Raw genomic sequence first — 72,089 nt, forward strand, 5'->3', positions numbered from 1 at the left:
GGAGGTAATAATACTGAAGCCAATAAAATTTCTTTTCCACTTCAACTTAGCTTTCTCTTGAGAAAGTTCATGTTATAGCCCCTATCCCAATCAATGCAATAGGCTACAGCATGCAGAACAGTTCATTACTTTGCATAAAATTGTCACTCTTTAAATGGAAACTTGAATTTAAAAAGACAGTTTTCAAAACAAGTATATTTAACTGGCTCGTGTGCTTTTATTAAAGAGAAATGTCTGGTTTGTAGAAAAAAATATATATTTACTGGAATAAATAAAAAACCCACGCTTTTTAAAATGAACTAAATGCTTGGAGAAAATATTTTCAGTGGAATAACTACTGCACAAATATATAACTGCTATTCATGCTGACTAGCATTTACTCCAATAGTTACAGGGAAATACTCAACTTTACAATAGCAATTTAGTATTCTATAATTTTATTATATAGTTTAAATACTATGCAGTTGGAATAATGATTGAAAAGCTTGTACTTTTTCATTAAATTTTGCTGTATGAGTGAATTAATGCAATTTCACAAACTGAAACAATACACCAGAGGTGTATAAAGAACTCTTGGGAAAACAGTTATGTATTTGTTAACTTTGTGCCTGGTTTTAGGATTTTAATGTTTCAAGTAAACCACACCAGTTCACCACGCCTATAGCTGTTTTTGATCCAAGAAGCACATGGCTCTGTTTGGTTGCCTTCAACCGTCAAAATCACATCAGATTTTTCTTCCTGAGACAGGCCAGCCACTGTAACCAAACCATTTGTTTATCTTATTCTTATAAATTTTTTAAGGAGAAAAGGTTGATATTGCTAGATACAATGCTAAAATTAAGTATCCTACTAGCAGTGATTTTGAATAAGCAAGGAAAGATCATATCAATAAAAAATAAGTCTCAGCAGTAGATAGGCAAATGGGTGAGAAACAGAAGGCTACCTTTTCAAGAGCTGGTTAGCATAGCTGCACTGAGTTATTAAATGTGAAGTTTTTGTAGGTGTGTGAAATAAAGGCTACCATTGTAGCACTTGAAGTACTCAGAATTCATTGGAATGTCAACTTTAAGGTAATGTGTGCAGCAAACAGCTAAGTTTTGCTTATGAACACAACATACTGTTCTTCGACTCATGTCTTTGACAGATAAACTTTGGGCATAAGCTTGTGAGTGACTTCAAGCTCAGTGTCCGTTGGGCAAGTGGTCACAACCTGTGTAAAACTTGATAGCTTCCACTGCAGCAAACAAAATTATACAGCAGAAGGCAGCTCAGGTGGCAGATGAAGGCTATGCAGCTCATCAGATTCATTATTCCTAGCGAAATTGCTTTGTTATGGGTGTGATACCCTCCAGTGATGTTTCCTACCTAACTTGAAATATATCTATGGGAAGATAGGACCTAATCTATTCTTCAGTTACTACAAATCAGAAAGTAGAAAAACAAAAGCTTTATTGCAACATGGACCTTGTAAGACCTTATGCTGGTTTTGACTGAAAAAGAGTAATTCTCTTCACTGTAGTGCCTACCCTAGCCAGGGACCTTTCCAGCTTCCCGTGGTCTGCCACGCGGGCAGGAGGCCAGGAGGGGTGGGGCCACAGACAAGACAGCTGACCCCGACTGGCCAATGGCATGTTCATTCCGTACCATGTGACGCCATGACCAGTACATTAATGGGGGCAGTTGGTGTGCGGTGGGGTGGTTGTGGCTCGGGGACTGGCAGCATCAGGTCGGTGAGCAGTTATGCTACATGCAGTTTGTTTTGGTTGTTCATTCCTCTCCCCTGCCCCCCGCGGGTTTTGCACATGTCTCATTCTTTTCCTTTTCATTGCATTATTGTTGCTGTTAATGTTTTATTTTAATTATTAAACTGTTCTTATCTCAACCCACAAGCTTTACCCTTTCTGATTCTTCCCCCCATCCTGCCGGTCAGGGAGTGAGCAAGCTGCTGGGTGGGGCTGAGTTGCCAGCTAAACCACAACAGACCTCCACTTAGATGGACTAGCCAAAATTTCAAAAGAGAAGCAATGAATGTTATCATCCATAACAAAGAGACAAATGAGTGATAAATGTAATAATCTAAGGGAAATATATTGCCAACTCTAGGTGGTGGTCAGGAAGATCACAGAGTTCTTCCTTCCTGAAGGTATCAAAAGTCTATGCAAGGAGCATTCAGTGATTGAACAAAGAACAGTAAGGAACCTTATGAAATTTAAAAAAAAGAGACAAATGTAAAACTCTGGCAGCTGGAATGGGAGAACCCCTTGCAACAAACAACACAGGGCTGGGGAGCAGCTCTGCCAAAAAGAACCTGGGGGTCCTGGCACACAGCAAGCTGGGCATGAGCCTGCAGTGTGCCCTGGCAGCAAAGGCAGCCAAGAGTATCCTAAGCCATATGAACCACGGCAGAGGAAGCACACTGAGGGAAATTATCCCCCTGGGCTTGGCCATCATTAGGTCACATCTAGACAATGTATCCATTTTTGGGCTGGTAGAGACCTTAAGGAATTCAACATGGGCAAATGCAGAGACTTAATAAACAGAAGCAAGTTCAGCAGAGGGCTGTCAAGTTGTGGAGCACCTGCCCTGTGAGGAGAGGCCGAGGGAAGCTGGCTTGTTCTGCCTGGAGAAGAGGTGGCTGCAGAGGCACCTGACAGCAGCCCCTCCAATATAAATAAGGTCAACAAGCAGATGGCACCAGGCTCTGCACAGCGGCACGTGGTGGGAGGGTGAGAGACAACAGGAGTAAGCTGGAACGAGAGAGGTTCAGCCTTGCGACAGGGAAAATATTTATCCGCAGGAGGAGAGCCCAGCAGTGGATCAGGTCACCCAGACAGAGTTGTGCAGCCTCCATCCTTGAAAATTTCCATGTCACCACTAGACAAAGCCCTGAGCAACCTGGTCTGCCCCCACAGCTGACCCTGCTTTGAGCAGGAGGTTAGACTAGAGCCCTCTTCAGGTCCTTTCCAATCTGAGGTATCCTATGATCCTATATATACACTTAGAGTTGCCAGCACGCAGTTCCAGAATACACACTATACGCAAAAGTGGTTATAACCAATTGGAGTGAGCAGAAGTCAGATACAAACATAACCAGAAAGCAAGTAAGAAAGGGACGCTATGTAAAAACTGCTTATTACACTATTCAGTTCAGTCAAAAATATTCAGCTGCCCATTGCACTGTGTCTCTAGTGTTGTCCCCCACAGATCTGTATTGCAGGGTTACGTTTAACAAAAGCCTAAATCCAGTAGCAGTTTTGGAACTGATCACCTAAGAGTTTGCAAGAAAGGTTCCAGCATGCATGCATCACTCAGAAGCACCTTGAGGCATTTCCTAATCTCTCTTGTGATATTTGACATAAATTATGAGTAAAACTTCAAAACTCTTGAAGTCTCAACCTTTAAGACAGCTAGAACCACTATCCTAGTTGCACATCAAGCTCAATGCTGAGGACATACCTAAGCTCTCAGTTATAAGCCATGGTGGTAGTTCCATGGAAATCACCAGGACATTGACAGCACATGCCAGTATCTTCACAAGATGAAGGAAAATTGTGTCTGAATTTTGTCACAGGAAAGCATTTGATCATAGCTCTCCCCCTCCTTTCATATCACTTTAAAAGGACTGGCCATAATCTAATAAGCTCAAGCAAGCAGCATATTAAAAAGATGGTATATGTCTCCTAGATAAGGAGGATGTAAATTCCCATTTCAATTTGCAGGTCAATTGCTCAGTTCCACAATTTGTTCTAAAGCTTTATTTCTACAGTAAGTCAGACTGATGGCTGTATCTGGCTAGTGCTAAACAAGTATTTTCAGAGGCCAATGGGTCTTCCCAGCATCCTCTACTCATTCCAGACTTTTTGGTGCGTTTGATGCCCTCACAGCATCTACACTGCTCAGTGGTCCCACACTCCTATTTGAGCCCCAGCACTGCACACCACCAGTGGTAAGGACACTGCAGTTATGTTCTACTGTACCCATTTGCTGTAGTTCCAATATCATAGCTAGCATGTAGTTCCAACAACTACACTTTCCCCAAAATATTTCAAAATTTGGAAATTTTTAACAGGATCTTTTACTAACATCTCCGTGACTGAATTATACAAAAACAAACAAAAAAATCTGCATGCATTAATTGCTGTTGATGAAAACAAGAGACTGCTTCTATTTTCTGTTTTAAAACTCAGAGTGTGCATGTGTTATCACATCAAGGTAATGACAAGGTACTGCATCTCTGCAGATGACAGCTAATTGCTTTTTACAGAGCATTCTCTATGCTGATTATTTGGTATCTGGGCAACTTAAAACACAACTTTATTTGATATCATACTCATCAATGCATGCAGGTTACAATATATGATCTCTAAGAAAAAAGGTGGTTTATGTCATTAAGAAATATTAAGAAAAACCTACTTGTCAGAAGAGTTCAATAGACTATTCTGCTTAAATCTGAAAATCCCTGTGATAATTATATATCAAAACCTGTTTTAGTGGTAATAAATAAAAACACAACATACCCTGAAGAACAGTCTGCTTCTATGATTTGCCTCAAACTGCGTTGCTTTGACAAGTACTTTGTAACCAGCTCCTAAAACGCAAATTTTCAGGGCCAGATCTCCTGAAAGAAAGTATACAGCATATCATGTATCAATAAATGCCTACATTTGAGGGACAATGAGTTTACCTAACAAGTATGCTTTGATAAACCTATGTGCCAGAGCACATCAAATACATTTTTTAATATGGTCTAGTTTTTTGAAATCTATTAAGAGATACCAACATATTGCTAAGTGCAAATTCTACTTTATTTAGTATCCTAAACAGAACAAGGATAATGATACACAATTTTTTAGTATATTTAGTCCTAGGTCACGTACAAACCTTATCCATATACAGATCCACATTTAGAAGCATTTGTTAATTTACTGCACTGACTTGTAAAGCTTCCAGTGAACTTACCAGTCTGCAGGTTGCCCATGATTTTATCTGCTAGTAAAAGCATTGGAAAATATTGATACTGAAATGACAATTTGGTATTATTTCTTCTAGCTACTATGAAGTATATATTTAATATATACATTTAAGAACTTGTTATTTGGATATGCTTATTTAACTGTTGCAACTCTGAAATGTAGCATGAGCTACTGAGGCCCTGGTTATGTCAAGAAAATGAAGTCAAAATAAGAAATTATCCATGTGGGATGGTTTTTCTGGAAACCTGGGAGATTGTCTTTTATTCTTTTGGCTAAATTTTGCTTTGTTCCTTCCCAGCTGATGGAGAGAAACACTGACCTCTGGTGGTAAATCTTCTGCTCTGATTACAGTGGTCTTAACACCTCTTGCTTTCTATTTGCACACAGTGTGCTTCAACAAGTGCAGTCCTGTCTGGCTTTGAACCTGATGATGTCTTTATCAATCCAACTGCTAAATGACATGCCTCTGGCCAGAGGTTTACAACTGTAACTCAGTCTTGTGATAACGAATTCAAAATGCTTTGTCTGTGTAAACATATACGCATTCTACATGGAGAGCAGATGGTGATTAATAGGAAAGACTAGGCAACAAGGATATATTATATACACTAATTCTGTTCCACAAAAAGCAATCTTATTCAGTGCACAGGTAAAAATATAACTTCAAACCCTCCTCCTTCTCCCAACCACCTCACTGATGGTCAAACTCAAGATACACAGCTCAAGCACTGCTGAGTTTAGCCCTAAACAAATAAAACCTGTTGTTGGAGAGCATTCACAGAATCACAGAATGGCAGGGGTTGGAAGGGACCTCTGGAGAGCATCTTGTCCAACCCCTGCTTGAGCAGGCACACCCAGAGCAGGGGCACAGGACCATGTCCAGGCAGGTTTTGGATGTCTCCAGGGAAGGAGACTCCACAGGCTCCCTGGGCAGCCTGTGCCACTGCTCTGGCACCCACACAGGGAAGGGATTTTTTTCTCATATTCAGGTGGAACTTCCTGTGTTCCAGCTTGTGCCCCTCGCCCCTTGTCCTGTCATTGGGCACTAGTGAAAAGAGTCTAATCCCATCATCTTGACACCCACCCTTTAGATACTTATAAGATTTTTTAAGATCCCCCCATAGTCTTCTCTTCTCCAGGCTGAACAAACTCAAGTCATTCAGCCTTTCCTCATAAGGGAAAAGCTTCAGTGCCCTGATCATCTTGGTAGCTCTCCAGTCTTGGTAGTCTCCATTCACAGAAATGGAGACTGAAAGGAGAACTTGAAATTCAGTAATTTCCCAAAAAAAATGCTGTTTCACCACATTTATGGGTTTTGAAATAAATGCAATAGTACCATAAAACATAGTTGACACCTTGCCCAGGCCTAAATTTGGGTCCCTGCAATAATGCACTTGGATATAGGAAAGGAGTATTCAAAAGAGAATTCAGTAGGAGAGTGTCACAGTGCTGCTTTCTCCCCTGACAATCTCCACCTCCATTATTCTGTCAAGTGTTCTGCCTTGCAAGCATACACAACTACTGCATCATCTCTGCACTTGATGCGAAAGCAGCTCCTTGTAAGACGACTATGTTTTACAAGCAAACACCAAAATAAATTAAGCAGCAAAGAAACCTACTCATTTAATTTCCATCCCCCTTCTCCATTTCACAAGTGTAAGATTCATTCAGCACTCCTCTCTGATGTGACCTCCACAAGCTCAAGGTAAGAAAATAACAATTCTTCCAGAACCTAAGAATTTTTGGCAACTAGAGCTGTAATGCTGTGCTTTATTATTTTTTTGTGTTTTTCTTAGCAGAAAGGAGATTGCCCTTATTCTATTATTTTCCAGCTATAAATAAATTATTTATGAGATTTATGGTAATACTTTTTATAGAAAAAGGCAAATTGCATAATATTGGTCATTACAGAAGGCTTTACCTTACAAAAGTTAAAGTATTTTGCTAGTCACCCATGGTATGTTAAGCACGTAAATGCCCCACAAAAAGATATTTCTGTGCATTTAACTTGCAAAAGCATTCCTCTTCATTAGGAAGTGTCCTTCATTTACTAGCATTATGTCCTATACCTCCCTCTATTTTGCTTTCCTCCTTCCTTAGAAAAGAACAGATAAATTAAGAGACATTTGCTGTTCACATGAAGATGGCTTCTTGCCTAAATGGAGTGTTTGGTTCATGACTCCGGGATAACTTGGCTCATTATTTTGCAATTCTTACGCCTTCTTTGAGATATTTTGCTCAAATATAAAGCCAACAAAGAAACAGTGAACCAATTTCAGACAGATTCCAGTAGGGCCAGTGAGACTAGTTTATCATTTCGGAGGACAAATAATAATCATGTTCATAGTTAAGACTTAGCCTTGAGACTTCCACAAAGGAAGACAATTTGCCCATATCCAAACACTGATGCCCTTAATGCCACTTTCTCTTACAGCTTCTGGTGGAAGTTACGCTGCACAAACACAGGCTGCAGATTATGAGGATGACTTATTTCAGGTAACTAATGCAGACGCCTAGTTGATAACAAGGAGACACACTGTGCTAGGGTCCCTCTACAGTCAACATTATCACAGACACCTGCAGAGAGAGATTCATCTCTCCTGCTTGGACTATCTGTATGCATTTGATGATGTACTGAATTATCCAACAGAAATGTCCATTTCCGTTGCTAACTGTACAGAAATCCTAATCAACTACCTGAAACTTGGCCTGTAACATTCACAGAGTTAATATTAAGCTATTTAGCCACAGGTAAGTCCACAGTGAGGCAGTAAAAGGGCTTTCCTTTTTGTTGTGTTCCCCCCTGACAGAAATAAGTCTAGAAACAGAGGAAACACATGGCACACAAGGAGGAAGAGGAAACAGCTGAGAAGGAAGCTTTCCAGATTAGTTTGGACCAAAATTACCATAACTTACAATTCAATTTCACATATGTTAAACCTGTGGCATAGAAGAAAAATAAATGGCTGGGAAGACAACAGGACAATACCTGTAAAAAGGCAAAAAAGAATGGGGTTTCAAAGTCAGGAAATGTACTGTGCAGAGTAGGAAGAAAATAATGCCTTTAAGGCAGTTTGTTTAGACCAGAGAGAATAAAAAAAAGCCCAGAAGAGATCAAAGAGAAAAAAAATAAAGCCTTGGTGAGAGGAAACACAAAGATCTAGAAGAGAAAAGGTAGAGTCAGGCAGCTATTCGGTGAGATCTTAACAATTTATATGGATCAAAGCATGGACTTCAGAAGAGAGTGCTTCTGAACAAGAAGGCAGATTACAGAGCAGATCAGCATAAATGATGGAGAATGGGGAATACAGTTACACAGGATAGAAAGTGAAAAGGAATAGCTCTTGCATTCTTTCTACTAGCTTATGTTCAAAAACAGTACTACACCAAATCAACGCTCTTCAAATTTTGTCCAGCTCTTACTTTTTAGAGTGATTACTTAGTATGTGACTATTTGCTATCATGGAGTATTTATTAGAATCACATTCCATCAACTACCACTTCCCATTATCTTCTCATTAGCCCTTTCTGGCAATGCTTAAACCACCACTGAGGCCTCCATCTTCAAGACTCAATTTTAATGATGACTTCTGTCTAATAATATTATTTTAAAATAACATGGTATAGCCATTTATAAGATTACAGAACAGAATGATGACATATTATGGACATTCTTCTTCTCTCCAAGACTTTTGCAGCCTTCTGCAATTAGAACAGATAAAAAAAAAAACCCTAACAAAAGAAGACATCAGACTGCAAGATATACATACAGTTTTGCATTAGTGATTGAGTAAATTATTTTTCAGTACAATCCAATAAAAGCATGTTATAGGTGGAATTTTGGCTGTAAATAACTGTTAATTGCCAGCATGATCTTCTTACATTGCTTTTTCTAGACAAATCTATTTTTTTGCTAAGATATGCAAGTACAGACACACGTTTAAACGATAATGAACTGAATAGGAAAACTACAAATCATTAAATCCAGTTAATTTAGGAATTTTTGTAAAACATCCTTGGAAGTGAGGTATTCTTCTGCTCTTCAAATGCTGAGGGCAAGAGGCAATCATGATTCACTATAGAAGGGCACCAATACCATTGATTTCTATCCAGTGTACCTGCATTCAGTAACAATGTGAGTGGGTACCTTGTTGCCTTACATATGATCAAAGCTCCATTTTTAAGATCCTGTAGGTACACATAGTAGGAGTCAGCCCTTCCCCAAGCCTTTTACAGCCTAAACCTGAAATGAAGGTTAAAAAAGCATATGAAGTAAATTCTCCAATGTCATAGGCCTGATGACTGCCAAAACAAAGCATAAACAAGGCCCTTTTTAATATTCTATTACCGTTACCATAACATTTATTCATGGTGTTTCCCTAAAGAAGTGCAGATTTGACTTCCCCTGACATCACTGGCAAGTCCACCACTGCATGCTATGCATTTCATGCCTAAATGTCTTTATCAACTTGTCTTGTGTGATTACAGACCTTTCCCTGTTGAGTCATCATGAAATGGAAAGATGAAAATATCCCTGTTGTTATAAACTAAGGTAACTACTCTATTGTAAATGGGAATTTTTTTTTCTTCCAAATCATATCTATCTTGATCTTTTGTTATTTCTTGGTGATTCCGTGTTAAAACTATGTGAATTACAGTTTAATGGAAGAGGCAACTCTACCCATAACTCATATGGCCAAGGCCATAGGAAAGGGTCCCTTTATCCATTACCACCTCTTTACAGCTAAGCTTCCACATGATAAGCATCACTATATAAAAAAATTAATTCTTCTTGTAACCTCATCTACATGATTTGCAAAAACCAGTGAGATAAATTCCTTATAGCTTTTTGATAGAAAAAAATTAAATAGCGACATGAGTAGAAATCTTGTCCCATCCCTTTGGCAAACCTGTCAACATCTCTCTCGTATCCATTTTCCTTTACTCAACTCAAGCATCAAGAACTAGATGCACCACAGCAGGAAGTTCACTTGCACAATTCCTGGAAAATATATTTGATCTGAATTGTGATCTGGCAGGAGTGCTGCCATCTTTGTCAGCTGTTCAAGAACTATCTGTTGTCACTGAGAGACTCCTTGACCCTCTGGTCTCCAGGTCCAACATTCCGAAAAAGCCTTCTTAATTTCCATCACCAACAGCTATTACCAGTAAGGGCAGTTACTACTGATTTCTCTCTCCTTTTTTCCTCAGCAGTTATATCTAACATCAGCTGTAATCCGAGGAATTTACACAGGTCTGAGGGGTTTGAAGAGAAAAAACAACCCTATCTATTTTTCATTACTTCAGAAGAACTGAGAACTTCCAAATTATTTTTCAGGTAACTAAACAAATCTTACCTTTCTAGAGCCTAGACAATGTTAAAGTAAAATTGCATATGGCATTGCATACAGCTGCGGTTTTAAAAATAATTAGAAAGGCCCTGAAAGTAGAACAACAGTTTTATTTCTTTTGAACGATAACAACATCCATCTATCATAAAAGTCATGTGTCGCCTGTATTAAGAGTTAGAAGAGTAAGAAGAGTGGTCAATGAAACACATGGTATTCAGTGTGGAATCATAAGAAGGTATGCTATCATTCAGACAACTTTACAGGAAGAACAGCCACTACTTCAAACAGAGCAATAGTCTACGTGTATGAAGAGTTTTATGCGTCTAGTTAATATCAATGAAGCTAAAATGACGTATTTCCTTGCAGTAGTAGACCAAAAGGAATAACATGAAAGTGCAGTCTAGAATATGGAATACCAGAGTAAATGTACAACATGAAACTAACCACCATAGCTTGCAGCAAGTTAAAACAGAAGCATCTGTCAAAAGCCTTATAAATTAAGATTCAGATCGCAACAAAGGAAATAAATCAACAATGCTAAAACAGGAATTAAGCAAAGAAGCCACTGAAAGATCTCTGCAAGAGACCATTTAGAAAGCATGAGGCAGATGAAAGTTGTTGGAAGTACAAATCACTGTCATAGAAGCAGAAACATTCAACTTTTTTCTCCTTTGAATTCCAGTTTATACAGCTCTCCATAAGCAGCCTTGTTAACTTAATGGTCATTGAAAAGGTGTTGATTAGCCAAAGAAGAACACAAAAACCTTTGTCTTAAAAAAAGTTCTTATCTCTATTCCTTGTAGCATATTTAGTCCTCAGCAGTAGAGACTATGCACAAAAGGTCAGACGAAGATGGTAGCACCACAGGGAAAAATTGGAAAAACAGTTGTCTGAAGAAATACTTGTTCTTGGATGCTCTTAAAGAGGAGGAGGTTGAAAACTCAATAAAGAAATACAATGGTAAACAGGTTACACAGAACAAACAACACAGTAGCAATTTTCATTGTTAGGCTGCAGAAGAGTAGTGCAAATCAAATGTTCTGCAAGCAGGACGAAGACAGAAACAAAGGCTATAAGGGACAATTCCTCTAATGCCAAGCGTAGGCAAGTATAATAATGAGGCTACTATTTTGGCTAAAAATTTGAAGTGGTGATTACAAATGCAATCCTTTTGAAAAGTCAGTTTGGAAAAGAGGAAGAGTGCATGCTACTAAGGTTATTTAATTGAACTATTTAATTGAACTGGTAAGGGTCAGTTTGACACAGTGACCCAGCACAACAGTTTCCATAACAATTCTGGTGATACTGCTTCAGTCAGGGCATGTTCTCTAGGTAAACTATCATTCATTCTCAGTCCAAAGAAAGAGAAAATAAAAGTCCCCTTTCTGTTATAGCCGCATATTTGCATTTTTGTAGCAGCACCATACTGCAAGCTTATGTTCAATTTACCACTCCCAAGATCCTGCTTCACTAATACTGTTTCTTAGTCAGCATTCGCACATTTTATGTTTTCATTGTTGGTTTTTGCACTGAGCAAGAACCTCTTTGTATGCAGCTTGATTACATTTTACTCTGCCAACATCTGCCTCTCTGTTAACTGCCCTACTTCCTACAGCCTTTTACGCCCAGCTTTGCAAATGTTACCAAGCCCTCCTAGATTAATTTTTGTCAGCAAATATGATTGGTGCAATCTTCATTCTTTCCTTCATTTGCTTTATTTTCTCATGACACTCTTCTTGCCAAATTTTTTAACTAATGCACCCATTGCTTCAGTACCTCATGAAAGCCATGCAACTCATTAAATCTATATATATTAGGTTTCCTATTTTCCCTGAATTTGTTACACGAAAATGTTCAGATAAGTAAGGGTACACAAAAGCAGTCGTCATCAAGTGAGTTATATCACAGTCAGGGTATACTCTAACACTATACTCTAACACTGTAAATGTTACATTGCATTTCCTCAAACATATTTTTATTTTCACTTTATGGGTAATTGATGAGGTATCTTCCCCCCCGAAAAATGGGAGAGTCTTATGTATCACTTATTTTATCATCTGTACACGGTTGTGACTGCAGTTCTGCATGCCTGCAACAGAGCATCAAATTGGTCTGTTGGTCACGAGCCTGCTTCCATTCTTCTTTACCTCCTGATGTTCTTAATGAGTCCTCAAAAGACAACTGCCAACAAATCCGAAACCTCTTTTGCCAGTTCTTTACGAATTTTGCTATCTGGTACTGGTATCTGGTACTGCTGCCTTTACACATTGAATTTACAAAAGGCAGTGAAGAAACAAAGTCATACCTGCCATACGCAAGTCACAGAGTATCCAGACTCACTCCCCCATTCCTGCACACTCCAGAACGCAGCCAAAGGGAAGAAGAGAGATTAATGAGCAAAAGAGCCTTGTATTAGAGATACGAGAAAAAGAAGCAGGTTTTGCCTTTAACGAAACTTAAGAACTTTTACTTCTGGAAGTTTAGGGAATGTTTTGGAAGAGATACTTACCTAAGGGAAGAAGTCTCTTTTCCAAACTCACTCCGTGTTTTAGAAATATTTTAAAAAGCAAGAGATACTACCAAGATATCCACACCAGTCTGCAGGTTTGTTGAGGAAAGAAAAGTATCTTCACGTAGGAAAGTGAATTATCAGAACTCAGGAAAGAAAGGAATAACTTCTTAGTCTTACTATGCTACTCTTTGATATGCTGAAAAATTACTACATACAAGAGAAACAAATACTGATATTAAGGATTGATTTTAAGCTTCAGAAATTTTTCTTGCCTTGTATCTCACTAATGAACTGTATTTTCCCCTTTTAACAAAGTGAAGCATAAAAAGTGTGTATTTGACCGCTAGTGGTTTGTTTCGGGACCAGAATATATAGAACTGCAGCCTCGGGTACATAAAGCAGTTGGACTGAAAATATCTCAATTCACTGTAGTAAGTAGTAGAGTATAGCAATATTCTCTCAGAGCTATATGCTGTTCTCTGGTTAATCAATACATATATGGATCAAAATTAAGAGGCTGTTCTTACTCCTACTACACATTGCTTGAGAGAATTTATTCCTGGTATTCAAGAATGTTAAGCAGCCTCCCCAACCAATCACACCAAAAACATGGGCTAAAATGTGAAGGTTCATTGATGTCTTCACTTTTACTTCTTTGCTGAGTATATACTTAAAGAACACAATTTGTACTATTGCATGACAATGAATCAGAATTAGTGTGGTTTTTTTCACAAATCAATTCTTCCTAAACTGAGCAGCAATTTTTAAATGTTAGGAAAACTTTAAAAGTGCAAATATAGATCTCCCACTTCCAGAAATTTTTTGTTTCTTTCCTAAAGTTATTTTCATTTGTCTAGTAGCTCACTTTCCAAAGATGTGAATCTGACTACAACAGTCTTCTATTTTAAATACAATTTAAAAATCTCAGTGCCTTTTGTACCAAAGAAGCTTTGTACCCATTCACAAACTAATTTAACATTAGGGATGTGGAACCCATGTGCTGGTGTTCAACTACAGTTCAAAAATTTAATGTTTAGCACATATACCAAATGTTGAGTTTTGGGACAAACGCAATAAATCAGTGCTCACAGAATGAAATACCCCAAATTGTTCTAATTCAAATTAGATTATACGTAAGGGTGGGCAATTTTACAGCATCTCTAGCACTTTAGGAATTTATAATCTTCTCATACTAACTGTTCTCATAATATCTCATCTATCTAGATCAGAAAAAAAAGGTCTTTTCACTTCTGCAATGTTACATGACAATGTTCGGTTCTAATCCAATTATAAATACATTTCGGCAAAGCTGTTTCTCAAGATCTTTTTACAGTTAATCCCCCTGGAGAGAGCATGCTGGGCTAGCCAGACTTGGTTTAATCCTTTTGGTTGAATCTGAACATTCCACTGGTAACTGATCAACTGTCTCCCAGTCAGTACAGCAATGTGAGATCTTGGCAGCCATCTAGTTCTCATGAAAAAATTGGAAGATCTTTTAGCTAAACTGTAGAGAAAAGGTAGACTTCTACAGAAGCATACTGATGGTAGGAGTGAACCTAATTTATATGTCATTCGCAGGCTAGTGATCTGCAGAATATAAGGAGTGATCACAAGGAGTGATTAGATTCTGAGGTTGCTAGGCCAGAAGAAAAAGGGTAAATGAGTCTGTAATGAATTGAAAAGGGTAAATTAGCACACATTAAATTAGTCTGAAAAGAAACAAGCAAAGAAAGAGTAACCTAACCAACCAGAAACAAAGAGGACAAAAAAATGTTGACAAACCCTTGACACATTAGTTCATATATTAGGAAAGACTACTAGCCATCGTAGTCTCTTCTACACAAATTCATGGATTTTCTCTTGCAAAAGGTTCCCAAACACCCACTAACATGAAGAAAATCTGTTGCATTGCTCTCCCTATTGCAGAAAATTAAATAATCTTGCTTTCGACTGAATATAACCACCTTATTCACAGGCTTTTTCCCACTGTCTCTGGTAAGACTAGTTACAAGTGCAAGGACTACGTTTAGGAGGAAAAAATGCTTACAGGTTGAAGAAATAATATATTACGTTTCAGAAACAGGAGGTGGTCACATAACTACCTGCTTGATTATAATGTATATGGGTAAGAGCAGATATGCCTACATTAAGAACAAATATGAGGTTATGCATTCAGCCTTAACTTTCAGATTTCCCTGCCTAAGTTCCCTGCTTAAGTTACTGCAATGTATAAAAGTTGAATTAAGGAGGGGTGGGGGGTGTCCACTTAACCTAAATACCATTCCTCATGAAATTTCAGGTCCAAAAAAAAAAAGTTAAGATAGACTTATGTAGAAAGGCTTGGGGCAGGTAAAATAACTTGTGGGTTTTTTAAATGTACAAAAATTAGTTCAGTTAGAGTGCAATACTGGGCTAACTCGTTTTACTCAGATTATCTATTCCCAGCTGTTGTTAGGCCCTTTAAAATTACCAGTGACTCTAAAGTTTCCTTGCCTTTCATTTCCTGATTAAGATGTTCTCTTATGCCCCTAAGTATTAAATATTAAATGCTGCAAAAAATCATTTTAGTAAAAGAGCTCAGTATTTAACCCAAATACATTAGCATTACTTAAGTGTTCATGACACCTACAACCAAATACTTTCAGCACTGCTCTCACTTGTAGCTGTGTGAAGCACTGAGCCAGTGGGTTTTGGAGATTTCTCATCTTATCCTACACCAGGACAGTACTGAAAAATTACACTGATGTAACTGATCAGAAAGTGAAACTCCACTGTCTTCATGGAGGTAAGAAGCACATTTTAAAATCAGAACTAACAAAGGCCATACCAAAGACAGACTTGGGGAGAATGGCTATTGTCATGCCAGAGACACTATTCACTTGCTACATAAACAAGTCAGAGCCTCAAGGAGGCTCCCTGGACTTCAGAGCGCTCTTCCACATTTGTACAAGCGTTAGTATGGGCTCCTAACATAAACATTATGAGCAAATCACTGATGCAATATTAAGAGCCAGAGCTCATAAATACGAATTAATTATAAAATTAAGTGTCTTCCATTGCAAAATAAATCCCTTTGACGAATTTTAGATTACAACATAGATTTAAGGAGATTCAGCCATTTTTTTCTGGGAAGCTGTTCTGAAATGTTCGAAACCTATCACTATTGGATCGACTTCCCTGCTACTTAGCCAGAATTTCCTCTTCCTCTGCTGCATCTCATTGATAGATACAGTTATGGTTATATACATATGCTGAAAAATTGTGTCCCTCCTGCAGATAACTGACTTCAGTTTTTAATTAACCTAAGTTGTAATCAGAAAAAGCAACCTTCAGGTTATCATTTAGTAATATTTTGTTCACACATTTGAGTGCTGTAATGATGTATATAAAATCCTTCATATAAAATTGTGAGATTAAGTTAACAATTAGATTAGGCTTCTTTGAGATTTAACAAAGGCTGCCTCTGGACAAACTGATTTCCCCTATTATTTTATACTTCACATTCTAGTCAAAACTAATAGATTCAGAGAGTAAATAACTTTATAAATGGAACTAGTGCAAGGTGGAAAACCAAAGCATGACTCAATTAATAATTATCCTATTTTAAAAAAGTCAAACTTCGGAGGTTTGTGAAACCTTATGAGGATGCAGAGGAATACATAATCTTTGAGGGCTGTCAAATGCTACACAAAGCCTTTATCTTTGTGTACTTGGCAATCCTTCTTAGCATCCTCCTCCTATCATCCTGTTTATAGGATTCCTTACATGTGCAAAAATCTCTCACTGCTGAAGAAGCACTGGCCATCTCTCTTGGTAAATGTCTTGGGACAGACAGCTGTGCCTGTGCACCTAGAAAGCAGTTTGCTCACAATGAGGCCACGGCAAACAAAATAACACCAGTGCCTGTGATCTAAACAGCCACTATCCAGCACAATAAGTGGTGCAGTGGATAGATGTTGGATGAATTAGCATGTAAGGCCACAGAGATCATGAGGAGCCAACTTTTAGGGCCCAAGGCACTGGCTACAGATTTGTACCACCTCTCACTACATCAGAGGAATGGCTTCTGGCAACTCAAGCATAGCAAAATTTAACATCTTTTCTGGAGTCCTACAGGTGTATCTGAACATTGATCTATCAAATTCCCACTTAGTTCATCCTTTCTCTTCCACGAATTGTGACAGATAAAGTTTTGATTTTATTCAAGTGCCTTGTCACAGAAGCCAATAAAATAGAAATTCAAAAAAGTTAGCACCATTCTACAGTTGCTAGGAACTTGAGATCCCTATTAGCACAAGTGGTACTTGTGTGTGAATCATCACATCTGAAATTTTGTAATTTAATTTACACACCTAAATACAACGTTCCAATGCTTCCAATTCTAGCCACTGCTTTTTGGCTATTTTGCTATTAAAGTCTCCTCCTATAGTTAAGAACACTAGAAAGCAGTGGCTCAGGCAGAGCTGGAAAGGAAAATCTTTAGCTGCTCATATTGTTACTTGAATGCTCATAATTCTTTTTTTTTTCCTTTTCAGACAAGAATGCAAACTGAAGAATATTAACTAGGCCCAACCAGATCATTTGATTAGCTACTAACAAGCATATCAGAAATGTATCCTTGAAAGCGTACACTTTCATGATTGGGCTAGGGCATTTACCAAAATAAAAAGTATTTAAAGGACAATGACATTTCACAGCAGACAAGGTATATGTCAGGTACTTTTATACAGAGTACCTGACTTAAGTTTAATTTAATTTGTGCCATGATTTTCCCATGGACAGGTTATACATTTTAACACAATGATAAAACTGATTTATCCTGCTTTGACTATAGCTTTTATCTATTAAGTGATAAATTGACTTTCACACAGGTTTACAGTAGATAAACACAAAATCGTATCAACTGAAAGAAGCCTTCAGATTTTCTCCAACTGCTGTAACAACTTGAAGTGCCAGTGCCCTACAAAGAAATGCTTACTCCAACAGTTAATGGAGGACTGAAATAAATATTTTGGTTAATTTTTTCTTTATAAATCAGTGAAAGTCTGCAACATCAATTACTACTCCCTGGCATAAGCTTTCAGTGGGAATTGTACCAGGTCACACTGAGACTGGTTTCAGTCCTACACTGGTGTGTGAGGCTAAAATAGAAAAGAAGCAGAAAACTTGTGCTCTCACACCACAGATGATAGATAAGCAGTACCAGTATGCAACCAGGGTGATGAAGTTAACCAACCATGGATGCTGCTATACTATCCAACTGAACATTAAGTCTGGGGACAATCAGTGTATTCTTTGATCTAATTAATCATTAATGCAAATGAAACAATAGACAATGTGTTTCTGTCAGAACGCCTCTTTTATGGCCCAACGCCTAATTTTTAGGTCTCAAACCCTCACTCTTAGTGCTTAGGGTCCAAACCTCTGTTTAAGGATTAAAGCCTCACTTTTAGGTAGCAGTGATTCAGGGAATAAATGGTTTGGTGTTACTAATGCAATCTAGTGTAGCTCAACAAATGCTGGGGTCCGGAGCCAAAACTTAGCAAGGATAACGAGGTAGCCTTAACAGGAACAGCCTGCATGATAACTAAAACTTGTTATTTTGGGGGAGTCAGAAAGGCCTCAAGATAATAAGTGCCTAAATTAAGTCACAATGACATCTGACCTTAAGAAAAGCAGATGTACAGAACTATAAAGATAATGAACTGCAGTGCAAACACTGAACTAGAACAGACCATACCTCAAGGACAGTACATACATAATCTCAGAACTGAGTTTGCATGAAAGCAAGGGTTAACTAGCACACACAGTGGGGAAGAGTATATCCTTCACCCAGAGACCCCTGACGACCACGAGGAGACACCAAAAGGCACGCGCAAATGACATTTGCATATGATGGATATGTATATCTTTTATCGGAAAATTAATGAATATGTATGTATATAAAGTGTGTACTTAACCAGCACAATTAGATCTGACAGTATGCACATTAGGAGGAGCAATCCCCAGTGCATCCGGCACTGTAAATAAAGAATGCCTGCCTTTTAACACTACATTGGTGTTACAAGGTTTATTCCCGATATCGGTGGCAGTAGGCAATCTGAAATAGAGTTCATGCCAACAGTCTGCTTTAGTGGAATTATACTAACACTCTGTTCAGACAGATTTGTATCAAAATTCTCCCTACCCTTAGCTTCCACAGAATTAAGTTGGATATTCCATATCCTGTGCACCTCCTTCCTCCAGAGCCAAGCTCCTCTCCTGCTTTCCTCCGCAACATTTCTCCTTTCCTGAGATGATCTTGTCTCATTCACTGTAATTCTTTCTCTGCATTCTTTCTGAACAGGTCTGTAAAATTCTGTTCTTGTTCAACTTCGAGTCCTGAAAATTAATCCCTGGAAACCCAGAATAGTGAGACCAAAAGGAACTAAGAAATGTACAGTGAACTAAGAGGTTCACATGCAGGTTAGCCTGCCCCAAACAGAGAGTTACATGAAAAGCCATCACAGATTCTCTGTGTGATACTGGCCATTCTTCTAGGCAACAACTGTGCAATGAAGTACAATATAGTCTGAAATACTACAAGAGTTTAATGCATTATAAAAAAAACCCAACAACAACACAAAAAAGTCTCTAAGATTCTGACTGCGCTAACACCAGTTTTTCCTAATGAAAGTGAGTATATTCTTTCCAGTCACCCATTACTGACCTGTGTCAGCATCAACTGGTTCGATCTATTTAGCGCAGCTTCTATGTTCAATAAATGACAATGCAACAGGGATGTTGACAGACAAGCTCTGTTCTAGTTTGTACCTTTGTAACACAGGCAGGAGTGGGAGAGAAGGGTTGAGGGAGATTTCAGTAAGGAACTTCCTAAGGAACTAGGAAAGGGAAAATTATAATTGTCAGTCTTGGCCAGAGAAGGAAACTTTTTTGGTTTCCAGCGACTCCTGCTTTGCGAGGATGTATGACTACATTGAGATAAATTGCTTTGAGCATATGCCTGGGGCAAAGGAAGAGGTGTCTGAGGTAGAAGAAAAGAACAAATACAAGTGGGGAAGAAAGAAAGAACCCTCCAGAAGGGCACCCATCGTGCACTCCAACACTCATGATCAGTCCTGGTTTTCTAAGTCAGATGATCCAACAGAATGACAGTACTGTTTGTAATATGTGGGTAATATTTTAGTAATTATTAACAATTAATATTTAAACTAAAACAACACTTGCCTAATAAATGTCAGTTGAAATGTAACAATACAGAAGAGCGAAAGGCAAGCATGCCCGTCGGATTTTGCTTCATGCTCTGATAATGTCAAATATTACCTGTAATTCAAAAGCAGTAACAATCAAACTCGGGGTAAATATGTTTTACTCGGGATTTCAGCAAACTTTGAATAACCAAATGACTCCATGACAGAAAATTAATTAGAAGAAACCAATGATCATGGGTGCTCTAATAAAAAAAAATAAATAAATTCTTCCACCACTGGGCAATTCTCCCCCATATTTTAAGCCAGACTTTTTACTCATTTATGACTGCGTAAAGCTTTTGGTGATCACTGAATTCCCTGTTAGGTGCCATGGAATCACCTCCTATTTAGGGAAGTGACGTTTATTCTTTGATGGTCTTCCCTCCATGGGATAGTTCCCTCTGAACTATCTTTGCCTGTACATATCAAAGGCTTTATACCTACCATATTGTTTTAGCCCTAGACTTGGGTGTGCTGAGCTCTTTGACCCATTGTCACTGTGTCCACTGCTCTCAGCTCAGAGATCACTATTCCTCAGCCGGGACCATAGCTGGGCTGAGGAGATCCTCCCTCTTCTTTGGGAAGTAAGCTGTGGCTGACTGCTGCTAGCTACTGGCACCTCCCTTCACCAGCCCAGAGCGCTGCCTCTAGCAGCAACCAACAGTTGATTAGGGGCACCACTTCTCAGCAACAATGCACTTGCTGTTCAAACTACAGGAGGGACTCACCTCTAACCTGAGGACCTGGAAGCATCTCAAACTGTAGGTTAAGGATTGCTATAGCCAAGAGTAAGATTTTAACAGTGTTAAATAAGAGAGAATTTATGACCCAAACCCAGATTATGATCCAGGCCTAAAATGCTACGAAACCATACTCCTCACACAGTACTCATTTCCTCATTTGCTTGATATACTCTCTTTTCCTTCTCTCTGTTCCTATATAATTCAATGACAGAAAGACACAACACATCTATTTCTTTCAAAATGCTAAATGAAGTAGTAGTTAAATTAAATTAGAAAGTTAAGATGCAAAAGTTACCTCAGCATTCAACTGTTGCAGCTCCTTAAAACAGCTTTATCAGTTTTGAATATTGGTGAGGGCTGCTGGCTGGCTGAGAGCAAGAGTGGCTATCATACGTATAATGCATTGCGTAATTAAGAAGACAATGATAAACTGGTCCCTGACCATGCAGAGCAAAATTTGGTGAGGCCATGAATGTGCACCTATTTGCATTATAAGATTCCCTTAGTTGTACTGTCTATCAAGGGCCATTCACTGCTGGCATAAAGTCTTTCAACTTATGCATTTCTGGTGCTTTCTCTTGATGAGTTCTTTCTTTCTCTTCTGGTTATTGACTGTGCAAATTACATCATTCAATCTGCGCTGTTTTAATATAATCCTTAAACTTGGCTCTTGAGAATAGGGGGAAAAAATGCTAACTGCTAAGAAGTAACACAGAAATTCCATAGCCACATAATTTATTGGCAAAATAGGGATTTAAATTTGGCTCTTCCACAATGTTAATAAACACCAGCACACAACTAGCCTATGAATTAGTTTGAGATAGGCTTATCCCAATTTTTTCTGTTGGAGCTGTTTCACTGTGTAAGCTGAATATTAATTCGAGCAAGAATTTGAACAATGGTTTGCAGGCAGGCGAGCACTAAAAACACATCTTCTGAGTCCATCTCTCTCCTTAACAGCCAAGAAACCTTTCATCTATAACAGCTGTATTCTTACACAATGCTTGAGGTTTAATGAATCAGAATTTCCGATAAAGCCAGTTAAGACAGAATTCCTGACCAGATCTGACACACAACCTAAATTTCTCTAGGGACCTGAAATATCCAGTAGCACTTTTTTGTAATGCCTAAAGCAATTTCAAAGAGTCTGATTAAATGAGGCAGAAATGAGATATGTGACTCTGAGACTTTACAGACTACATTTCAGTGAGATCTCATAAAATTCTATTTTAACAAGCTAATTAATTTCCACTAAATAAATTATTGTAAAAATACAGGGTTCTGAGGAGGAACTGTAAGAGAGTTTATTTTTAATACAGAAATGCATGTACTATTTAGTAAAGGAATGAACTTACTACAACAGACAACTTAGGGAACCCATCATGTAAGGGGAAGTTAAAAATGGCTTAAAACTCATTCTCATTTGAAGAATTATGACAAACTTTCAGTAGAAATTACTATATGAAAGTGCAGAATGTACAGAATGAAAACCACTGTTGCTAGGGTCAATGCAAATGGACATTGTTTTCTCTTCACACAGATCCTAACCTCAAATTACCTCTCTGGATGTTCAGAGATGTTTGTCAGAGCTAACCCATCTAATTCTATAATATTAAAATTATATTTTATTAACGTGTAATATCACATTGCTGGTAATTAATATATATTGCATATAAATTTATGATATATAAACATATCTGTATGTTTAGAGTTGTTAATTTGAGCTAATTAAACACCCTGGACTCTAAGTATTCACATATAAGTATTCACTCTAAGTATTCACATATAAGACCAAATCCTGCTTGATGAAAAAGCAATTGTCATAAAACACTAAGTCTATGCCTTTCCTAAAGACCAAATAATGAAAATAAAAAGACTGAAAACAAAACACACCCATGAAGCCCACTAGAGGCGAGAGCAGAAGGCAGAAAAAGCCTCATAACAGGGATTCAGTTTCTGCTTTTACGACATTTGGCAATGAATCCTCTGATATTATTAAATTATTAGGATCTAATATACTTTTTAAGGAACCCCTTGAGGCTCTCTTTCCCTTATCTTCAGCACAGAGCAAACGTAACTCTTTATGGAAGGTCATGTGCATGCTGAGCTTGCGTTTTGGAGTGAGAAAAGACTTTGACCATTTTCCATGTACCTTGGTGGTTCCCCCCCATGGATATCGCCTAGTATTTTCCTCCATATATTTCATATAAATTATAATAGCGGGTTCTTCCTGCAAACCATTCCTGCAAATAATCTTTTCATTCTTAAATAATATCTTGGAAGACAAATGTCATTATCATCTTTTGTCTGATAGTTGGCATTTTGTCATTCAGTCTTAAATGAAGCCTCCAGGCTAAGTCAGCTCCTCAGCTTCCATACTTCTGACATCATTAGATTAGATTGTGAAGAGTAGGTACAAAATAATTCACTGACAGGTTTCTCTTACTTGTCTAAGTGAAATGATGCCAGCTGAAAAGCAACACTGCAGCATGGCTTGGCATACTTAGCCTGTTTTTCCTTAAGAGTATCAAGCTGTTTCATCTGAGCCACAATAAAGCTTCCAGTAAAGATAAAATCTGTTACTCTGTGTCGTACTGCACAGACCTTGCTTTGTTTCTGTTTGCTGATCTAAACTAAAACCACTGAAATTGGCTTTTTTGGCATGGACATCCCTCAACGGTGATGGAAGTTGAATTCTGAGGTGACTATATTTGGAAAAACACTGAGAAGTAGTTCTCACTGTAAATTTCCTCCCTTTTTCTGTTTCTGTATTCATTTGGTTGTAGTGTAATTATGTAACCCATAAAGTGAGCAAACTGCTGTTGCTATCCGTGGAAGCTTAGCTTTGTATATTCAGGTCTTCTTACCACCTGATTCTCTCTTGCAGCTTTTTGTGGATCCTCCATGGTTTTAGATGTCCTATCTGCTTGTTTTGCTTTTATTTGATGCAATTTGAGGCTAGTTGTCTTAGTCTCTCCTTTTGCCACAGTATTTTTTGATTTGGTAGCTCTTGATCCAATGTCTGACAAATTATGAATAAATGCTAGACAATCCTTGTTTTCAGTTTTTACCAGCTGTAAACTCTGTTGCTTTACTTCCTTAACATATTTTCCCTACAAATAACCTTAGCTGTAACTGCTTACAACCAGCACATCACCGCCTGTCAAGACAGTTTAAGTGATAGGGAAATTAATGTCCAGTATAGCAGTATAGAGAGCACAATATTTTTTTTAACCCTTTAATCTAAAAAGGTTTCTGGCAATGATTAACAGGCTAATCTTATGACTTGCATTACTATTTTACAAAGAAAATTACTGTTTGTATCGCTGGGCTTACTCCCTTCAAGATGCAAAAAACATCCAAATCCCTGAAGAGGAAACAGATTACTGTCAGGTCTGTTTTCAAGAAGCAAATGTGTGCTTATCAGTTCTATTTCTCCAGGTGTTTTTGTTTTTGTTTTTTTTTAATTCTCTATTAATCACAGGAAACATAATATAAGCAATGAGGAAGATAACTGTCACTTCCTCATTGCCAAGAAATCCAGTATTTCCACGGAGTCAATGGCTAAATTCTTTTGTTCAGCTTTTAAGTGCTTTAGGACACCTAGTAGGTACTGTCCTAAAGCACTTAAAAGCTGAACAAAAATTATTATTTTGACCAACTGCTTGAGACCTGAGGGACAACGCCATTTACTGAACTTAGAGGAGCTAAATTAAATAAAACATGATAGTGACTTATACTAGATATCTTGCTGAACCAATACCAGTTCTTCTACTTAGGCCAGTCACCAAATAACAATACAACCATGTCTTTTGGCACTCTGGTGCCAAACTGACATCCCCTGTAATTGTGACATCATAAGATCTGCACTTAGCATAGTATAGAGATTTTTAAAGAAATAAATATGTAAGGAAGAAGAAGTAGTGGTAAACAGCAGCTAATATTTGTATTTATGAATGCTTGCTATTGACATTGAAACTTGACTCTCCCACAGGTCTTTGGATCTGCTTAGCTGCATACACATAAGAAGCCCATTACTCCATGATTCTCTAACCACAGAATTTGCCACCTATTAAGTGTAAGTAACATGAATGTCCACTTTTGAGTCAAATTGGTTTGTTTGCACGTATGTATATTTACAAACACACACAAACCCATAAATCTCAAAAAATTTGGTGCAGATTTCAAACTCTTCCAGTTAAGTCAAACGTTTGAAAACATTCTGACAGATTGCATGTAAATTATTGTTACATCATCTTCCAGAACAAACATAAAGTACTCTACAGCAACTTAGATCCATATGGAGAGCTTCCTTTCTTGTCATCTAAACTCAGCCATGTAATAGTTTTAATATTAAACCTTTAGCAGCATCTTCCAACAATCCCAAGTGCTCTCAGAGCTGGGTTGCTGAATCTCAAAACTATTCTTTCACCAAATTCCCAAACCCCACATCTCACTAGATAGTCTCTATATGAAAGCAGTAACTGTCAGCTAAAAACTCTGAAACATATAAAAAATTTAAGGAAGTATAAACTAAGTTGAATGTAGTAACACGACAAGTTATGTAAAGATCATATTCTGTTTGTATCCTCATTTTCATAATTTAGATCAATAATAAATCCTTCTGCTTTCATGTTTACATTAATTTGCTGCACTATTTCTTCTCCCTGCATTTGCATTGCCACAGAAGTCAGTAAGTCTTAAAACTACTGACTACAAAGAATGTGAGTCCTGCAAATAAGCAGTTTCTGGTAAGAGTTTTAACCTCTTGCTTATAAAAATCCATGATTAAGGAGCATAGTTCTGAGCTTTCATTTAGGACAGAAAATACAAAGAAAAAAGCCAACTTATAAAAAAAGTATTATGTGGATTATCGGTGGCCAAGGCAAGGCAGAACAAATGAAAGTCAAGTTTACCATCCTGGAAAAACACTCAATGTGTTAAAAAAACTATGTGCTAAAAACTATGACAAAAAACCTCAAACAATTTTGAAATATTCTGTGAATTGATAAACTGATCTTAAACAACTTTTCTAACCAAAAGGCGCGCTCAAAATTTTACCAAGCTCCTATAAGCTTAGCATGGGTGGCTGTCATTAAAATCAAATTTGGGCAGACTTTTAGATGGCACTTGGAGCAGATGTTTAGTTATTTAACTAAAGAAGAGACTTTTTCCTAGGCTTAGATTAAAACCAGGGTGAGATCCAACTTTATTGTCATATATGTATCACAGCTACATAAGTAATATTATCTGCTTCACCTTAGAATGAATAGACATGCACTGATAATAGTCCAAAACAGCCTCTTTTCTGACTTTTTTTTTTTTGGTAAGTCTGTTCTCTCAGATCCGTTTTTCTTAGATTTTCTGTGCAGAAATCTAAGATAAATTTTAGTTCTACCTATGCAGAAAGATTCTGGGCCAACATGATGTCCTCTTACTAGTACCACTCACAGCTGTTTAAGTGTGTCTTTAGTCTGGGCTCAAGTATTGCTCAGTACAGTCGTCCTCCTTCCTTATGGAAGATCTTACAGTCAGCCTCTCTCATGTATGGAACTTAGGTAGCTTAAAGTTTCAAAGCATTTTATCAGATTTTTGGGACAGAAAAAGCTTGAGTACATGAAACCTAATGGTTCAAGTAATCATATTTTTTCCATTCTAGAAAAAATAATAATTTCCTATAGTTGTTCCTGTTATAATATTAATTGCAATTGTGTCTACATGTTTGAATATTTAAAATATTTGTGAGATTCTTTGAGACAGACATCCCTTAACATCCTTTTCCACAAAGGCTGATTTCTATTCTTATATAAGAGAAAGGATTTTTGTGAGTGACTTCATTGAACAGCTCATGTTATGTGACAGACTGGTAGACCCATGTCCTGTTCTGTTCCTCCTTTTCTTTTTTTCCCCAATTACAAAGAAATAAATACAGCATGGGAATCAGATAATATATGTCATGTTGTGTTTTGAAATAAATAAGCATTTCACTTTAAATATTCACACTGCTTAGGTGCATCCTATAAGACTGATTTCCTAACGAAACAGTACATTTCATCAGTGCAGAAATTATAACGCTTCCAAAACCCTTAAGAGTCTCAAACTCCCATTTCACTTCAATGATAGGCATAATTCAATCATTTCTCTGTCTCCTAGAAGATACGCTAGGCATGTTCAAGACCAACACAGAGCTATAGCAAGGAATCATATTCACCAATGTGTTGCCTCCTCAAATGCTGAGTCAGCCTAATCATCCGCCCCTCTATAGTTACTTTTCCAAGAGCCAGGTAGTGACTGGAGATGAGATTTTTCTAGTTTGCGAGCAGGTGATTTAATATATTAACACACCATATAAAACAGAGGGCTTGAAAAACAATCCAACGCTTGTACCTTGGCAGGCCACCCCATGGCTGGTTATGTGAATAGTCAAAGAAGGGTGGCAAAAATCTGAGAGGGTCTCAGAGAATGTAAGTCATTAGGGAAGTAGAAAGATTACAAATCTGAATATGCAAAAAAGCAACAGAAGAAGATCGAACTTAGGAGGGAAAAGGGGAAAGATTATATCAATTACCTGAAGACTCTAAGTCTGCTCCAAACCCAAAACATAAAACGAGTGCCTGGAGTGTGGACACAGCAGTTGGCTAGCATTTCTTGGACATGCATGCTTTTATCTGACAAAGTATAAGCCCCACATACAGAAGAAGGCTGCTAACACCACCATCAGGCTGGTTTTAGTAACTACAGTTTTTAGAGTGAAGAGCTGCAAACTAACACATTTTTCAATACATGCATGAAACAAAGTTCTACAGAATCCTTAGCATGCAAAGACTCTCAAAGATTCCATCCCAGAGAAAGTAAATATTTTAGCACTTCTGTATTTTTATCCAGCACTATGCTACACATAATCATTTCCCAAAAAAACCATGTGATGAAATCCCACAACAGAAAAGCTGAGCATATAAACATATGGAAAACACAACTAGTAAACACTTCACAAGATGAAATTTGTCCTCATTCAGCATTTGTCAAATAACTTAGGAGAACAAAACTGTAAAATTCAAAGTCTGCTATAAAACAGATTGCAAACAAAAGGCTAAAGCAGTGTGGCAAATGGTTTGCACTGAACTGTTAGCCTCCAGAACACATCCTGGGAAACCAACTTCCTGCTTTACCCTTTTGGAAAGGTATTTCAGAACAGCATCTGAAAGTAATAATTACGTTCTTTCTGCCTGTCAGAACTTGCTTTGGAAACACCTTGCTTTCAAAGGTTGGACTAGGTGTTCCCTGAGGTCCCTTCCATCCTGTGATTCTATGCTTCTTAAGTGCACATTTGCCCTTCATCAGTGGCACAATATCCCCACTTCTGGTTTCCCAATACAGTTCCCACAGACTAAAGAAAACAAATGCATGCTTAACTAACACCACTGAAATAAACCTAAGAATTCAAAACTAAGCATTTGTGCAAACATTATCTTAAATAAAAACTGACAAAATCCTCTACATCCATGTTATCAAGAATTGTGATCTAAAGGCTTCTCATTACATAAACACAATCTTCACATTCACTAACCCTTATCTATAAAGACCTTTTATGAAAACAAGTAAGCAGCCAAAATTGTTCTACACAGGTTAACTTGGGGACTGTCTTTGCTATTTCAAACATTTTATATTTGGAGGAAGAGGCTAGGTAATGTGGGATTTTTTTGTTTTGTTTTGGTTTCAGCAGAACTTAAAATGGCTTCCCAAAAAGTATTCCCTTGAGATTTTGCACAAAGTGATCGTCAGATGGTCATTCATCTCTTTGGCTGGAAATAGTCTATTTGGTACATTTTTTGTAGGAACGAATAAGTACATTCCCTCCATAGTCAGAGGCTTTTTAATTCTGAGAGAAATCAACTTATTTCCAGGTGGATAACGCACGGAGGTTTGTGAGGGCTTTTGCTGTGAGAAGGCAGCCTGTCTGCACAGTAATGGACTAATCTACTGTACTGCAGTGCAGTTTCCTCAGCTGACATCCCTGTAAAGTCTGCTCTCACAGCTAATGAGATGGGATTATGCAGCTCTGCATTTAACAGCATACAATTGCATTTCATATTCTGAATTTTCATCCCTGAATTTGACGTCCAAGTGTTCCATAACAAATTGACAGCATCTAACTTACCCAGGCTTTTAAAGTATATTTGGTTACAATTTGTATTTGTGTAAAACAGTTTATTCAATTTGTTGCCCTGACAGTAAAAGCACATATTCCCTATTAGAAGAACAGGACCTAGCATATTGACAGTATCCTTGATGGTTTTTTCTCTATTCCTGTAACACGCCATCATTGCTGTGGCTTTTTGATTCCTTTACATTACATGCTGCTGAAAAATAGGTTCTTGGACCATGTTGTGTGGAAAGCATGCAAAAAAGTATATTTTAAGGAACGATACATGCAATCATTACTCAAATAGGGGCTTTTAAACAGAAAAGGTTATGGATCTATGCAAACAGGTGGGATTTATACTTTTAAGATACCTACCTAAACATAGCTAGGATCTCTTACAGAAGGAGTGGGATGTGTAACAAAAATAAGCACAGAACATTGACTGTAACAGAATAATGATTTATCGGTTTTATTACTACAGTAACAAGAGCAATTAGTCTTCCAATACAGGATGACCACCTCTGTTCCTAGGTTCACAGTTTGAAAGGATATAGAGAAAATCCCATTCGGGTGAAAATACAGGACAAAACACTGTCCTGAAAAATTTCCCAGGACACTGGGATCAATCCATAGTTCACAGGGATAACATCCAAGCTTCATTAGAAAGACAAGTCACCCTATCTTATTCATCTGTTGGTCTAAAATATTTACATGATCCAGTATCTAGTGGTTCTAAAAGATACTCATGAAGACAGGATGAGTATTTTAGATAACTTGCAAAGTTAATGTTTGGAAAAACATTCATTATTTTGACAGGAAAATGACATGGTTCATATGGCAGGAAGCAACCCTATTAGCTAGGCCATCTCCTGAACTCAAGGCAGGTTTAGCAGTTTCAGGGAATTATTGACATTGTCTTCACTGTTTAAACTCTCCTATTATGGATACTCTACTGTCTCCCCCAGTGAATCCATTCAAGGACTTCTGTACCCTCTCATGATAAAGTTTTAATCTGTGTCTACCCTGAATCTTCACTCCTCAAATTTAAGTTCATGCTTCTTGACGTAAGCACTACAGATATGCGAGAACAGGTAGTGCCTTTTTAGCTGGAAAGTGTCTTTTACATACTTGAAGATACTTAAGTTCTCCTACACTCTCTTCCGCCTTCTCATGTCTGTCTTCTTTAGGCTAAAGAATCTCCATTAACTATCTTTAAAGAATTACAGAAAATGCTCTCCTCTGGTCCCTCTCCCAATGGTTTGCATCCATCCTGTTTTTTTTTTTTCCCTCAAACCAGGAATATGACTCCATCTAAGCTGAGATGGAAGGATTATTTTACTGTATATATCTTATGGCTTACAAATGTGACCACTATGTACATAATGCAGTACTGTACTTGGTTTGGGTTTTTTGGTTTGGTTTGGTTTTTGTTTGTTTTCACAAGAGCACACTATTTTTGTCTCCTCTTCAGCTTGGGAGCCTCAACTACAAGATCCCTTCCAAAACAAGATTTGATTTCCTATTTAATCTTACCTGTACCTTTGTTTATGTGCTTGGTAAATTGCAACAGCAATGTACACTTCTGACTGAACCACAGCTTTGATTTTTATACCATTTCTTCCATTTGTCGTGACATTTTCTCAGTTACAGACCTGCCTTCCATACCAGCTGCATGATACTGTCAAGTATAATAAGCATACTTTCTACTCTATTATTTGAGCCGTTAACAAAGATACAAAGCTGTACAAACCTCCAGACAGTCCCCCTGGAAAACCTGACTAATGCCAATTCAGCAGCAGATCATTGAGAACTACTCTCTGTCAACAGAGTATCCAGCCAGCTTTGCATAAATTCTGCTATAGTTTTTCAAGATCATTATAAGAAAAAAAAAATTAGATTACCTTGAAGACTTAAAGTCAAAATAATATAAAGGGAGGGAGGCAAGTACAGGTGCAAAATGAATAAAACAAGATATTCCACATATATTGTCGTGTACCTGACAAATATGTGAAGCTTATAAATCTGTATGTCAGTTGGGCAATCTTAAGACAGAAAAGGGGTCATGTTTGAGGGTATATTTGTTTAAGAGAAAAGACTGCTTCTACAGCTTCAGACCTTAGGATGTCATTTGTCTTATTCTTGCTAGGAAAATGTAGTAGACAGTAAAAAAAAAAAATCAGACTTTTTTGCTTACTTAACTTACTACTTATAAAATGGTCATGACTACACCTTATGATTTCTACTGCGCAAACAGCACAAGCATTTCCTGGGAAAACTTCAACAGCTTACATGGGACTACATAATAAGAGAAAACTATTTAAAGAATGTGCATTGAACAGGTCTAGCTTTGTATAAAGACCACTTTCAGTTGGAGAAAACTGCATTTTGCATACACAACCACCTATTCATCAGCAGCCAAACAAGGTCAAAGCAAGATCTTACCTCGGAGTGACCTGTATTACCTTTCAAAGCTTTATACATACTTAGTTTTGAATGGAACTGAAAAACAATAAGCTTTACTAAAATTCCCAAATGTATCAAAATAAAGCCTCCATTCTGCAAACACTTACATGTGTATAAATTCAAGATGTAAACTAGCTCATAATTTTTAATAGGAGTATAAACATACCTGAAGTAAATAGTAAGAAACATTATTTGAAGGCTTAAATAAAAAACTCATATGGCTGGTTCGTGATTTGTTAAACCAACATAAATTTGGGCTGCTGCCAAATGAGGCAGTCCTATTCTCGGTTTCCCACTCTGATTGTACTCTAGAGGTTTGCTTGGTTGTACCTCTGGTGCATGATGATTTAAAGCCAGATCAGTCCCCTGAACTGTCTGACTGCAGAACTACAGAAGTGTCAGCATGAGAGAAGCAGCAAAAAGACTAGGACAGCCCTGTTTGGCATCAACCCCACTGAATGTTTACTTCAAGTCATCATGGCACTGCAACCACACCAAAATGTAAGACACCTTATTTGACTTTGGTTCGGGAATTTTCTTCCAAAACGACAGTAAGAATGTACTGTAAAATATTACTCAAAATGAAGTGCCATGTCAGAGAAAAAAAATGTTTTCTCCTCTACCTTCCAAGTTATTAATGAATTGTCTAATCAGTCTGCATTTTCAAGTGATTTATGTTGCATTACCTAATCTAAAAATGTTACTGGAGAGCTCACAAGTGAGAAGAGGAGTAGAAGTACAGTCTCAAGACATAAGTCATGAAGATGAAAAGTACTGTATATTTAAAAAAATTAATACAAACATGAATCAAGAAAAAATTCACTGAAGTAAAACATAACCTGAACTGTGATATAATATATTGTTCAAGTAATTGCAAAATGCCCAAGTATTCTACTTTTGCCTGGTAATAGTATCTATAGAATGGTTTAAATCCTATCAGTATTAACAAATGCTCCTCATAATATCAATCTAAGATAAAGAAGTGGTTTCACATTATTAAGAAAATAAAGAAGGCAGCACGTGTGTAAAAGAGTGAAATCCTAGGTGACTTGACTGTTTATTCTTACTGTAACTCTACTTTTCTCTCCAGGGAGTTTCAGTGAGATCTGCAAGATCAGTCTAGGATTATAGTATTTCTAAACTGAACTGAAGATAAAACAAAGCTTTAACAGCTGCTCAAGGCCAGTCATTGAACAAATAATCTAATAATCATCTCAACGACCTTGTGTGTCACTAAGTTCAGCACAATAATCAGTAATGTGTACATTAAAATTACCAAACACCTTAAGTATACCTTCTCTCCCATTCTGTCCCCATTGTGACTATTTTAAATGAAACTGAAATACATTTGTACCTTCACAGAAGCAGAAATTTTCTTTCTCTCTTACCCATACCTTGTTTTTCTAATAAAACAGATTTAGGATTTATCAACTTTATTCCTACTTTCTAGACCATTCCCTTATTTCTCAATGGACAATGTAATAAAAGTTTGGAGGTAGTCTTCTCAGCACTTTATTAACTGTTGTCCTGAGCTGTGCAACACTTCACGTGCTCTAATTTAACTTAACCCACTATACTTTAAATCAGGATTAGTTTATCCCCCATAATCCAGCCTTGGAGCAGAGTGGTGCAGTTGTGAATACTTACAGAGCAATAATAAAAAATAATTATTCTCTACCAGACTCATTACTTCCCATTTCGAACACCAAAGCCATAAAAATTACTCCTACAGCCTCCAGACAGCTCTGGGTCCCATTTCACTTCCTGTTTTCATTACGTGCAAATCTAAAGAAATTGCTCTTTTTTCATTCTTGTATCTTCTTAACATAAGATCACCTCAGCACTCATCTTTTATAAACTCCACATAGTGTCAGAAACCAGACTGAAGGGTAAACCTTCAACAACTCTGTAAGAAGGGAGAGAGGAAAGATAGGAAAAACAAACAGCAAACTTGAGTTTAAGACTTAATGCATAGACCTAGCAAAATTAGACAGGAAAGAGAGGGGTCCAGGATCAGCTAATAAACTGAATCCAGGTTGCAAATTGACCTGAAGCTAGTCAGCTATTAACTCCAATTCCTCACAAAGCACTTGTGCTCCACTTGAGGTGAAAAAAACTAAAAACTATAGAGGGGAGAGCGAAATAAGGGAAAAGGAGAAGCAGAAAGAGAAATTCCTGACGCCTCCTAAGGTGCTGAGTAGGAACTCCACCACTTACCTCCAGACATGGAAGGACACTGCTTTTCTTGGTAATGGCCTGTTTTCTGAATTGTCTGATTTATCAGCTTCTGAGACCAAGTCAGTACAAGAAGCGTCTTAATATAAATTAAAGCAGAAAAAGTCAATCAGCGTGCACAGGCCCACCACTCCTTTCACATAATACAGAACAAAACTCTGTTCACTTACTTTAGTGAGGCATTTGGCTCCAATTTCATCCTTTCAGGTTTTGCTGATGATCAAGCTTTTCCTTTACTACCTCCTTTCCATTCCCTCTTTCATAACGCTGTACCACCTTTTCTTATTTCATTATTTTTGCTGTCCTCACCTCCTCCCTTGAAGTGTAACTTCCTCAGGTTACTTGCCTGCTACTTTAGCTGCTACCCTAGCTGCTACCCTGCTCTTTCTTCTTTCCTTATTTACTTTCTCACCTTTCACATTACACTGCCTCTCCTTTCAGAATCTTACCCTTTTTTCCCAGGTTAATGACCATAGTCTGTTTTCACTAATACAGGCAGCATATGTAATATACATTTTCAAAGAGGTGCATTTCTGGATGCTTTACTGAATTTTTTTACTGATTACTAAATGCTATATTAAATTCTAAAATCACTGGCCTCTAGCAGGCAGATGAAAACAAAGCTGTTGTTCTTTGTCATAAGTGAAAGCGGTTAACCGTTTCCTAGGTGGATTAAAGCCACTATATATAAATGGGTGCTTTCATCCACAACCAATGCTGACTCAAGACTTGTACAACTACCAAGTAAAAATATGAACATCACCTTTGATTTACATCTAGTAGAGCCATTAAATTACTTTGAAACTGATGACAGTGAGCTGTTTCAGAATGAGAAACTGAATCAAGTCATTACAAAAATAGCCTACAAAAGCATAACTCAGTGCTGTCCTCTCTCCTCTTCCTCCTTAGTCTACGTGGATATATAGACTGTCAGAACAGAAGAACAAAAGGCAATGAGAAAAAAATTGAAAACATATTTCATAGCAAAACACTTCATTATTGCATGAAGCATCAACCTCCAGACAAGTACAATTCTGAACCTCAAAAAGATGAAACGCTCTTTCAGGACAGATAGCGTTTTCCTTTAAAGTGATATTTAAAATGGGGAAATTAGATTTTTATGGAAGAAGTTCTTATTTCAGTCTGAGAGATTGTTTTAGATATGTGTATACAGACCAGTTAACACACTTTCTAAAGCCACAGTTTCCCATACTTTACAAAACACCCAAGCTCTAGTTCACTTGAAATTTAAGATTCAAAACTATCTCCAGCCTCTTTGGAACATTGGCCACAGCACACTATGAGATGTGGAAGAAGAGAAGATCCTACAGATGGAATTCTCAGCAAGAACATCCCTTAATCAAATTATGTCCATGGGCAAATCAAATCAAAAAGCTGAGCACGTGAACACAAGACACTCCACCAATATCCTTAACTACTTTGTCTAACTTTATAAGACTGAAGCTCCCTATGCTGGCTTCCTAAACATGCTACAGAACCAGCATGCTCTGTCTCATCTGTGGCCTCCAAAACCAGAATTTTATAATAAACCCATACTAAAATAAAGATAACAAAATAAATTTTAAAAATAGATTAAAAACAAAAAATAAATTAAAAAAATTAAAATAACAATTGTGTGACAACAAATAAGTACGAAAGATGCATCCTAGAATTGTTTGATCAAAAGTTTTCAAAAATATTAACTTGAAATGGCCAAGACAACCTAGTAGAGTATGACTGCTGAAAAAAAGTCTGCTCCTCGGTGGAAACGGCATTGATTGGCCAGTCTTAAACAGCACTGTGCATGTCAGGAAAACCCTACATTTATTTCAAATTTTTAAAAAAGTGTTGTGTGCAGAGTATGGTCTGAATGCAAATTTATTTTGCTTAAAGAAATGAGCTTGACATCTGACTGCCACGGCTATGTAGACTTATTTCTACTTTCAAAGACTTTGCCACCTCATTCTGTAAGTAAATGCCTATTATCTCTTAACAGAGACCTTGTCATACTACGTCAAAAAGGATACACTACTTAAGGTTCACTAAGATTTTTAAGAATTTTCTAATTTTGCAACAGTATTATCCAGTGACTGCTTCTAAAACAGGCAGAGGTTAGATGCGTGTCAGTGCCAAATAAAGGCAGGCAGCTAAGTAACAGTTTTAAAGTAGTTGACTGATGGGAAGCTTAAATGATGACATCTGCTCATGTACATTCCTGAAAGAAGAAATCTATGGAAAACAGAAAAATTTAATTTCACAGTGTTTTAAGAAAAGGGATCACATAAAACAAAATACACCATGGTATTGCACACATTAGAAGTTATCCAAGTTCTAGAAATTTGGTTAGACAAATTTGTTAACAACTTCGAATGGAATGGGCACAGCAATTGACATTTTGCCCATCAAGACAAAACCAAACATTTCTGTTTTGCAATTTCATTAACATTTTATGTAAAGGGGAAATCTTCCAAAGTACTGTCTATATCAAGGGCATGTGTGTGCCCACATACGCTCAAGGGCAGTGCAGGAGCTCAGGGACAGCACCAGAACGGCTAAGTCAGCTAAAAGGCCAAGTGACTGAGATAGGTGCGAAGAAAGCCTGGGTGCACAAAGCAGATTTTGTCATTGCAATCGTGTCTGGGTGGTCTTGTGTTGGCTTCTTAGCTTCTGGTTAACCCTCAACAGAAAAAGAGAAGTTTTCAACTACCAACATAAATGACAAAGAAGGACTGGTGAAAATAGTTCAAATAAAAAAGGTATCAAAAAGGCAATGTATTACATGAGTAATATAATAAGTAATATTTTGCTTAATCCAGCAAAACAACAAAATATAACGCAACCACAAAAAATTCGGAGAATTACAGCTATGATACACTGAGGGCAGTTGATGAGTCCTCAAAAGTTAACAGGGATCAGCAAATAGTGAAGGGGCAAAAACACCTTACGTGAAAAAGAGAGGTGATCCAGAAAACAAAACTATTCTAAGAAATGAAGCGACTAACATTTCTGGTGTTATTCCCGTTCATCTTAGAAGTCCACCCTCAGAGGAAAATGTGAAAAATGTGAAATAGAAAGCAGGAAAAATGTGAGTTTTTAAGTTTAAGTTAAGTACATGAAATTAAGATCTTGAAATGTAGCACACCAGCTAATGTTCTTTTTTCCCCTTCCAGACCACCAACAGTAATACTTCTGTTTCAGGTGAGCTTATTCGTACATGTAGAGTCCACCAATTTCAGTAGCTTCATTTTTTAATCACCTATCCAAAGTCATGAGTATACTTGCTTGTTTAAGGGATTTGAGTTTGAAGAAAATGTACCTCATCTCAAAAACATAAATGAGAGCCTTCATCCATTCTGTTCTTACTCACACAAGCACTTAAATGAGATCTTAAAATTCAGGACCTACTATATCAGTAAAATGGAGCTTAATGAATACTAACACAGATGATGATTCCCAGGTAAGGAAATGCCCCACTGAAAATGACTCGTAGCCATAAAAAGATACATGATAGTTCTGTCTGAAATTTCTTAAATCACAAGCTATAAAACTTTCCATTCAACATTAGAAATTTATCTGACCATCTAATTGCCAAATTCTTCCTCAAGAACGAAGGCATAAAATAATTAATCTTACAAGCATGGTTCCTGTACAAAACTTCAACATAAAAATTGCAAATTAATTAAGAAGTATCTACAGAAATATTCAAGGTACGTGCACATATCAGGATATCACAGAAAGTTATCTTCAGTGCTTTCAGGTCACTGCTGACCCATACTATAATTTGAGGGGGACAGCTTTGTAGAAAATAGACAAAAATTAAATCGTGCACGATTTTGAAAGCCTTATAACTCAGCAGGTCTACCAATCTGAGTGTCAAAACTTTTCTCAACCTCTGATCTACAGTTTTCTCTACAGAGAACAAAAGCCCATTTGTATTAATTTTAATTGGATTCTCTCAACATGTTTAAAACTTGGTTTTCTCAATGTAAATTCAGAGTGTGCTATAGACCAGCCAATATCTATAATAAGAGCAGTATTTGCAAAGCTTTTGATTGGTGAGTAAATCACAACATAGTTCAGGTGGTGCTACTTTCTCTTGGTGTACTTTGGTCCAGATTCAGCATTATAAAAATTGCTTTATTTTTGATGAGTTTTGCTCAAAATTTATGTCTTCATGAGGCATGAAATTCTATTTTCATTGCCCTACTATTCACTGAAGAACCTTATGAGGTGAAAATACAGGCTTCATAACTGCATTTGTTGCAATTTACTATATTGTTACAGTATATTGTTTACCATCCACTTTGTCTCCAGATGATCCACATAAAATAATTGTCTGCTATTGCTACTAGCTAAAGGTATTTAGGTGCCTAAATATATAGCCAGGTGCCTTATTAGGATTTCTAATGCACTTGGTTACAACTTTAGATTAATAATTACCCTTAAAAATTGTGATATGTTACTGTAAGGGATAGTGTCCTCCATGCATTCACACCACTAGCCCCGATTCTGCTATTGGGAATCTGCCCTTTGGTTGTTAAAAGGCAGAGATGCTTTATTTTGACAGATAGAGCTAGATAAATTAAAAAAGAAAATGGTGATTTTTAAATTAACTACTCTTCTGTCTAGTGAACATCACAGAACATTGAATATTCTGTGCTTCTGAATATTGCTTAAGAGCATGCTGTATGCAATATGCTGGTTTTTACCACTGTTCCTCTGTGGTTTTTTTCTCCTAACACAAAGAAAGATGTCAAGTTGTAAGAGAGAGACAATGGGAACAGTAATTCTGTGGCAACATTAAATAAAACCCTCTAACACTGAGTTAGAGACAGGCCTCTCTCTTCAGTTCTTTCTCACTATGACCAAGTGCCATGACAGACTAAGACTTACCACACCTCTAATGGTTTCCAGAAAGAACTGCATTGAGTCTGTGCACTCCCATGCTATAAATCTCAGCTAGCAGACGTTTGCTTGAAATCCATGAGTTCTGGTTTTTCCAGGAACTTCTTGTATCCGGCAGTGTTTGTACTTCATTATACGTTTATAGCATTTACTAGTGATACTGTGGCAAGTAGACCTCTCTCAAAAATGACTTCTAAATCAACTGATAATCATTAAGTAATAATTACTCAGTTAAAAAATTGGAAATAATTTGAAAAAATATTACTGCTTTTGCCACTTTACAGAAATAGGAATGGATAAAGTAATAAAATGGCCATATGAAGTCATCTTGCTGGATGGGCCTATGTGTTTGAAATCTATAATCCACCAGAGCAGTGAAATGCTGGAGCGGCAACCTGGCAATTTGGCATTCACCTGAACACTCATGAATCATTAATCTGAACTTCTGAAACATCCTCTGTTAGAAATGCCTGTCCCTTGGAGCCATTTATGGATTCAGAGAAAATGAGTTATGCTCATGACTATCAGAGTGAAGAAAGACTGGAAGAACATAGTAAGTCGAAACAACAGAATGAGTCAACACAGGGAGGGGGGGAGAAGATTAATATTGGAATTAAGAACTCCAACAAGAAAAATACTAAATAGGACAAAACTTGTAAGCATGTCAAGAACAGAAGAAACGAACACTAATATCAATTAACAGAGCTGTACCAACAATTATTAACACTGATTCTATGGAAACATTGCTTTAGAATGAGGAACCCTTCTGGATACTGAATTAATCAAAGGGCAAAATTAAAAGCACTGTATTAGCCTCAGCCAGGCTATGCCTGAACCTTTAACTCGATGACTAATATTAATGCAGTTTTGAAATATAAAAACTATCCTCACTTTTCAAGAACTCTAATTCCGTTGAATTCCCTCTTAGTAGCTGTTCTTAAGGAGGGGCATTTTCCAGTTCAGCTATAGTTCTTTACCCCTCTTTCCAGTAGCAGAAGTCCCTTACATTAAAAAAAAATAAATAAAATCAGAGAACTGCAGCAAGAGAAAATAACTTGCCAAAGAAATCTTACAAATATTTTACTGTCGTCTGTTTTAGTCTTTTGTTAGCATCCTTTATGTAGGATTTCTGTAACATGCTGTATTTGACTACAGGCCTTGTCAGATCATGAATGTTTTATCAGATTAAAGGAATTATCTCCTTTCTGCTAATTCGACTTGTGTATCTTACACTGCTAAATGTAGATTATACTGGAGCAAGACTAAAGTACGTTAAAATTGCAATTTTAAATTGCACTGTCAGTCTGCTCTAATCACTTTTGTGGCACACCATTTTTTAACCAAATTCAGCTTAGAGAAAAATAAGAATATTATATATAATGTGGCAATCACTGACTGCACTGGATTTAAGCCTGTTCATGCCTGTTAGTAACTGTTGTATTTCTGTTTTGTCTGGACATAATTTTCTCATTTTCTTTGAATTCTAAAAGTCGCACTGAAACGTGGAATGGTGGGTACCAAGCCTTGTACAGATCCTCCTTTAATTACATGTGGCACAATGCTGAGAATACAATATCGCTTTCTCTCCCCATCGTAGGTTGTGACTGAACACTTGAATTAAACCTAAACAAATGAAAGCAAGACGTAATTCCAATTACTGAGTTGTATTATAAAATGTGCTGTTCCAAATGCCCATTTGAGAATTAAAATTGTGTATTTAGCACGTTCTGCTAAGTACAGATATACTGTTGCTTTCAAAGTTCATCTTTCTAGGTATGTCTAGACTATGAAATACAGCACCCCTCCTAAAAAAGGAGTTTTAAAGGCTGAAGTGTAATGTATTTTTAACAGAAATATAACATTATCAAAAGTAGTATTTTTAGGACTTAGAAGAAAAATTTTATTTTCTGACATTTTATTGACTGGTTTTTGTTCCTCTATGTCAAAAGCCATCCCAAGCCTCCTCTCTAAGAGCACTCCTAGATTTTTGCCCCTTCTCTGTGCCTTTCAGCCTATTTTCACTGTGCATGATGTGATCCTGCAAGGATCAGAATATTTGTAAGGTTTTGCATTCCTACTCCATTTTCCCATCCCTTCACTTTTCTAGGCCTGTACCTACTAGCTAATATACTTTCTCTTCAGCAATTATAGAACGATATAATTCTACATTAACCTTCCTTTCAAACTAAATAAGTACTTTTAAGATTCATTTTCCTCATGACAAATTTTGATAACCTTAATATGTAAAAATGTTACTCTCTGGTAATGAGATTTGAATGTTTCTACAAACACTTTCTATTCATGTGGGTTTTACACTGCAATCACAAATTCACAAACTACCAAATATTCATTTCATTTTCTACAGCCAGATGGAGTTGTTTCCCATGTGCTTATTTAATGAATTTCAACGTTAATTAGAATAGTTTGCCAGTGGTGATCAATAAACATTTTGGATATTTACAGAGCAAGCATTATGAAGAACAGCCACAGACTAAAAGGACAAAGGGAGGGAAAAAGACTCTAAGATTTTATTAGCTTAATTAGCAACAATTTCATAACCTTCACAGAACAAGAATGTTTCCAGTACCTAGTGATTTACTCCCCTCCCCCAGTAACTATCCCAGCCTTGTAAGAAAAGATCACTTCAAGTAAAGTCACAATTAAAGCAACTTTTTGAATTTTAGAACAGAGACGCGTAAGGACTTGTGGCTTGGGGGGAGTTCAGAAACCAAATGAAAGTCAGAAACAAGCATAATCCCTACATTTACAGTAGGAAAAATTCGAAATACAAAAAGCTCCAGATGTAGCATCCTGTCAAAAATTTGACTGTGATCCAGACTTCACATTTTGACTGTTTCTTTTTAATGGAACAATCAAAACTCAGGAAGAACATTCAGCAGTGAGTGTAATAGCTGCCTGGACATACTGGATGGAAAGTGCCAGTGATATAGGATCCTTGGTGTGCTCAGATTATGAATTTGCTGGGTACATGCAAATCAAGTGTACTACACTGGCTCAGCAGGACTGTGGTACACACACCAATTTCTATGCATTTGAGCCTGTGACTTTTAATAGACCTGTGACTTTCTCAGCTTGACCATCTTCACATACTCTGGCCACATTGAACCAGACTGGCCATGACAGCAAACATTGTTAAACTTGTAAATGGGATGAGGGCAAGAGAATATCTTGTTGCAGATGACTAAGTAGTTTAGGTGGATTCAAAACTACTGGTGTCGCTAGAGTTGAAATACCTAATTACTGTTTGCTTAGGTGCGTGATATAAATTATAAAGAGTTTTATTAAAAAATGTTTGACCTGGACAAATGGCACACCTCTGATGGTGACAGGAAACTGCAGGATTTTACACCACAAATAACCATAATACCTAAAAACATTCTGAACTAAGCATTTTCTGCAAAGGGCAGTGCTCAAGGCACAGGGCATATAACAAGCAGATCTGATCATATCTGTTTTCATCCTGGCAGACAGGAAAGATGCAGAAAAGCTAAAAAATTCAGAGGAAAGTAAATTACACATTAGGGCATTTATTTCTTCTGGGAAACAATATGCTAATTCACAGAGCAAACACTATTTTATTTTATCCAACCATTCAAATTAGTATATGTGGAAATTTCTTCTCATAAGCAGGTCAGGAAGACTGAGTTATTCACAATAAGAGGAACTGGTACTCTTCAAGTTATCACCCAACACTTTAGACTCATGTCTTTATGCTCAATTAACAATCTGCAATTCTTAAATAAAAATAAGCAATTTAATCCTGTATGATGTTCCCAGATTTCCATATCCATTCTAATTGCTACTTCTTGTAAATACTCTGTTCACAATTTCTACACTGCATCCACTTCGACCTGGTTCCTTATATGATATTTCATATGAAAATAAAGCACCCTCATAATTAGCCATCTACTATCACGACTGGATTAGAAATACAACAGAAACAAGTGACTTTGGGGAAGCACGAGGAGAAAACCCACTTCCACACTTTCTCCCTCTTATTAACAGAAACTTCACTTTGACAATGAGCTGCCACTTACTGACAGGAAATTTGTGAATTCATAAGTGTAGCAGAGTTGTACATTCCCTCAATGCAGTAGGTTGCTGTAAGCCTACTTCTCTGAAAAAAATACAAGAACAAGAATCATATATTAATTCCAATAAATTAGACTTCCTTGGAGAAGTCTAGGTAGACAATGTCCACCACCCGCCCCATGTCAACCAGGCAAGTCACTGTGTCATAGAAGGCCACCAGGTTTGTCAAGCACGATCTGCCCTTAGTGAAGCCACGTTGGCTTTTCCCGGTCATGTGCTTCATTTGACTTGTGAAGGTCCCCAGGAAGATTCGTTCCATAATTTTCCCAGGGACTGAGGTAAGGCTGATGGGCCTATAGTTACCCGGATCCTCCCTCGAGCCTTTCTTGTAGATAGGGGTAACATTTGCCTTCCTCCAGTCCTCTGGGACATCCCCTGTTCTCCACAACTTCTCGAAGATTATGGAGAGTGGCCTTGCGATGATGTCAGTAATAATCAATTTTACTACTTATTTTTATACAAGTAATTTTAATCACCTTTGTAATGAACACATAGTGAAGAATTTCTTCCTTATATCTAATAATAATCATCTAAGACTGAAACAACTACATAGCAGTTCTATCACCACACAGTTTTATGAGGTCAGCCTTTGTGTCTGTGGCAGAAGCCCAAAGCTGTGAAATGTGGACTGTCACTACAATAGTTACTGTCCTCTGTACCTCCAATATTTAACAGCACCTGCTATATTGTCCTGGTTTTGGCTGGGATAGAGTTGATTTTCTTCACTAAGGCTGGTATAGTGTGTTTTGGATTTGGTTTGAGAATAGTGTTGATGGGACATTGATGTTTTAGTTGCTATTGTTAAGTAGGTGCTAAACATCGCTAAGTAGTGCTTATCCTAGTCAAGGACTTTTCCAGCTTCCCATGCTCTGCTAGGGGCACAAGACACTGAGGCCAGCTGACTCCAGCTGACCAAAGGGATATCCCACACCATATGATGTTATGCTCAGTATATAAAACTGGGTTTGACGAGTGATGGCGTTTGTCTTCCCGAGTCACCATTATGCATGATGGAGGCCTGCTTTCTTAGAGATGGCTGAACACATACCTGACCATGGGAAGGAGTGAATGAATTCCTTGGTTTGCTTTGCTTATGTTCCTGGCTTTTGCTTTACCTATTCAAACTCTGCCTCAACCCACAAGCCTTCTCACTTTTACCCTTCTAATTCTCTCCCCCATCCCATTGTGGGGGGAGAGAGCGAGCAGCTGGGCAGTGCCTAGTTGCTGGCTGGGGCTAAATCACGACATATGTATTACCTCTTTTGTAGCTGCATGTGAGGGGCTAAGGCACATACAGCATTAATGACTCCAAATTACTAACTAGCTTTGTTACTTCAACAACTGCTATTTCATTATTCATACCTGCCACCATAACCATCTTTTATTTCATAAAAGTACCTTGATTAAGTTTTCTAAATTAGAACATTAAATGAAACAGTAAGGGTTTTTTTTTTAAGATATACTGCCCCCTCAGAAGTAAGGAAATATTAAAGAAAGGGCATAGACAACATATTTGAAGGAGACTGTTCTCGGTAAATGAACAGACATTAACAGCAAATGCTAGTGTAGTTCTTTCTGTGCCATATTTGTGTAACTCAGCTAAATTTAGAGAGGCAACTATTAAGATGTGAGTGTATGATAGTCAATTAAAAAAACGTGATTCTAATAAGAATTATTAGGGATAGGTAGTAACAAAGAAGGTAGCTGGTTCTGTTTGCTATTATTAAGCCTCAATTTGCAAGTATCATTTTGCCAACAAGTAAAAGAAAGTAGCCTTCCCCTTTCTACTTCATGCTTTTGAAAGCTGTAATTATTTAGATCTTCTAAAGTTTATTATAGAATCACTTCATTTTCTCCAACTCAGATTATCTTTAATTTCAGAAACTGGAATGTAATTTATCATTAATAGTGTTTTCAAATTAACATAATTCCTTTTCAATCCTAAGTAATCAGACACAGCCATTTCCTCCTAAGCAATCTGTAATGGCTTCTGAAGTGTTCTTCTGTAGGTCAGCAATCTGAATATCTATCTTTCTAACAGTATTAGACTTCTAGATCTCTATTCCTATTGGTGCTAGATCTCAAAAACCCTGTATTAACATAACAGTTCCATGCTGATTTACAAGTTAACTTCTTTAAACTGGGATTTTTCCTTGCCAAATCCCCAAATAAGCTCTGTGATACCAAACAAGTACCAGATACCAAGTACTGTAAATTTTCAGGATAACTTCACAAAATTGAAGTTCAGAACACTACGTCTTTCCTAATTTCCAAATATAATTTACCTTCTCCAAGCAATCGTTACCAAACAAATCACTTTTTAATGGTCCATGACTTTCTGCTTTATCCTGGTAACACCCTAAGATTCACATACTATGTGACTGTGGATTGCCTAAGACCCTTCTGGGCAGTATCTCATCCTCAGAACAACTTCCCCTTCTTCCTATGGTTTGGAATAAGCATTACTTACTCTTCTCCAGGTTATGTTAGGATCACATAACTCAAGTTCAGCTTCTCAGAATACCACTGTGGTTTACAGACACTAATTGCCACTGGAAATACAGTAAATAATTTTCTTGAAGAGATATCAATTCCCCAGATATCATATTGTTTTCTTGATCTTATTTACATATTTATATTTCTAACTGTGTCTTCCTCTGATAATGTCAGCCACTGCCATGGTAGGTACTCTGGTTCCCTTTTGATGTCTTTAAAAATTATGGCCTCTGACTTGTGCTAATTACTACTTTTGGTTTGATTCCATGCAATTTTTAGAAAGTGCATTGACAGATCCCATTTTCAGACCTTCCTGTCTCATAGTTCACAAATATTGACTTGACATACACGATTGCTACTTAAAGGAAGCATCTTCCAGTAAAGATCTCATAAAATCTCATAAAAGTCAGGTTAATATTCCAAAACAACTACATTATTTGAAAATGATGGTCCTGTTTTGCTTTGCTAAGGGAATTTTTTCCTTGACCAAATTTTACCTATGACCAAAGTAAGCTTTTTTAATTCTTTTTTCTACATTTCTTCTTATGTCTTACAGTAATCCTAAAGACATTTATTCAAATAACTCTATTTGTGACCAGTGTAAATCAACTGCAACCCTACATTTTATCAGGCCTAAATAGCCTCTGTTGGTTGTTTTTTTTTTTAACATCAGTTTAATCAGCCATATTGTTCTAACATTTTAACTCACTTTCCAAAGGGTCTCTGTGAAAACAATAAACTTGGGCATTGTTGTATGTCAGTCTGAGGAGAAAGAGGTATTTAAAAAAATTCAAATCAGAAGACAACATATAGCCCTGGACTTGTCTCTATGGTGCCATTTAAACAACTGGGCTAAAAAGTGTGCCTTCAAGCAATGTGCTTCTCACCTGTATTTAGTCACAGTCTTGATTATACTATTGCATGGGGACTGTACCAATATCCTCTTTGAAAATATGTTTTGTGTCTGTTATTTCATCTCATTTCACAGCACTTTAGTTGTAGAGTGTTGCAAAACTAACCTCCTCAATTTTCTTATTGGTTCTATTCAGTACTCACCACGGTACTATGAACTTCACTGAGTTTCTGCAAAAGTTAGTTCATTCCAGGCTTTCATATTACTGCCTCTGATATGTATTTTTAAAGTATAACTCCCTACACTTGTCAGCCTCTTCTGAACTGCAGCTAAAAAGTCACTAAGAAGAATGTTATCTTCCCTGCTAGTATGTAAAATTATACAGTATTCTTCCTGAATTTATTAGAGAAATATAACCTGCAAGCCTTGCTGTGTAGGTTGAGGGTGTTTTCTGGACTACATAAATCCTGAGTACTCATAATTTGAGTCATGCATCCTTCTGGAGCTCAGTTTCTAACTACATGATGGCACTCCAACAAGCAGCTACGGTGACACCAATTTGAGGACCTCCCTGAAGCGCACCATTCATGGTATCTTTAATGAGACTATGACAATCCGATCTATATGAAAGCTTGCAAAACTTTCCTATATAAAGATCTGACAGTAGATAATGAAAAATCCTCACTCAGTTTCTGGGTGGTTTGTTTGTTATGTTTTGGTTTGGGTTTTTTTTTTTTTTGGTTGGCTGGTTGGGGTTTTTTTATTTTAGCATTTTACACCTTTTCCTTGAATTCATTATTTCAAACACACTCAGCGGCCGAACATGAAATGTTTCAAACTGGCTCCCAGACTGCCCTTTACACTGAGTTTACATATACTCTGATCATAGCAGGTCCTCATTTCACATTTGTTCACATTTTCACATGTGTAACAGTTGTGCAACAGGCCCCTGCTAAAGATCTTTATTTCATGCCATTATTTTATATATTTCCTAAGAAGTGATTATAAAACTTCAGAACACAAGTCTGTGTTCCTTAAGAGACAATGCTTGTTACTCAAAAGTCCTGCCAAGATCACCACATGGTTGAGAACTCCAGGATGACAGTGCAAAAGGCAAAATAACACACTTCTAACTCAAACATAGAAAATAAGGTAAAAAATGAAAGTAAATATTCTATGATCCATCAGAATTTGCTGTAGCAAATTCTAAAATAAATAATAATTAAAAGCTGCAGTCTTCTCCTTCACAAAGCCCGCTATCTTACATATTAAAAATAAATGGCAATACTGTATATTTAAAAGTTTAATTTATTTAAAGTAACAGACAGAGACAAGAAACTAGTCCTTATACAAGGAAATTTCCACAAAACTCCCTGGGAAGTTTTGACCACTTTAAAAATGGTACCTGGGCCAAAGGAGAAAGAAAACCAGTGAATCTTAGAAGATGAATGTGCAAAGGAAGAGAATCTTAATTAGGTATCTAAACTCTTTTCGCTGCATTTATGATTTTATACAGCGCTGTGGGACACAGAATTCAGAAAGGGAGAGAGCCTCTGTGACAGAGCATGAGTGAGTAGAGCACTAGCACAGAAGAAATGGGGGAAATTTCTTAAACACTAACTAAAACAAGTTTCTACAATTTTCCTACAGGCGGAATGCTAAGGAAGGTTGAGTGGTAGAGGGAGCGATCACAGTGACAAATGGATTTTCTTGTTTAGCACTACTTTACATTTTGGTAGCTGATCAGTTAAAGCAGCTGGAACAACAAGAAGCCACAATACATGAATCTGGTCAAAAAACCAGTAAGAGCTGGGTCCTACAGCGCTTACAAGGGACCCTATTAGAAGACCATGTAAAAACATGAGAGATTAGGAAAGAGTCAGTTGGCCTTCAGGGAGAAAAGATATTCAGTTGTTCACTTGTGTAAGATTTGCAGACTGTCATAAGGTTTTAGAAACTGTATCTTCTTACTCTTCTTTGTTCTCTCCTGTTAAGAATGAAATATTGCTGCCACAGGACTTCGTTCCTTCTTTCAATTTAAATGACACAAGACAGAAAAAAGTTTATACAGTTATTCCAGAAGATTCCAATGCAAAAGTTTCTGGAAGTTTCGGTTGGGGTGGTTATTATTCCCTCAGTTAGTAAGAAAATCTGCTTAAACACAATTAAACATAAAATTCCATGAAATAGACTAAAAAAGCCTAGCTACCAGGCACCTGGCTTAGAGAAGAAAGGTGGTAACTCACTGTATGAGTTCAGAAATGGCATAAAATGTTAGAGCACAGCTTAAATAGAGCACAAGAGCTCTCGATCCCTCCCCGACTTCCACTTTACCCTGAGGCCCTCTCTGTTAATAAGAAACAAGTTGAGGAAGGCACCTTTCCTGGTTGGTTCCCTTAGCACCTGTACCAAGAAGTTCTCATCCAGATGGTTTAGGAACCTTCTGGACCCGTTTGTCCCAGCTGTGTGGTATTCCCAGTTGACATCTGGCAAGTTGAAGTCCCCCATAAAGACAAGGGCAGATGACTTAGAGGCATCCCTTAGCTCCTTGAAGAATAACTCATTGGTGTCATCTTCCTGGCTGGGTGGCCTATAGTAGACTCCCACAACAACATCTGCTTTATTTGTCTGTCCCTTAATCCTTATCTAGAGGCTGTCAACTGTGCCATTGCCAACTGCAAGCTCCATGCATTCCAGCTCCTCTGCTACATACAATGCTGCCCCCCCACCTTGCCTGCCCTGCCTATCCCTCCTGAAGAGCTTGTAACCATCCATCATGGCACACCAGTCACAGGAATCATCCCACCAGGTTTCATTTATGCCAGTGATGTCATACCTCTGGGACTGGGCCAAGGCTTCCAGTTCCTCTTGCTTGTTCCTCATGCTGACCGGATTTGTGTAAAAACACTTCAGGTGCAGCCCATTGTGCCCATATGATTCCCCATATGCTTTGAGGGGGACAGACTTTTTAGCAGGGCCTGTTGCAACAGGACAAGGGATAACGGCTTTAAACTAAAACAGAGTAGATTCACACTAGATAGATGGAAGACATGTTTTACAATGAAGGCAGTGAAACACTGGCACAGGTTGCCCAGGGAGGTGGTAGATGCTCTGTCCCTGGAAACATTCCAGGTCAGGTTGGACGGGGCTCTGAGCAACCTGATCTAGTTGAAAATGTCCCTGCTTACTGCAAGGGGGGTTCAGCTACATGGGCTCTAAAGGTCCCTTCCAACCCAAACTATTCTATGATTCTATGATAAATGGTTTATGAACAACAGCAGAGTTCAGAGTGAATTAATGCTATCTATTATTAAAGCTCCAAAAAGAAGTCAGAATACATCAGAACAGCTGCCTAACACTCCTCTTAAGACTTCTCTCTGCAGCACAATGTTAGAAGCTTGGGATATGGAGGTGAATAACCCTTCAGAAGAGTTCACTGTTGGCCTGGTCCTGTTCCCATGAACTTAAATAGTATTAGCACTGAGCTGAGGTCAAGTGCTTTCAAAAATCCAGCTTTAAGGGGTACTTCTGGCACATTTTAAAACAGGCAGCTTCTGCTTTGACATATATCTTGGAGACAAAACACTCTGCTTTATACTTCATGATGGCCCTCCGCTGGTACAAAGCAGAATCTAGAAAATTATTTCCAACACAGTAGCAGTCTACTTATTCTTTGTAAAAGAAAATCCCTGAAGAGGAATTATCAAAGTATATTACATAAACATATACAGCCAGTACATGTTTCTCAACCTGAATAACTGAGAGCTGAAGCGTAAGGTAAATCCCCAGGCAGAATGCCATTACAAGTGACTATGTTGTAGGTGCTTTATTTCTTGAGAGCTGTGCTTGACAAACAAATTAGAAAGCAATCATGGATCCATATATTACAGTACAGTCTGAATGCCTCTTTGGGTCACGTGGGAGCTTAAAGCAACCTTATGCTGCTTTGACCTACATTTTGTTTTAAGGGGCTCCAGGCAGCAATCAGGAAGCAGGAAATTTGGAGGGAATGCAGCACACTTAAAGTAGTCCTTCCTTCAGCATTCCACACAATCAAGACTGACTACTTATGCAATGAATACTTCCCAGTTGAAGTCTTACTTATGTCAAGCAGTCCTGTACCTGTGATGGTATTGCTTCCTTGCCCCTAGAAGGATTTACACTGCAGCTAGCCAGTTCACTACTCACGTTATTTTTTTTAAAAGGATGTTGCAAAATAGACCAAAATATCTGTTTTCTACGTTTGCACATTTATTCTGTCATAATTAGCTCTACTTTCTTTTGTATTTTACTGAAACAAATAAAATTATGGAAAATGAACAAGACTCAGCCAGGCAGGTACAACCATGCTTTTGTCCATTTGAAGTCCACAGTGATCAAGGAGGCAGAGCTAAAGCCTCAGGGTGCAAGGGCAAATGACTAGTATCTAAGCATAAACTCCTGTACTCAGAAGTGGAAGTGAAATTATCCAAAGACTGATATTTGGCTAAAAGGTTTTTTTTTTTTCTTGCATACTGATAGGATGAGGTCCTCAGGACTTAACCTAAAGTTCTTTTGAGATAGGAAATTTCATAAATCCATTATTACAGTTCCCATCAAGATTCTTAACTGACCTTGTCCATTGCTGCTCTGATGTCTCTCTGCCCACCTCACCCGACCCTCATCTGACTGCTCTACTGTTTTGAAGAACATATTGCTTAACCTGGATAGATGACTCTTTCTTGCTCAATTTTGTCATTTGGCTATTGTCCACCTACTGCTCATTAGCTATCTTACAGTTTTTATTTACCCACATTAGTGCTATATACCTCCATGAATACACATTATGTAGCAACTGCACTGCAGCATGTTGGCATACATTTTCCTCTCCGTTTGCTGTTGTCTCCTTTGACAAGAATAGCACTGCTTACCACAGGCCAATATATCAAATAATAAATTATTTTTTCAGGGTTAATTAAAAATGGTTTGGTAAGGTACAAGGTACCAGACAACAAAAATAATACAACCATATTTACTTCTAGATTTACTTGCTTATTCTAAAATTAAGCGCATGCGATACTTGAACTACAAAATGCAGTATATGCTCCCACTTTCTAGTAATAAAATATGTAGCACGCCTATAAAGAAAATTCTATTAAATAATAAGCATGCATTGGAACCAAATGAAAAATACGGAGCTCAATTTGCATTTACCAACTTTTAACATTTCAGAATTTCAGCACAGCAAGTAAAATCAATTTCTTTCCCTTGTTAGAAAGATTTGTATATGCATTATTTTCTGAAAGTCCACACATTTATAGTTAAATTCCCAACGTAAACTGGATAAGTGGTATAATGCTCATAAAGCACAAATGTATCTTCTGCTGTGGGAATCCCAATCATTGTCTTTTCTTGATCAGTGCAACCCAGTAGGAAGTGTTGTCAAATGCACACAATCATATCACAGCTAGATGTTGATATGCATCAAATATAATGCCTCCTTAATTTTTACTACCTCCATAAAATGTTGCAGACTCCTGTGTTCATTTTAGGACCACCATCCAAAATGATATATACCCCATCCTCTTGCATGGAAGGAGAAAGCCACGTTTATGATTTCATTCATTAGCAAATGTGGAAATTGCATTCAGTTTTCACCACCAGCACAATAGTGTTTTCCTTGACTTCCAGGTCAGTACCTGTATACCAATATTTGCTTCTGAATTCAAGTTGTCTCAAAAAGTTTTTTTTCTAAAATTCTGTTAATTCCAGGCTTATCTGGAGAGGTTAAACACTAGCAAAGGAGTGGTCGCTAGCATATAAGCATAGTGCATAATACTTGCTTTGAAATAACTTTTGGCAGCGCTATATAGGCCTCACTACACTGACAATCAGTAGAATAAATAAATAGTCCTTGGAGCTATACCAAGGCTGAAAGAGTACCTACACTACATAAGTAGCATATTTTTGAGGTAACTAGAGCATGCATACTCACTTGTATGTACACGCATGCACACATTTTTCCCTAATATCACTCCCTTTTTGCCATAACAGTCCTTGATTCTAACTGCTCTCACAGGCTTTAGCTACTTTATAGTCATCGCCACTAATAAATTTCTACAGGTCTATTACACATTGGGATACTGAATGACAGAATACAAAAATTTATGAATCGAGAAGGCTCTATACCTTGCCCTCTATTCAGACCTAAGCCAGCTCTCCATAGCTGAGCAATAGCTTCTTCTCTTATTGCCAGCAGAATGGCCACAGTGACCTAGAGCTCCCAGGCTTCTTTTGAGAATGACAGAACTACCTGTTTGGTCTTCCACAAATACTGAGGATATGAGCCAGCAAGAGCAATCCTCAGAACAGAAAACTATGTTGGTATAAGCAACAACAAAATTTACCTTAATTTCCCTCCATTTTCTGTTTAAAGAATATGAACTTGTTTTGCCAAGTTTCAACTCCTCCAGTTTATTAGGATATTGATAGGCATGTAAGTTGGATCACTAGAGCTATTTATAAAAAGACATGAACAGGAAGAAAGGGAAACACTGAATAATATTCTCCCTCTCCAAGTGTACAAAATGTACAGCCTGTCCTCAAACAGTGCTCATAAGGACTCCGCTGACCTTTCTGAGCTTACATGGCATTTTTACATAATTCACGAATTTTAGTAATATCACATGACTTTACCCATAGGCCAGCAAAGTAACCTCTGTTAAAAAAAAATCATCTCAGTATTCAACTGCATTATCAGAGGAATCTCAAAATTACCATAAGCAAGCCAGTTATTGCAACAAGTCAATATCCCACCCCACAAGAATGGTAGAAATTTTCACTCACTAAGCATTCCTGCTATTTCTGTGAAACTAGTTTTGAGCCAGCTCAGCGATCTACACCCCTTTGATCATAACAAAGCATATACTCCATTACTATTCCAGCAGCATAAGTTACAAGAAATTAGGAACTTGTTGAATTGGACTGTGGCTATAACGCATGGTTTTGCTATTAAGACTAGGCATGCCCCTTTAAATTGGCTAGAAAGAGGATACAGGTAACAGGGTTGGTTATACTGCTTAAGTTTCTCACAGGCACTGTAGAAATTTTCAGCTGATCGCTCAATCCCCACTTTCTTGTCTCGAACAGAAGAAAAAAAACATCCTTATCCTGGCTATAATATTGAGAAGCTCAAACAGCAGATTCAGATAAATCGGATTTCATTTCAACATTCAAATAAACTTATCTGTGCTTAACATAAATAAGGCTCTCTGCTTGCTAGTGACTGGCAAAGAATACAGCTACTCTTTTTACAAAGAAAAAAACCCCAACCCAACAAGAAGAAGAAATCAAGACTGAACATTAGAGAAAGTATTAAGTTTTCTCCAATCCTTTAGAATGAACCTGAAAGACAAAAATAGAAGACTCTGCCTGCAGCCCAGAAGGCCAACCATATCCTGGGTTGCATCAAAAGAAGCATGGCCAGCATGCCAAGGGAGGGGATTCTGCCCCTCTACTCTGCTCTGGTGAGACCCCACCTGCAGTACTGTGTTCAGCTCTGGGGCCCCCAACAAAAGAAGGACATGGACCTGTTGGAGCAAGTCCAGAGGAGGGCCATGAAGATGACCAGAAGGCTGGATCACCTATCTTATGAAGACAGGCTGAGAGAGTTGTGGTTGTTCAGCCTGGAGAAGAGAAGGCTCCAGGAGACCTTATTGAAGCCTTCCAGTACCTGAAGAAGGCCTACAAGAAAGTTGGAGAGGGACTTTTTACCAGGGCATGTAGCAATAGGACAAGGGGTGATGACTTTAGGCTGAAACAGGGCAGATTTATATTAAATATAAGGAGGAAATTCTTCGGTGTGAGGGTGGTGAGGCACTGGCACAGGTTGCCCAGAGAAGCTGTGGATGCCCCATCCCTGGCACTGTTCAAGGCCAGGTGGGATGGGGCTTTGAGCAGCCTGGTGTAGTGGAAGGTGTCACCGCCCACTGCAGGGGGTTGGACTAGATGATCTATTAGGTCCCTTCCAACACATACCATGGGACTATAAGACAAGCCTGTTAGCAAGTAATTTTGACCTCAGAATGACTTTTCTACACTGAGACAATAAACACATTTGCAAATTTTTATTCAGATTCTCATATCCAGAAAACCGCTGCGTCACCAGCAGTGGCTCTGATCAACTGCCCTGACTTTTTTGTCTGATCAACTGTTCTGACTTTTTTGGGTCATGGGTCATCATTTGACATGGGAGAAAGGTCAGAAAGCTATCTTTCGATTCACTACTAAAATAGTATTTTTTGCATGTAACAGGCATGTGTTAGGAATATCACTGCAAAGCACAGAAACCAGGTCCCCCATGCAACTAAGGGATGCTATATAAACACAAAGGAAGAAAAAAAAAAAAAAATCCCCACCCACACAAAACTTCCTTACTTCAAGGCACTTAAAGTCCTAAAGACTTCATGCATTCATCAAGGCTTAATCCCTAACAGTGATTGTAGCATAGCTAAACCAACAGGCCTTTCTGCTGGAGACACCACATACATAAGAGCTTTTCTGTGGTTTAGCTAGCAGAAGGTCATAAATTCCCAGCTACCATAAGCTAAGCCAGAAAAGGCACTAGTCAGCACGGCTGCATCTCAAACTAGGAATCTGCTGATGGCATGCAGTCTGTTCACTATTCCTCAGTGATGTTACTATGGGAACTTTTGTAGTGGGAGTTCCTTATATCTGATCAAAGTTTCAGAAAGACAGAAGTAGGAACAAAGGAAAGAAACTGAGGAGAATAACAGGAAACTGTATCAGCACAGTGTCCCATTTACTGTCGTACTGGAGAATCCCAATGGAGATGAGACGCTGCTTATAGGCAGTAACCAGACAACATTAGCATCACATCACTGATTTATGACACACTTCATGTTCTTAACTATTTAACTACTAACTATTGAACATTTTTTTAACATTTTCTTTCTTTAAAAACAAAAAGTGCTGAAAGACAAACTTCTGCTTGTCAAAATGTTTGCATCTACTTCTGAAATGCAACTTAAGTATATAGCTTGGTACAGCTCTAAATTCACCAAGTTAGAAATTAAACAACAAAAAAGTATACATTTGGCACAACAGCCTACTGCCCTACTCCCGATAAACAAGAACTTATGGCTTGCTACCAGAGAGAGAGCAAATAGCATAGAAATAGCAACAGTGGGACAGATCTGCTGACCCCACAAACAGAGCCAGAAAACTGAATGGAGAAATTTGTGTAATGCTTAATATGTATACTGACTGCTCCTGCTTTCACGTACACCCCAAAGACTGCGTAGGTTGTAGCACAGGCACCAAGTTTTCACACCATTTTTTAATACAACGGTAGCTAGGAAAACTTACTCCTTCATGGAGTCTTCCTTGCCTGAAGCATAGCAATATCAGTGGAATCACCATTTGTCTCGGGGAACGCAAATGGTACTGGGAGGAACGTACTGAGCAACGGAACATGCTTAGCGTATGAGAAGTTGTAGTCAATATTAAATTCTGTTTTATTTTCCCATTATTAATGCTGGCAAAGAACAGTGCTCAGCCTTTCTTCCTCCCCAGTGTATTTCTGTTTCAATATACACACCAGTATTAATTTCCCCTGCGGAGTTCCTGTCATATCTGATGAGTAAACACACGCTATGTGACATGTCTTTTTATGCCCTTGATTTTTACATTATCTCTAATTAATTTGGATCACTAAAAATAAATTTTTAAAGTTATCACAATTAAAAAGTCATATGCTGTAAGCCTGCACAAAGTTAATATCATGCACAAACCCACATACCATGTATCGTTCGTGTTCCCTGTCACAAAAGCTGTCCAATTTTTCCTTTCAAATTTTCATTTACAAAATCCCTCTAAAACTAAATAATGAAGCTTCACAAGATATCATTACAGTATTAGAAAGAATGCAAACACAGCCCAGCTATTTAACTCTATGCAGAACATTTATGGTGTAAGTTGGTTCTGCAGACATGCATCCTGAAAATGTCATCTTAAGACATTTATGTTTTAAACCAGTCAAGCACATTGACAGTACTTGGTAACTGCAATTCCACATAAGAGCCCTCTAAATTATAATCCACAGTACTTTTAAACTCAGAAGATGAACCACAGTCTCAAATTGATTTCAGATATTTTCTTCTCATAATTTCAGTTTCACATCAGATCTTGACTGAATTTCCTCCCCATTTCTGTAGGCCATCACAACAATCAACGTTTTATAAGGAAGCTATTAAAGCACCAAAGAGCACAGTACCTTTCAAAACAAAGAATACATAGACTTGACCAATGAATCCAGGATTGGTCTATATTTGCAAATAACGTGGCCTAGCAGGAGAAGATTTACAAAGTGAAAACAGTGGTGCACAGAACTTTACATCCATGTTACCTCCATTTGACAGCAATTTTACTTCAGGTTAGCCCTTCACTCATCCCACAGTCTCAGGTTTGTTTGAGGTTGAAGCACCTTAGGTGTACTTCTGGAATGCATCCTTAAGTTCAGCCTAATTCAAAATGAAGTCAGTTTGTATCTCTACAATCATGTTGTGAACCAAAGCACAGTTAAGTGGCGATGATCAAATTTGCTTCAAAAGCACACTCCAGATTCAAAGTACAAGGTCCTGCACATGGGGAGGAACAACCCCATGCATGAGTACAGGTTGGAGGCTGACCTACTAGAAAGCTGCTCTGCTGGGAAGGACCTGGGAGTACTGGTGGGCAACAAGCTGACCATGAGCCAACAATGTGCCCTTGTGCCCAAGAAGGCCAACAATACCCTGGGCTGCATCAAAAGGAGTGTGGCCTGCAGATCAAGAGAGGTTATCCTCCCCCTCTATTATGCCCTAGTGAGACCACATTTGGAGTACTGTGTCCAGTTTTGGGCCCCCCAGTTTAAGAAGGACAGGGAACTGCTCAAGCTAGTCCAGCAGAGAGCTACCAAGATGATCAGAGGACTGGAGCATTTCCCTTATGAAGAAAGGCTGAGACACTTGGGTTTCTTCAGCCTGGAGAAGACTGCAGGGGGATTTCATCAATACCTATAAATATCTAAAAGGTGGGTGTCAGGATGATGGGACTAGGCTCTTTTCAATAGCGCCCAATGACAGGACAAGGGGTGATGGGCACAAGCTGGAACACAGGAACTTCCACCTCAATATGAGAAAAAACTCCTTTCGTGTGCAGGTGCCAGAGTAGTGGCACAGGCTGCCCAGGGAGCCTGTGGAGTCTCCTTCCCTGGAGACATCCAAAACCTGCCTGGACATGGTCCTGTGCCCCCTGCTCTGGGTGTACCTGCTCAAGCAGGGGGGTTGGACAACATGATCTCCAGAGGTCCCTTCTAACCCCTACCATTCTGTGATTTACATAGAAATGATTAGGTGATTATGCATACTTATCATGTAGCGCAGAGATAACACTTGTGTTCCAGACATATATTGTAAAGATGGTGTGTATTAAACGAAGACACTTATTAAGCACTTAATATAGCCATAAAACAAGTGGGAAAATGGTGAGCAGACTATAAACATCAACCCAGTCTTTTAACATGGTAGTTCCTTACACATCTTTTCTCGGAGTTTGATACCATCCCTCACATGTTCTTTAGTGAAGTCACAGGAACTGCTACTACTTCTTCCAAACTGGAGGATGAATCCAACACATCTATCCTTTCAGAAAGCATACTCGGTAGGAACTGCATTCCTGGCCATCAGCAGGTTTGGGAGAAAAATTAAACAGAATAGCCTTCTTTCTTGCCCTACTCTCTATTAAAAGTGCCAGGGCTTTATGATGTTGTAGTCTGCATAGTTTTGCTGTCAATCTTGCTCCCTATGATATTGCAGTAGGTGCAATATCATAGCCTCAGAAATCAGAAAAATCTTGTTTTGAATAAACAACAGATTTGTTTTTCAAGAAAGAGGAACCTTTAACAGTGTAAAGACCATGCCTAACAACGCTTTCAAAAAGAGTTGAGAAACAGGGACTGAAGGAAGTATGCATCAAATGCTTCCTATTTGCTGGGGTAAGTAAATGAAGTTTGCAAAATCACAAGCCTAGTAGCTTCTCCTCAGCTCTCCTCCAGGATGCTGAGATCTGAGTAGCTGGTCAGACTAACTGCCAATTTAGTTCAATAACCATCCCATACAACTGTCCAAACAGAAATGTTTGTCAAAGTTTCATTGGCTGACCTACCTTCTCAGAATCACTTACCTGTATAAAGTTCTCTTCAGTACACTCTGTATTTACGTCACTGAGAAAGCATAAGGCATCAAGCACAATGGAATTCTTGGTATGAGAACTGCTAAACCTGGTATAGATGTCACCTGTCTTTCCATCCAGACAGAGCAGGCCTGAAAGAAGAGGGGAAAAAAAAGTGGTGTTTAAAATTATAATCCAAAAACCAGAGGGGTCATATGCACTGCAGAGTATCTCCGCAACCTTAAACACAGGAATCCTTCGACCCTCAGCTCTGCAGCTCTCGCTTCCCCTTTTGTATGAGAGAGAAGAAATGAACCATTAATTCTGGAGTCTCCTCTCTGTTCTTGTTCAATAACCAAGGACCATTTTTCCCTTCTTTTGCCATTTTCCCATGCTGCTTCTGCCCATTACTGCATGGCTGTTCTTCCTCAAAAGATTTCCTCTTTTTGAACCTTCTCTCACCTGTATCACACAACTACTCCACCTGCTGCCCATAGTGCCTCTCAAAGCGGCTGTTTCTAACTGGCTGTTTCATCACAGCTGGAGGAGATAATTAGGTTCCACATTAGGTCGCTTCAGCTGCTGCTGAGCAGAAAGCATGCACTTCATCACATTCATCCTGCAAGAATTACTGGTGGATCCCATGCAAAGTACATGGAAGGTCTGTGAACTACCTAGCCAAATTCTGCTAAGATATTCTGCAGTTTCTTATTAGTGCAAAATCAGATTAGATTTTGGCCTCCCCCCTATGGCAGACTGGAATTAGAATTCATTTCCTCTTTTCAATCCTTGTACATGTCACTCTCATGCAAACCACTTCTTTAAGTGCACCTGGGTGTTCAGAACCTTGCCTGCAACAATAGGTGCACACATAGTTTCTCTGATACACCTGAAACAGCCTTCTAACAATGATAAACAACCCAAACTGTATAAAGCATCTCTCCTCTGGTTCTCATTTAGTAAATATGTGCATATGTGCCAAGGCTTTCCTGGGCAAAAATTAGAACAGCTGAATCCCCATAGCAGACAATTGTGCTCTATGTTAAGTATTTCAGCAAATTTGTACTGTTTATCCACAATGTTACTGTGAGAACTTATTTTAAGAAAACAACTTAGGAATGTTAAAAGGTGTCTTCACAGTTTAAGGCAGCTCAGAAGTTGCATTCATTCTGTTTCCTGAAAATTCATAATATGAACTTGCATTCCTCTAGTGCTTGATACAGAAAATTTTCATTGAGGCTGCTGAGTTGTAAGGATGCAAATCATGAATTGCCATATTTTTTGCTGAGATCTTCCTATTCATAATTATGATAAACATCTTATTAAAATTATTCTAATATATGCATGTACTTTATTACAGATGGTCCCTTTTGAAAACATTATTGAGACAGCATAGCCAGTTTCAGGTTTTCTAAAAGTGTCAGAACTCTGTAGTACTCAGCCAGCTGAGACTGATCACTGAGAATAGGTTAATGATGATTACAAGAAGATTTGAACAACTCTAATCCAGGTTACACACCTGCTTTCAGCCAGCATGTGTTTCTGCCAGCCTCCTCTACAGCTCCTGTGGCAGTTGGGATTTTTTGTGCATTCAAGAAGAGGGGGAAGAAGTAGCAGCACTTTTAAGACCATGAAGGACTCTCACATCTTAGGGCTTTTTAAGACACTCATCTTTTCAAGAGCCCTCTGGAAGGAGAGAGTTAAAATAGTCACAAGGTCTTCAGTTCCTTTGCCATTTACCAGCAATGCTGATTTAGAACTGATCACAGGATCTAGCACTTGCAGAACCTATCCACACTACCAGAACAACTTGGGCAGTCTAAGGGCCCCCTGCAGAAGATATGATGCATGGCAATTTACACAATACTGCACAACACTGACATTTTAATCTAAGTGTGACGCTCACAGGGCAGGCAGATGAAGTATAAGACATCTTGAGTCACTTCTGCCTCTGATTTATGTGATGTGATATATATAGTAGGCACAAAAGAGGACTTGCCTTCTGCTCTATTGAATACATTGTAGAGCACAATTCAAAAGAGTCTTGAGGCCAGGGTACATTACAACCGGTCTGCCTAAGAATAAGGAGAAGCAAGAGATATACAAATCATGTAAAGCCACATATGCCTTCCTCCTCAGTTTTGTTGGAAATGACAGTGGATGACACGAGAATAGCAGGGACAATAACAAATCTAGGCAATATATTTCTTTTTTGAGACAAAGAAAATGTCAACCTACAAAGAACGGCCTTCAAAACAAAAAAAAAAAAAACAAAAATGAAACAACAAAAAAATGGAAGTACCTATGAACTTCTGACACACGAAAATTATTTATATAAATAATATATACAAAATTATATATACAACGGTATGTTGTATTCATTACAGAATTTACTTAAGTTTTCTTCTCTTTTTGAAAACTGAGCAAACCATGGTCACCATTTTGCACATAGCAATACATATATTCAACAGAATCTGAATCCAAATAATTTTAAATAATTAATGCAGATCATCTGATATAGAAAATATCCAAACACTCTTTAAAGCCACTGTTAGAAAACTTCCAGACAAAACTACACTTTTGGAGCACTAAGAATTCTAGTAAGACAAAAATAATCATTAAATTATTATTTTTGGTGTTGTCACACCAATTGTAGCAAATGAAGTGCTTTAAGAAACATCTAAAAGAAGCTGAGGATAGCAAAGTAACATTTTCTAAAATCAAATCAAAAAGCATGGTTATTAACACCACCTTCTTGGCTTGTTTTATGCAGAATTTTTTGAACCGTGCTACCAAAGGTGTAATACTTTGGCATGCCCAGAGCAGTGGAAGCACCTCTTTCATAAACGGCATTCAGTAGGGAGTGCTGTGCAAACAAAAAACCAAAACAAACCCCAAAACTGGGAATGCTTGTGCTGCTATGATTTCTTTCCACTATTAGAATACCATCAATGAATTAATAACAGTAGCATAAAGAATCACAGCAGCTTGAACCAACAGAAGGAAGCCACTAGTAAGAATTATTCAATGACATGACACATTTTGAAGATTACAATTTCTCCAAGATCGTTTGAGCCTTATGCTTACTGGGAAACCTGTCTTTGTAAAACACCAAATTAATCAGGTGCTTTCCAGTAGTGGATGACAATCTACAGGAAAAGATATCAGAGGTGCTTAAATATGTTCTAATATATGAGTAACTTATTTCCTCTGCCTTTATTTTTAAAGGACCCAAAATGGCTCTATCCTGGACAACTTCAGATAACTTCATACTAATTTCATACTAACTCATGAAGAAGCTAGAATATGTAAAACCACCATCATTAAAAGTGCTGTTGTTACATATAGTTAATGAACTTGTAACTATTACTTAATTTTAATGTAATTTTTTTCTCCAGGTGTGATACAAAATTATCCCACACCATATCAGATCAGCTGTATCAAATCATTCCAAGCATCAGTAACTTCTTTAAAACTCAGCCACATAGAAACAGTTCAGCTGACTTCTATTTCACACAGGAGAAAAATGAAAGCTTAAATGCTTTAGGGCAGAAAAAAAGAAAAGAAAGCAGAAATAATGAAACCTTTTCTTGTGAATAAATTTAAATATTTCCTTTTTTCTAAAATAAAAGTTTTGTGGAAATGAAATAGTTTTAAAATAATAAGAATGATATTATATTAATCTATTAGGATAAATTAACCTACTAAAAAGAAATTAAAATTTCAGACTATATTCAGAAACCAAATACAATATTATTCCTATTGTTTTTGTCAAATAAGTTCCACTGTTGTTAAAGATAGTATAGATCATCTTTAATAAAGTCCTGGATTCTGCAGCTGTAGTAGTGATGTTATGCTTTTTCTGAATATAACATAACAACATTAGAGCCTATCACTGTACTTACTGAATAGTAAGCACACAGTAAGTTTAAGTAAAGTTAAAAATCTAAGAGGTAGCATACCACTTCCCTAAAACTGACATGAGATTTCCGTGGTCTAGGCAACCTGCAGTTAACCACAAATTCTAAGTGTGGATTTCCACCCCCAGCTCCTACCTCATGTTTCAAAGGTTGAGGACATATCTATAGCTTTTAATAATGACTCCATGTATTGAGACAATTATGATTCCCTACAGAGGAAAAGAAGGCATGAGTGGATGATTCTTCTAATAATGCACTAAAAAATAATATACAGGAAGTACAGCAGAGAATACAACCAGACTAATCAGTATTACTTCTTAAGTATTCCAATAGCAGTTCCATTACATAAACCTTGAACAGGATTCCTAAAGCAATAAAACACTGTTAGTACCAGAGCTATTGATGCAATAAGCTGTTTTATCTCCCAGTCTTGAAGTGTTTCTCTGTTAGAGAATACAATCTTATCACCACAAAAACACACTTAATGTTAAGGACACATAACCTGAACTACAGCAGTCACTGTATATCATTCTAATCACCCAAAGATTTTTGCCTATTCCTTTGGAAAAACGCAGCTTTGACAAACATTGGAAAAGTCTTTTCCTTCAATATAACCTTAGTTTCTGATACTGGACAACAGTGGAAGAGCATTACCTAAACAGGACTGGTGAGAGAACAGTGATGAAAGAAAGAATTTTTATAACCCCGGTCATTAACAGCAAGAATCATACACCTGGTATGAAAACTAACAACCACATCAAGTCTATTAGACATACGAATGGAACCTGACTATGAAAACCTTATGTTCTCTAATTCAAAAAGGTCTCAAACAGACAAAAACATTTCTGCATAACAGTTGAAAAATGACTGTTTCCCCAAAACAGACTTTCTCCTCGTATTTACAATGCAAAACACCCTAATACAATAACCGTATAACATGACAGCCCATAAAAGCAATCCAATCCTATTTGTTTTGTAACAACAGCCTATATGCCCTGAAACAGAGAAGCCTTTACAGAAGTTTTTCAATATTATATTCAGCTGATAACACAGCCTGTTTTTAAGGGGGGAAAACAAGAGAAATACCCAAACTGCTTATACAGTACACCTGTTTAAGGTATCATTCAAATTAAACCACAAAGTCCAATTTCTGTTCACGAGTACCATGTGACACAATCCATGTAAAGTACAATTTTTCTTAATTTAGATTTTCAATACACAGTATCTTCCTTTTTAAAATATAAATTATAAAGAATTTGACAGAGAGTTCTATTATTTTCTGAACTTGAGTACCTGTAGCACTACTGTGTAGTACCAAAGAATGAGAAACTATTTTACGTAAGGTGTAACAACCATTGAAAATGTTATTAAAATCTTAAATGCTCTATTCCCTGTCATTAATAATGTCCTTGTAAAAAAAAAGAAACTAAATACTTTTTCTGTGTATTGCTTCAATTGTTTTATGTTTATTTCCACTGCCTCCAAATACTTCAAAAATCTTTTTCCTCCACCTGAAAACAGAGCTGCTAAGGAGCAGGACTGCTGCCTGTAACAACCATGCTACTGTTTACACACTGAGCTACCTCGAGTAATATTAGCCCTGATTTGGAAGTGATAAAAACTGTGATAAACAGATAAACCATAAGCTATGTTACCCCCTCCACAGTACCAGTGGTGTTTTGTCTGAGATAATTCCTGAAAGGTTGGCACAAAAAGGAAAATAGGAAGATAGCTATCCTTTAAATGAGACTTATTTCTTCCTTGAGCCACCCTCTCCCAAAAGTCTACAGTTTCACCTTCTATTCAGTTAAAAATCAAAGATAACGAAGAAGTAGTCTCTCCTCCTCCCTTCCCAAGGACAAGAACTCACCACAGCTACAGGCAGGCCCCGGTATTTCCTCTCTGCCTCGGGGAAGCCCTGAGCCTTCCCGCTCCCTGTGAAGAACCCCCCGCAGCGGCGCGCGCGGGAGCCGTTAACGGCCGCTCCGAACAGACCTGCAGTCGGCCGGCGGCGCGGGACGGTCTCGCGACGGGAAGGCCGCGTGCCGGCCCCGGCCCGCGGGGCGCAACCCACCGCGGCTCTACAGGGCAGCGCCTCGCACCCTCTGCCGGTAACTGGGCTGTCTGCGGGAGGGTAAGCGCGGGGGTGGGTCGGGGTGAATCGACTTGTTCATGTTTGGGGTGCCCCCAAACTAGGGGTGCTGGTCGAGAGCCGACTGAACATGAGCCAGCAGTGTGCCCAGGTGGCCAAGAAGGCCAACAGCATCCGGGCTTGTACCAGGGACAGTGCTGCCAGCAGGAGCAGGGAAGCAATCGATCGTGCCCCTGTTCTTGGCACTGGTGAGGCCACACCTCCAATCCTGTGTTCAGTTTTGGGCCCCTCAGTACAAGAAGGACATTGAGGTGCTGGAGCGTGTCCAGAGAAGGGCAACGGAGCTGGGGAAGTGTCCAGAGCACAAGTCTGATGGGGGGCAGCTGAGGGAGCTGGGGGGGTTTAGCCTTGAGGAGGAGGCTGAGGGGAGACCTTATCGCTCTTTACAACTACCTGAAAGGAGGCTGTAGCAAGGTGGGTGTTGATCTCTTCTCCCAACTTATTAGCAATACAATGAGAGGAAATGGCCTCAAGTTGTGCCAGGGGAGGTTTAGACTGTATATTAGGAAAAATTTCTTCACTGAAAGAGTGGTCAGGCATTGGAACAGGATGCCCAGAGAGGTGGTGGAGTCGTCATCCCTGGAGAAGGTAAAAAAATTTGTAGATGTGGCACTTCAGGGCATGGTTTAGGAGTCCTGGGGGTGTTGGGTTGGTGGCTGGACTTGATGATCCTAGAGGTCTTTTCCAACCTTCATGATTCTATGAAATTTACTCTCTGCTTTATTAGGGGAAAACATTTCTCCTCAGGGCTGCTCACAGTACCAGCACCGGAGGAATCCAGCGTGGGCAATGGTGTTACCCCAAACATATCTATATCCTTCTTGGATGAAATGGAAATAGCACAGGAGTTATTAGTAATTAAGAAAGGATTACAGTTAGGTGTAGAAACACCTGAGAATTTTAACAAGGTAGTAAATAATGCTTAGGCCAGATAAGAAGGTATTAGCAATGCATGCCTCACTTACGAGTACCTCCTCAAAAGAATACAAGTCAGGAGAACTTCAAGGACTGACAGTCCTGCTAGGAGGAAGAAGATTGTGAAGATAAGGGAAATCAGTCAGCAGTGATAAAAGGGAACATCTGGCCCCAGGAGGTGCTGAAAAACTGGACAATGAAGTACAGTAACTGAGTGAAAGATAATTCTGGCGGGGGAGACTGCAACCACCAACTCAACTGAGGGACGAAAGGACTACCCCACCCCCCTTTTTGAGCATGTGCAGTGAATTAACAATGGCACTGTAGCTTTAAAATTAAGCTGAAAAGATACAGACCAATGGTAGAAGGGGATGCTCAGTCAGGACATTGATTACGTATTAGGTAGGCGTGGTGTTAACTGTCATATATAAATGTCAAAATGAACTCCAGTAGGTGTGCTTGATTTGTGGAAATATTCCACCTTGCACCCTGTGCAGAATAAATCGATGTCTCCTTTCTAAATGTACTTTGTGTGTTTCAGGAGTTATTTTAAATCACAGGTGACGATGGGGCAAGCCTCCATACTGAGAAGGGAGGTGGCATCCCCGTGCTTGAAGCCACCACAGGTACTCGGTGGAACACAACCACTGAGTTCATGTCCTTTGTAGCTTCAAAGCTCCACTGACTGATAACAAGCCAGTGGAGAAACAGCAATGGTATTTGTTCACTTTTTTTAATGCATGACGAGAATTATATAACCACTTTCAGCTGGTGGCTTATGTTTCGCAATGCATCTGGTATAGCGCTTCCTGCACATGGACTGCTAGAACATAACTAAAATGTAGACTAAAATTAACAGGCAGTTAAATCATTCTTTTAAGACCATTGTATGGGTTAAATACATTAACTGACCTTCCAGATTCAAAATATGTGGAGTCTGCGAGACCTAGAATACTATTTAAAAAGAATTCACATATACATATATCTGTAGGTATTTACATTTTTTTAAGTGTTGGTATAAAACTGGCCATCCAGCTATTCAAATACTACCTGTAGCAGCTGTAGGTTTTTTCTAACCTATCCTTTTCCCATTTGAAATTTCAACCTATCCTGTTTGAAACTTTGTCTTTAAAAATCCCAAATTATTTGGGATTTAAATAGCTTATCACCTCTTCAGAGCCCCTCACCCAAACCCTCAGGCTCCTGCCAGTGCTATAAGGTATTACATGTCACTATTGCCAGCCTATCTATACAGCTTGCAACAAGGGCTCTCTCTGCACCTTAGGAGAACCAAGCACAAAAATTCCAGCACCTATCTTACTGTGCAGAGCATCTAATTACACTGAGATGATAAACTAAGGTAACATTTGACCAAATATTGGATGATATAATCAGAAACAAAATGCGGACTTTTTAGTCACTGCTAATTGGTGAGTACAAATATCTGCAGAACAGAGAAAGAAAAGACTGGAAAAGATGACTGAAATTTAATTCTTCCATCTGGAAAAAAAAGAAAATCCCTAAATCCCTAAATGAACAGGATAGTGGAGTCGAAGAATATAAGACCTAAATTACCCTGTCAGCCTAGATATGCAATGAGATTCTGGCCTCACTGAAACTTAATGGCCGAGTAGCTGCTGACTTGCAGCAGGACAGTTTCCCCTGTGACATATGGGCAGCTTTCTCATCCTGTTTGCAATTAGGAATACTAATGTACAGTGAGGAATACCACTCCTGCATTTTTACATGATGGGGCTTTAGTTGCTTGACTACCTCTGGAAATGCACCCGTAAATACCTGAGGTGATGGTGTATGGATGCCCCATACACTTGTTTCATATTAGGTGGTAGCTAGGTCGCCACTGATTGCACCGTCTCTGTGCCTGAATCCCTCTCCCAGCAGCTAATTCTTCTCATGCTCTAGTCAACATGGAGCACAGGTAATTACAGCACAACTGGAATCATAATAGAAGACTGTAATGTTATTTATAGAATCTTTATGACATTATCTCATTCAGTTTCCTTCCAGTATTTCATGGCCTTCAAGCACATAATAAAACTAAAAGAGAATGGACCAGATCCATACAAGGATTTTGAAAGGATTTAAGGGCTACAAAGGTTCTTCTGATCAAAAGGGGAAATCATTAGCTCCCTCTTCCTCCACCCCTCCCCTTGAATCCAAATGAGCAGCCTCATGACTTCAGGATGCCTAAATTCAAATGCTGCTGTCTTACTTTAAAGGCTTTGCACATGCATTAAAAGCTCCCCGGACAGTTCTGTTCCTACCCATGCTCAGAAGTTTCGACATCTTGAGAGCTGAGTAGTCCACTGTTGATTTTATGGATGGCTAATAGAGGTCAGAGGATTTATGCATTAGCAGTCCCTGTAGCAAGGAACTGGACTGTTGTTCTTTTTCTTCTCTAACAAGCTGAGAGGAATCCTGCAGGGTCTCAGGCTTTTACCCTAGCCAAACACAAATAAACAGATACTTTCTTTGGCTCCAACAAAATGTGTAGAGACTTCTTACTCCAAACCAGTTTCCATCTCAACGGTTCAGGCTTCCCCCAGCAAGTGGCTTGTTACACTGTCCTACAGAGAAAGGAAATGTAAATCTCGATATTCAGCCTTGCTAAATGATTTACTACTTCCATAGCTGAAGAAAAGGGAGTTCAATAATCACTAATTCTTCACCATCTGCATTGTTCTGCTCTTTAAAAAGTGCAGGGAAGGGTGTTTTGTTTGCACATCATCTTTGTGCTAGAAGATTCACAGCCACATCTATTTTTGTAGGCTGAACTACGGCACTTAACAGGGAGGGAGAAAACCACCCCTGAGCCTCAGCTACTTCCACTTTGTCTAGGCCCAAACAGTTCCGTATTGAGCCTGCTCACCCTGTGCAGCTCCCAAGTCATTCTAGATTGTACCCCTCTTCACAGGGAATTGAAATGCGTGGTAGGGATTGTGTTTTATATTCCAAGGACTAGGAGCCTAAAATTTAGACACTGCAGTACCCCTGTTTGATTTTAGGATGCAGTTCCATTTCCCTTTTCCTGTCTGATAAGGTATTGTCTTGCCGATATGTACTGTCTAAACAACTAAAGAGGAGAATGTTTCATGTCTTTTCCTTGTCATTTGAGACTGTTACTAGTAACTTTATTACTCTCTGTATTGGTTAATTAAGCCTAATCTCCTATCTGCCCTGTCTTCCTATGCAAAACTCTTGTACTAAAGCAGGCAAATGTCTTTTCCAGAGCCTTTAAAAATACTATCTACTCCACACATCACGGAATTTCCTTTATTACCACAGGTACAAAAGCATGGAAACATTCCTTAAGAGAAGAAAGTAATGCAAGCACAAATGAAGGTTACTTTGCAAGACTCAGACTAAATGATTTGATATACATTCAACTCTTGGTCTCTGAACACTCATTTATAGTGCTCTTTAGAACAAACTCGAGCACATAAACAATTAAAAACAATTTTATACCTGTAAGAAACAATCAATCCAAAAGACAAGTATATCTTAGTTCAATCACAATTTCTTTCTTATTGTTTCTATTACAGAACCATTGTGATGTAATTAAAAAAAATTCACCTGTCTTGAAATTTTATATCAAAATAAACTGTTCAATATTATTAAAAATTTATAAAATAACCAACTGCTGAGGATCACTTTGGAATGCTTTTGCACATGCCAAGTACTGTTCTCTTTCTCTCGTTAGAGAAACAACCTTTTCTGTTCACAAAGTTTAGATGTTTGGGTGGTTTACAGGGAGATGGGAAGAGGATATCATTTCCAGGTATCCTCTACAGAACAAAAACAACTTTTGTAATACTAAGTAAACAATGAAGCCACACATTAATAACATGCTTAAGTGCCAAAAACTGTTTGCCAATGTGCTATCTCCTCAGTAGAACTGAGCAATATGACAGCTTCCTGAGTTCCTGGGATGCTTCCTAAAGGATGTGAGAATGAGTATTATAATAGAGCTCAGTGAATCATCATCTCTGATCACTTGAGATCAATCACAAGAAACATCTAAACAGACTGCATTATAATTTATAACTTATGCAAACTTTTTGCGATTTAAATTTTCAACACACTGAAAAGAAAACCTTGAAAACAAGCAGTTCTGCAAAATCCCCAAATGCAGGGAGTCTGCTTTGCTGCTGTGCAAAGCAGCCTGTTTGTCCTTCAGTACCAGCCCCAGGAACGTCACCCCAGCGCAGAGAACAGAAATGACAAAGGCAGGCCTTTTAGCCTAGTTCTGGCTGCAGCGTTTGCGGTTCTCCTGGTTAACCATGTGAGGAGGCAGACCCAGAACCTGCAACATGCTGAAGCATTTACACAAATATAACTTGCACAAATATAATTTAGAAAACCCTTCATATCATTGGATTCTCTTCCTTGTCATCTCTTACTCATCCTTTGCTATTGCTTTATAGTTCTGAATCTCTCCTAGAGATCTAAACCAGATTTTTACGCCCTCGAAATGAAACAGACACCACTGTCAAGAAACAGCTCCAGAGACAGGGTTAGGTCCTCAGGTGGAATAAATTAACATTTCTTTTAACTTTACCAAAACTCTCTATATATATTTGCATCTGTTGAGATGCTATTGTAGAACTCCTTCCTCACCCTTTTCCAGTATTTTCGTTTTTTAAAATACGACATGTTCCTTTTTTGAAAATGTATAAAAACAAGCTCTGCATGGTGCCTACCTTGCCACCAAGCTGGCAGTTCACACCTCTTCCTCTGCAGCCATAAACCATACCTCATTAATATCTTGTCAACCAGCTCTTGCTGGTTTATCCAGGCTGACCACAGAAATATCAGCTTGACTGAACAGTGGGGTAAGCTGGCAGTAGAGGGTGTGAGATTTGGGTCTTCACAAGAAACAGTGAGGTGAAAGGGCTCTGGAATATGGGGGGAGGATGGTATGTATAAAAGTTCCGGCATGAACTCTATAGGAACCTCTACCTCATGTTGTTTTCTTTTCTGCTTTGGACTTTGCTTAAAGGAATTTAAATGTTTGCTGCAACCATGACGTAAGTGTTCTAACCACCAGGCTGAAAAACCTATTGCTGTGTCCCTGTCCCAATGCAAGTAACTCTCCCCCCTCAAGAGCCTAATGTATTTCAGTTAACTTCTTCCTATTACTATTACTTATACCTCCTCAAATCACTTTCTGCAATTTCTCCTGTCAGCTTAATGCTGATGTTTTTAAAATATCTGTAGACGTTGCATTGATGTGCCATGTAACAGACCTCCTACTCAAAACATCTCCATTTAGATTTGTCATTTCTCCAAAACACAGGATATGAATATGTTTGCCAAGCTTCATCATTTCTGGATTCATGCTGAAGTGTTGGTGCGCAGGAACAGTTTCCTCTGAAGCCTAACAGAAGCTTTTCCTGTGTAAGAAATTCTTAACCAGGCCATTTGTAAATTAAAATGGCCAGTAGTACATCTTTTAAATTCCCACTTATTATAATTACTTGTTGCTACTAGCCCAGTTGAAATCAATACAATAACTGCTAATTTAATTTGTATTGAAGTAAAAACTGCCTGTCATTCGTCTGTAACAAAAATACAGGCTGTGGAAAAAACAGCCCTCTGGATAGACCACATTTCTTTCCATCAAAACGTTCCACATCTGAATTCTGACCGCCAGCTATGTGATCATCTAATGAAAGCCACTGTATACTGCCTTGCTTAATAGTCACATCATTACTGCTGCCTTTGCAATAGACACAAATTTTGCCTAATGCACAAAGAAAATGGTGTCTTAAAGTTAACATGAATCTACAGGCCAAAACCGCCACGGAACTACGCTCTTAGGTAAGTGACGCTGCCTCCAGAGGTCCTTCAGGGACATTATGCAAAAGGGAGGTACAGAGCAGGAAAGGAAAGTTCCTTTGCAGGTAAAGAAGGTCCCTGAAGTTCTCAGGAGCATAATAGTCCTGAGAAACACTGTCACGAACAAACAACACTTTCACTGATGTCATAAAGGCCTTTACCAAATTTAAGAATAAAAAGCTGTGGGTGTGGCTGTATTGTCTAAGGATTTATCTTCAAAGGGCTGGAATGCTGATGATAATCTTAGCAGAACGTCAAAATAGCAATGCCTGAGGTTGCTGCAGCCAGTGGAAATGCAATCAGCAATCTCCAAGCACCATATATTTCAGTTATATAGTAGTTTCTTTACCATATTACTTGGTATGGAAAATGTTCCAGTTCTGAGATGGGAAAAATTAACTACCAGATCATCTCCAGTTGGTAGCAGCTTGTTTTCAAGAAACCCATACCAGAAGCCCCATATTAATTGGTGTGAGGCATGAGCATCGGTAAATAGTAATATTTCCATTTCAAATAATATGCCTTAGATATTCTACTTGTTTTAGGTCAACACCAGCAGAACTTTGTCTTTAAAACTGAAGTAACATTCCTACAGTTATTTAAAGCACACATTTTGGGTACAAAACCACAGACAGTTCCTAGGGAGAGGGCAAGGTAAGAAAATGGATTGCTATCATGAGGCTAATAAGTCACATTCACATTTATTTCACAGCCCTTTCACTTCTGTCCCCAAGGGAAAAATGTATTCTGGTATATGAACATGTGCTTTTTATAAACTTTAATCTCTCAGAACTGGTGGGATGGAGCATTATGTTTCAAGGCATTATGAGGCATTGTCAGAGAGAAGGTTGTGAGGAGAAGGTTTGACTGAGGGCAGCCTGTGAATCCAAACTACACTGTGACCCTGTCCAGCAAAGAAAATTACAGTTTAACTTGCTTTTGGAATATTTAAACTTACACCATCCTTATGAGAATAGAACGTATTCCTTTTTCACT

At 38.2% G+C, this 72,089-nt stretch overlaps 1 long non-coding RNA gene across 1 annotated transcript; it reads right to left on the reverse strand.

Moving 5' to 3' along the window:
- Nucleotides 1-2,595: 2,595 nt before the first annotated feature.
- Nucleotides 2,596-58,395, reverse strand: LOC142064617 (uncharacterized). The gene is made up of 3 exons (XR_012663168.1): nt 58,260-58,395; nt 4,518-4,618; nt 2,596-2,747 (listed from the first exon to the last, which is right to left on the reverse strand). It is a non-coding gene; the product is annotated as an uncharacterized LOC142064617 (long non-coding RNA).
- Nucleotides 58,396-72,089: the final 13,694 nt, after the last annotated feature.

This window comes from Phalacrocorax aristotelis, chromosome 14, assembly GCF_949628215.1.
Source record: "Phalacrocorax aristotelis chromosome 14, bGulAri2.1, whole genome shotgun sequence".
NCBI lineage: Eukaryota > Metazoa > Chordata > Aves > Suliformes > Phalacrocoracidae > Phalacrocorax > Phalacrocorax aristotelis.